Source organism: Pinus tabuliformis, chromosome 3_2 (genome assembly GCF_031772625.1).
Source record: "Pinus tabuliformis cultivar Carrire ecotype Pingquan chromosome 3_2, CPIR1, whole genome shotgun sequence".
Classification (NCBI taxonomy): Eukaryota; Viridiplantae; Streptophyta; class Pinopsida; order Pinales; family Pinaceae; genus Pinus; species Pinus tabuliformis.
This window is the reverse complement of record NC_142302.1, coordinates 543661434-543733522: the sequence shown is the minus strand read 5'-3', so window position 1 is coordinate 543733522 and position 72089 is coordinate 543661434.

Below are 72089 nucleotides of genomic sequence, written 5' to 3'. Positions count from 1 at the left end.
TTGTTCTTGTTTTTCCAATTTCTACATTTAGTATTAATTATTTCTTGTTGTAGGATTGAGTTAAATGGTTGAAGTGAGTTATTTTATAGGATAAAAAGCATGAATTCATCCTTGGAACCTCTTTGGAATTTCATAGTAATTATTGAGCTACTTGGACTAGTTTTCTTATTCACAAATCTAAAATTTCTAGAAGTCCCTTGTAGCAAATAGTAGTAATTTTCTGCTATTTTTTAACATTCTAATCAGCTTCATTTGAGTTTATTCCACTTGAATTAGATCATAAAAAAAATCAATTTAATAAAAAAAATTACCCCATTTCATTTTCACTTGATTAGGTTAGTAATTTTATAGGTTAACTAGCTCACTAGTTCTCGAATTTCTAGATTTTACACTAGTAATTTTCTGCTATTTTTTAGCACTTGTTAAGAGGGGCATTTCTGAGTGATTCCACTTGTAATGGAGACCTAAGACATCCTATTCAACAAAAAAATTGTCTCATCGCATTTTTTTTATTTACTTGACCATTTGGTGAATTATATCTTCCTATAGCAAATCTATAACTTCCTATAGAAAACATTGTAACTTCATGTAGCACTCCTCTAGCATGTGTAAACTTGAGTAGGTTTGCTCAAAAATATTGGGTTTTGTCTCTTAGGTTTTAATCATGACCTCTAGTCTATAAATCCATTAGGAATAATAAAACACCAATCAAGATATGCCTTTTTAAAAAGTAGATTAGGCCTATTTATTTGAATTCATGCTCTTAGGATTTCAATTACAAATTGTTGTTCTTGCCTAGGATTAAATTCTTTTCAAAGTAACGTTTCCATTCATGCAATTAGTTTAGGATTTTATTTCACTAGATTCACTCGATTACATCATGACAGTGAAAGAACACATTGTATATTGCACATATAGTGTTGGTACCTCTTAAGTTTGTACGAACCTCGGGTTGATAATTAAAGTTGGTAGCCTTGGGAGTTGCATCATTATCGCTACAACACTGAGGCTCATCACTTTTTATCACCATTGTCAGGGAGGTGTCAAAGTATGCATTGTTTTCTTCCCTAGTTGATTCATTTATTTTTACTTTCTGCAAAAACAAAAAATTGCATTAGGCATCTTTCATTTCAATAATAGAAAATTGCATTGCATTAGCATTCTTAAGAGAAATGGATGGAGATGATGACAATGAGGAAGATCATCTTGGATTTCTCATAAGATATTGATGTTAGTGTGCACATGAATAACATCCCTCCATATTTTCTTCTCAACTTCCATAGTATGAGGTCAGAGGATCCAGAAACCTTTCTCTTTAAATTTGAAATCCTATGTAGATCTTATGGTTACTTACTAAACACTCAAAATTTGAGGTTGTTTCTGGCAACATTGAAGGATAGAGTTCTTAAATGGTTCATGAAATTAGGGACTAATTCAATAAGATGATGGAATGATATGAAAAATATATTTCTATAAAAATATAAATATCATGATCTTAAAGAAGAAATATTTAGCATGAATCAAAAAGAAGATGAGAGGATTTAGGATCTAATAGATATTTTCATGTATAATGTTAAGAGGGGGGAATTAAATCATTTAGGATCTGACACACTAAAAACTCTCTTAGTTAGAAAAATTAGGGATGAGTGGACTGATCTCCTTGATCTCATGAGTAGAGGTGATGTATAACAATTATCATTTGAAGAAATTTGTGAAACATGCAAAAACATATCAAGAGGAAGGGAAAGAGTAAGTAAATCAACATCAAGATCAGTAAGTCAAGATAACCTTGGAAAAAAATTTGATCACTTTAAAATAGAAACTCTTAGCAAATCTAAGCGGACAAGTAGAAATGTTAAGAATGGAAAATGAGCAAAAAGAAGATGTTGATATTTGTGTTGTCCATGGAGAATCATATGCTACTAAATATTCCCATCATTACCAAGGTTGAAGGAAGTTTACCAAGAGGAAAATGGAGAAATTCAATCACCAAATCACCTATGTTATGTAGCTCCAAGAGTACCATGACAGCCTAGTCAACCTAGTATGATGCAAGAGCCTAATTCAAAATTTCAAGGTTATGCACATCCATCTAAAAGTAATTGGAACACACCCTTTTCTTGGCAACCTTGGCCATATCAACCCCAAAACCAATCTCGACAACAAGGTTGGCAAGAACCTTATGGGAGAAATCTGCAATATCCTCAATATTTTCCACAATAACCTCCATACCCAAATCCATGTTATCCCTGCCATCCACCTCCACCACAACCACAACCCTAACCACGTCCATCTCAAAGATCCACTCCCACTCAACTATCTATACCACCATTCCCAAACCCACACAAGGAAGTAGCTCAACCCACTTACAATGTTGAGATACAACACTTACAAATATCTCCTCTTAATCTCAATGGTATTCATCTTAGCTCAAGAAGAGTATTGCAAAAAAGAGATTATCTTGATGCCATTGAAGGACAGTATGTAGAAAAAAGAATATTCAAATGAGAAGACCAAAGAATCATGGGTTGCACTTGATGAAGAGCAGACATCAGAATTAGAGATTGAGAAAGTTCCCTCATATTCATCATTAGATCCTCTATGCTTTAAAGAGAATAATCAGCAAAAAGAGGAAGATTTGAATGTCATGGTAGAATAAGACATGAAGAATGATCTAGATAAGCAAGCGAACCAAGGGCATCAAATCTATATTGAGTTTTGGTTCCAGAAAATCAAAAATTCAGATACATGTCAAAGCATATTTGGTCTCTAAAATTCATATACATGTCAAAGCATACATTTCGATCCTACATATGAGTTTATATGTCATCTTGATGTGTATGGCTCTGCTGGAAGTATTCCTATACCTGGAAGAGATTTTTCTTTTCAAGTAGAGTAGGATAGAAAAAAAAAAAAAAAAAATATATATATATATATATATATATATATATATATATATATATATTAAAAAAATGAAAAATAAGAGGAAAAATAAAATCTGAGGTGAAAACCTCCTTTGAGGCGCATGAGATTGGATCATTAATTGAAAACCTCCTTTGAGGCACCTAGTGTTGAGATGGGGTCCCCAGGGGTAGAATTGAATTAATTTAGTCATTATTTGTAAAGAATCTTATAAAGAATGTAAAGTCTCTACAAAATATGGATGTGAAGTGTGTAGTTAGTCAAAAGTAACAGGGGCCTTAGCCCCTTATTTGGGTAAGTGATAGGTGGTTTTGAAGACTCATCCATGACCCGGGGCCATGGTATTGTACTAGAAAGGCCATAAATAGTTGAGTCATAGTAAGTCTTAGAGATAACTAATAACTAAGAATGAGTAGTATGATAGAATGAATGATGTTGTAAGGGTTTGATATATAGGAAGGTTTGTTCCTATTAGTAGTGAAGGAATGGCGCCATAGTTGAGTGTGCAAAGGCATGGAAGAGTCCACAGTTGAGTGCGTGGACCCCTGCAGTTGAGTGTGCAGGGGAGTTGAAGTTTGTACTGGAAAGATTTTGATTAATAAAGGCTCATTTTGGGTTGGAAATACTTGCATCTATCCATTTAATTGTTATGTCACTTTCACTATTGTTTTTGTAATTCAATGTGTTTTCTTCACGCGAATCAGATTAATTGAACATGTTTATGCTTAACAAGATGATTAAATGATATTTGCAAAGATCTAAATCTATTTTAGGTTAGTTTTAGATAAGGAAGATAGGTCTGCGCCACAACATATCTAGATCTCAGAAGCCGTAGAAGGCCTCTTAAGATGCTCAAAAGTGGCAGACATATCTTGTTAGGGCCTAATTAACACCATTGGCTGGTCCCAAGTAGAATCGAAGGTAGTTAGGGCCAAATTAGCAGTCTTAAATCTATCGAAAGGTTAGACCTACATAGAAGCAGATCTAAGGCACTAAAAGACATCACACTAGTCTCTGGATGCAGAAACTTTGTTCTTGTATCCCCCAATACTACTTTGGGTGAGACTACAACCTATGCAAAGGGCCAGTAGTGTAGGGTGTTGTTGGTTGGTACAACTAACTTTGAACCTAGATCAGGACCCCTAAAGCGAACAAATGGTTCTGTTTTCAGGAATAGGGTCTACTTAAGAGATGTGTGATGCCGCACCATTGGAATTCGATTATGAAAGAGATTGAAAAGTGGTTATATCGGAAGATTCATGAGTTTGCAGCTCAAGCAAATAGGAATCCACATTTGTCAAAGGATGATTGGTTGAATAGATATCTATATACAAAGATACACGAAATTTTCTTTTGCACTTTTCCATGTGAATCATATGAGTGGTTAGCTAAATTGGCAGGCAGTCAAGGGAGGTGGAAGCTTGATAGTTCTATAGTGTGGACTCCAAAATTGGTGCAACGACTAGAGGCATCTAATAAAAAGATCACATGGGTTGTTGATCATTGGCTTGATCAAATTCTGGGAGGATTTTTTGTTGAATTTTTTGTTGACACATCAGTTAGTTATAGTGAAGTGGAGCGAAGAATCTTGAAAGGACTACGAGGCAAGTACTTAAGGTCATTGAATACTTGGATTAAAATTATATTATGTGAAAAATGGATAATTTCATTACCTTAATGTTCAAAGCTATGTGAAGTGGAAGATTCTTTAGAGGAAGTAACAAATCAGGTCTAGAGTATAGTTCATTGATTGAACCTCCCTCAAGTGACGATGAAGAGGTAGTGTTGTCTACAACACAAAGTGTTGTTTAGTTAATAACTAAGGGTATTCCAAGGATATCTCATCCATCCACTCCACCTCCACCTCCACCTCCATTGCATACACCTTCACCTATACATTTGCCTCCACCTTCACCATACATCATGGCAAACGCAATGAAGATGCCAATTCTAAAAGGAATAGGAAGTGAAGATTCAGAGAAATTCTGGTTTGTTGCAAACATTGTATGGATAGCACAACAAGTTACTGATGATAATATAAAGAAGGCACATTTGGTTACTACCTTACAAGATCATGCACTAACCAGGTACATTAAGTATTGCATTGATAATCCTAAGGCATCGATAGAAGAAACTCAGATAGCTCTGAACAAAGAATTTAGTAAGCCTAAATCTGAGGCACAGTCAGTAATTGAATTTAAGGAGACCTAAATGAGATTCGATGAGATACCTTGGGACTTTGATAAGAGGTTGAAGTGCCAGATCAAGCATGCTAACATGTAAATCTTAGATACCCAACATCATGACTAGTTTATACCATTGCTTATGTCACACTTAAGAATACCTCTATCATAGCAGAAGATAGCAACGCAAACAGAGGCCTTAGATATTGTGATGAGGCTACACACATCACCTATTCAGGATACAAACTTGGGGATACAAAAGATCCTCTCACAGTTAGAGAACCTTCACCTAGAATTACAGAGTCTAAAGAAAGAGAAGGATACTAAGCCAGAAGTGTGCATAGAGGTTTGGTTCTTAAAGTGCAAGGGCCATGGGCACAATAAAAATCATTGTCTGTTATACACAAATCATCTTATGGGGGGGGAAACCCCCATGAAATCAGAAGCCCCAGCCGAGCCGAGCATGAGAACTACGCTATGGTGTGCCATTTTTCAAGTTACTAGGCAACATGCGATGGATAACTTCCACTTAATTCAGAAGTTTGTTCAAACACCCCAGAAACTGTTTTGCAATTTCTATAAATCAGTGGGCCATGATGAGCGCCATTGTCGAAGTTATTAGCTAATGATGGAAAGAACTTGTACTTACCATATGCAAGTAGAAACTCGATCTCCATATCAAGGTGCAAGAGGAGTGTGCGGGGATTTTCAAGGACGAGGATGAGGATGAGGAGGAGGACCTGGTAGAGGTCATTTCCAGGTTATCTGCTACAACTATGGAGAGTTGGGGCACTTCGAACACGATTTCCCAAATTCTACACATCCTTCATGTCAATACTGTAGACAATTCAACCATGCCATAGAATATTATCCAGTGTTAATAGCTAAAATACAAGAGAAGAAAACACAGCCTCAACAGCCTACGCAGAATTTACAAATGATGAGGGTTGATCTCCGCGAGGAGGATCAAAGAATTATATTGTACTAAGAATTGGTATGACAACCGACACCAATAGAGGTAAGCAACCTGAGGAAGATGGATCTATCTACAAATCTCCTAAGAAAGAAGCCACCTTTGACCTTAATCACGCTAAGGAAACATTCATGGAAGTAAAGAAGAGCTTCATTGAGGCCTCCACCTCAGGAAGCCAGGAAAAGATACCAAAGACCAGTGCAATGCAAGAGGTTGATCCTTCCGTACTCACTACTTTTTTGGAGACCTGCATGAAGCTACTGCATGATAGAAAGGTTGTGGAATGACTGCAAGAATTAATAAATAAATGCGCCAATAAAGAAAAGACCCTTGATGAAAAATGTGTGGTAAGAAAAACCGGTAAGCATAAGGCACGAACACGACGTGAGATGCAGCTAACGGTGTAGATAGGCGATTATGAAATGGACCAGGTAATTTTGGATATGGGGTCTGACGTGAATGTTCTGCCGAAACAGACATGGGAAAGGATGGGGAGACCTGCATTGCAATAGTCTCTGATTCAGATCTGAATGGTGAATCAACATAAAATCATTGCCATGGTACAATTATGTGGAGTGACGGTTGATATTGAAGGTGTCAGTGCATTAGCGGACTTCGAAGTTATAGAAATTGTCAATGATAGTAATCCCTACCGTGCACTTCTAGGAATCAACTGGGCTATTGATATGAATGGGGTCATTAATTTGAAGAAGAGGATAATGACCTTTGAAAAGAAGTTACTTAGGGTTGTAGTTCCACTGGATCCTGCGGAAGGACCGCGCTATACCGAACTTCTCCGCAATTATGTAGAAAGTGACAATGAGCTGGATCAAACATAAAAGATAACATCGCGAGATTAGGATTGGATCAATTCAACGGTAAATCAATGGATTTATGGGATTGGGAGAGCTCATGCACTTCTAACTTAGATGATGAATTAGAGAATTGGAAAAACCACTTACGTGAAGTATCTACATTGCGATGCAATATGATGACGAAGTCACTAGGCTATGTTTCGTCGATGGTAAGAAAGCTCCCTTATTATGATGGTGTAACTGATGCAGATATGTTTTTAGATGAATTTGAGAGTGAAGTCCCTGAAGACCACCATTTTCAACCATTGGAGTTAGCATTCCATGCTATGCCTGCACGATGGTGGGTTATGCATAAGGAAAGTTTTGTTGGATGGAGGGATTGAAGGCGAATGATAAAGTTATGGTTTGGGTATGTTAATACCAGAATGACTGAGAAGTATAGTGGGAAGGATGATATGTGTGATCACCTTGCTAAGTGGACTAAGGTGTGGGGAACATAACCACAACGAGACTGGGTACATATATTTTGTCATACCTTGGATACAATCCACATGAATTGACATCTCGAAACAGAGTTTTGTCATGGCAATACAAAATGGGATGTACTGAAAGAATGTTATTCTCAGCTTCGAAGATGGGTTTGAAAGCATCGACAAAGAATTTCAAGAGATTAAAGTGGTTATCTTTAGGACATCGAAGGAATCTATAGAGTGGACCCAACTCGATTGCAGCACCCAACTGCGCCACGCATTGGAATGTTATAATGTGACTGTTGAAGAGGAGGAAGAAGACCCGAGGGATATCAATATTATAGAAATATAAGGGAATCACATAACAGAGGGACCACAAGTAGAGAACCCAGACATCTCCACACCTTTGAAAACAATATAGGTAAACATTGACACTAATGAAGAACTGAAGTTTACAAATATTAGAGATTATTGGGACAATGCTACAGTACACAAAGTTTTTGAATTACTTCGGAGTACTAGGATCTCTTCCCCACTCAGTTTTTAGATTTAAAGGGCATACTTGGTGATTTGGGTGTTATGCGAATCACATTGAAGCCGGATGCAAAGCCTATCAAACAAAGGCCTTATCACCTTAAGTATAAGGAGAAGGTTTTCCAAGAGCTGGATAAAATGTTGGACGCTGGCATTATTGAACCTGTTGAAGAGCCTAATTGGGTAAGCCCGAAGGTAGTCCAAGAGAAGAAACAAAAGGGTGAAATAAAGATCTGTGTAGATATGCGGAAGCTGAATGATGCATGTGTCCATGATCCATTTCCAACGTCATTTACAAATGAAATGTTAGACAATGTGGGAGGTCAGGAGGCCTATTCCTTTACTGATAGGTTTTCTGGTTATCATCAAATTAAGATTGCGCTAGAGGATAGCAGCAAAACCACCTTCACGTGGGGTTGCTTTCAGTACACTATTATGCCTTTTGGATTAAATAATGTGCCTGCAATATTTTCCCGTGTAGTTATAGCAACATTCAAAGAATTCATTCATAAGTTTATGGAAGTATACTTCGATGACTGGATCGTGTTTGGATTGATAAAATTCCATATAGCAAGTTTGTGCCTTATGTTGGATACATGTTGAAGATACTAGATTGCACTGAATTTGAAAAAATGTATATTCTGTTTTCCTTTTTGGATCTTGTTGGTCATGTCGTGTGTAAGCAAGGATTGTTGGTGTACCTTGCAAATATGGTTGTAATTTTGAACTTGGAGGCCCCTAGGAACATTAAGCAGTTGCGTGCGACACTGGGACACACTCGATAATATAGAAAATTCATTAAATCCTATGCCCAAATTACTGCGCCCATGGAAAAACTGTTGAAGAAGGATGCAACATTCTGTTGGGATGAGGAATGTCATCACAACTTAGACGTGTTGAAAGAAAAGATGGTGACTGCAACAATCTTAGTATTTCCCAATTGGAAGAAGGATTTTCACGTACATGTGGATGCTTCTTCCATTGCACTGGGTGCAGTACTAGCACACGCAAGTGAAGGCAAATTGGACCATCCTATAGCCTTCGCAAGTAGGAATTTATCAAGGCTGAAAAAAATTATTCAACAACAGAGCATGAGGGGTTGGCCATGGTCTATGTGTTGCAAAAATATATGAATTATCTGTAAGGAGGACATTTCAAAATGTATACAGATCATTATGCCTTAAAGTACTTGTTCAACAAGCTTGTGTTGGGGGGGAATATTTGTATATGGTTGTTATTATTTTAGGAATATGATTTTGAAGTTATTGTGAAGCCTAGTTAGTTGAACACCAGTCCAAACCACCTGTATAGGAATGAAACAGACGATGAACCTAGTAATTTGGAGGAAAGGTTGTCGAATACACATCTCTTTACAGTACGTGTAGCAGATGACAATTTTACTGATATTGTTCAATTTAACTACAAGGATGTTGCCTAAAGGATATACACTCAGAAGAAGAAAGAACTAGTAGTTCACACAACAGATTTTTCGGTCATTGCAGGAAATTTGTACAAAATGGGGACAGATGAAATATTGTGGTGATGTGTGCAGAAATTTGAGCATCATATTATTCTCGCTAAATCTCATGGGGGGGTTGTAGGAGGCTGCTATGTAGGGAAATCAATCGTGTGGAAGATTTTGTGCACAAGACTATGGTAGCCTACATCGCACCAGGATTCCAAAGCATATTGTAAGGCATGTGATGCTTGTCAAAGGTCTGGTAGACCATCTTGAAGGGATGAACTACCACTTCATCCTCAGGTATCTTTTCAGAGATTTGAGAAATGGGAGATTGATTATATTGGTCCAATTCAACCACTTGGAAAGAAAATGGGTGTGTGCTACATTATCACTGCCACGAAATATTTTACTAGATGGGCGAAAGCACAGCCAGTAAAGGATTGTACGATGGCTACTGCAGCAAAGTTCTTATTTAAATATGTCTTAAAGTGGTTTGGATGCCTAAAATTATTAATGAGCGATAGGGGAACACACTTTCTAAATGAAACAATTAGCACAATGGCAGATGAATTTTAGGTCTACCATCAGAAGAGAACACCCTATCACCCATAGGAAAATGGGATAGTCGAAGATTTTAACAAAATTTTGGAGAACGCACTGAAAAAGGTATGTAACGCACAGCGGAATGACTAGGATGTGCACGTGCCTATAGTACTATAAGCCTATAGAATAACCTGTAAGAAGCTGATAGGTCAAAAATCACTCGGATTGGTCTATGGGGTCGAAGCAGTAATGCCTATGGAGTACATTGTACCTAGTTTGCACATAGTAGCCTTAATAGACATGGTGGATCATGAGGCCTTGGAGGAATGACTCGTGCAGCTAATGGAGTAAGAGGAGGACTAATTTATGGTGGGAGTCCACCAAAAAATACAGAAGGAATGTGAAAAAGCATGGCATGATCGCCATATCAAGCTTTTCACTTGCAAGGTAAATGATCTTGTATTGTTATACGATAGCAAGTTCACCAAATTTCCGGGTAAATTCCAAATGCATTGGTTGGGACCATATGCTTTCAAGTAAATTACAATGGGTGGCACAGTTCAGCTCGCGAAGTTGAATGATGAACCTTTTCCAGGAAAAGTGAAGGGGAGTTGGCTGAAGCTATATATGGGGGTTGTTTCCCCTACACAATGACTATATGAATGCAAGATAGTCTTAGTGCTACAAGAAGTTGCAATGGAGCGTGGGGCTGTAAACTATAGTGTCCAACTAGGGGGACAAGGTAGCAAACAAGTTGTGCAAATATTGACAAGGGTGTGATCATACCAGAGTTAATGCACTGGATCCCATCAGAACTCTGCCAGAAAGTGGAACAACTAGCTGACTCGAGGGCGAGTCATGATCTTTATGTTGGGGGCCTATTGGGATGGGGTCCCTAGGGGTAGAATTGAATTAATTTAGTCATTTTTTGTAAATAATGTAAAGTCTCCGCAAAATATGGATGCAGAGTGTGTAACTAGTCAAAAGTCACAAGGGCCTTAGCCCCTTGTTTGGGTAAGTGATAGGAAGTTTTGAAGACTCACCCATGAGCCAAGAGCCATGGTATTGTATTAAAAAGGATATAAATATTTGAGACATAGTGAGTCTTAGAGATAACTAATAACTAGGAATGAGTAGTATGACAAAAGGAATGAAGTTGCAAAGGTTTAATAGACAGGAAGGTATGTTCCTATCAGTAGCGAAGAAAAGGCTCTGCAACTGAGTATGCGAAGGCCTAGAAGACTCCAAAACTGAGTGCACAGGGTAGTTGAAGTCTGTACTGGAAAGATTCTAATTAATAAAGACTAATTTTGGGTTGGAAATACTTGCATCTATCTGTTTAATTGTTATGTCACTTTCACTATTGTTTTTGTAATTCAATTTGTTTTCTCTGTGTGAATAGCATTAATTGAACATGTTTATGTTTAACAAGATGATTAAATGATATTTGTGAAGATATAAATCTATTTTAGGTTAGTTTCAGATAAGGAAGATAATTTTGTGTGACATCAAATCTAGATCTCAGAAGCCCTAGAAGACCTATTCAGTTGTGCGAAAGTGACAGAAATATCTTGTTAGGGCCTGATTAACTCCATTGGCTAGTCTTGAGTAGAATTGAAGGTAGTTAGGGTTGAATTAGCAGTCTTAAATCTATCGAAAGGTTAGACCTGCGTAGAAGTAGATCTAAGGCACTAAAAGACATCACACTAATCTATGGATGCAAAAACTTGGTTCTTGCATCACCCAATACTGTTTCGGGTGATACTGCAACTTGCGCTACACAGGTTGTTGTTGAAAGGGCTAGCAGTGTAGGGTTTTATTGGTTGGAAAAACTAACTTCAAACCTGGGTGAAGACCCCTCAAGCCAACACCTAAGCACACCTACTAGTTGAAAACCTCATTAAGGCAGCTAGTAGGCCTAAAATAAATAAATAAATAAATAAATTATTTGCTCCATGTATCTCTCTTTGATGAATGCAAGTGCTCTCCAACCTTTGAAAGCAACAAAAACAATTTAGCAACAAAATAAAAAGCTATTCAAAATTCTAGTCAAGGGAAGTCAGACTTGGAATTTCTCCTCCTTTGCTCATATGCTCCAAAAGGACCAAATCCATGTCAATCCATCACTCTCATCTCTTTCCACCATCCACCCATTATTCCCAATAATTTTCCTCATTGTCCTAAAATGCTACAAGCCAAAATACACAGAGTATAAAATTGTTTTTATCGTATCTTGAAAAAATTCATCCATTTTCCAAGTTATTTCATGGGGAGATGCATATGGATGATAGTAACATGCTCAAGCAATTTCTGAAAATTACAGTGCACACTTTTCGAGAAATTGGCCTCCATTACCTACAACCATTTTTAATTTTTCTCGATATTAGTGCATCCATTGGCCAATATTTTTTATGGTGAGGTGCATAAGGATGATGGAAACATGCTCATAAAATTTTATGTCGATCCATTCTACCATTTGAGAGATATGTATAAAAAAAAAAATCTACAGGAGGTTGCCTTGAAATGCTACAGGAAGGTCTGAATTGCTACAAGATGGTCAAGAAGAAGCTACAGGAGGCCGATCTAATTCGAGAAAGGGGTCAAAAGGTCATGTCTTCTTTAGGGAAGGTTGAGAGAGGCCCCCCAATGCAACATTCATCATTCATACACTCCATCTAGCCATGATTCCTCTTCAAATTCCACTCTACCTTACATGAAAAACTCATAGAAAACTTTGTCATCAACTTTTCCACCACCTACACCACATCTTGATGATTTTAACCGTGTCCTTATACCTCCTATGACTTTCCATTAATCCCACCTACATTAATGAGGTCTCTAAAATAAATTCAATGAATATTATAAGAAGAGGATTCCTCATGCAGAAGCTTGCACAATTAAAACAGAACTCATCATCAATTATTTTTTCACTCACATAGCAAAAGATCTAGCCACCCATAGAATTATGAGGCCATTCATGAATCTTAGAAGGGCCACACCATCCCTGAATAGAAGATGTAAGGTCATCCATCAACTCCAACAACAGCATATTGAACACTAAAAGAGGCCTTCACATAAAAATTATTTCATCAGTAAAAAAAAAGCGTCATGTTATGAAGACATGTGCATCAACAAACAAAGGAAGTCAACACCTCTGAAATCATCATGTTATGAAGCTCAGCAAAAAAAATTTAGCCAAGGATTTGAAGCAACAACAACAATGGTTGCTTGTATGGGCCTGACCTAGGTTCAGAGGTGATTTAACAAAGAAAATTCTGGTACTATTGGCCCTTTTGGCAACAGTCCACAAAGCACGGACTAAGGTCTCACCTGAAGTAGTATGGGAGGGTGCTAGAACCAAGTTTCCACACCCTGGGGATGTATGATGAGCTTCTGGAGGTCTATAGTTTGACCTTGCGCACATGTCGCTACGTGCACTTGTTATTCCTTCGCAACCTGATGTTGCTTCTGCGCAGCCCTACTCGAGGTGAAACCTATATAATACCCAAGTTCCTTGCTATTGAATCTATTACTACCCAATTACTTAACTTATTTTTGTAAGACTAATGATTATTACAGCATATTCAACAATCATATTAGTGCGCGCGATAAATAAAATAGTATAAATGTAAAAAAGGCAATGCACAAGCAGATACACAAAAATAGGAATCAACTTCTCTTTATTATTCTTTGATCAAGATTACAGGCTCGACACCGCCCTACGCACTCAGCTGCAGGGGTCCGCACACTCAGCTACATAGCCTCTTCCTACTACTACGCCAATACACTTAGACTCTTACTCTATGCTCGAACCATTCATATTCTTCTCTCTTTCTTGTTCGCTATCTTTACAACTTAGAGCCTCACTCTATTTATATAATCCCATGGTTCACGAACCATGGGCAGGCCGACATGACTTTACATTACATTACAATACTTTAGGGCGGAGAGCCCTATGACTCATCCTATACTTCACACTCCGCGCCCATAATTCGCAGATCCTTTACAATACACTTGACCAAAACTTGGGCTTTCAGCCCCAAAACATGTTGTGGGGGGATTCCATGCCCAACAGGCCCCCAACACAATCATTGTGACTCACCTCGAGTCACTCTGTTGGTGTGGTGATCTTAGCGCGGAACCCCTCCAACTAGTCCCATACTGCTCGGAGGTCTGCAATGCACCGTTCTTCGATTTGTTGGACCTACTACATTCTTGCTTCTGAATCATCTACATCTAAATCGTGTCCTTACCTTGGTACCAACATCTGGTGCATGTGTTTAGAGTCTTGCACCCTCGTCTGGCTCCTCGAGTCGCAAAGACTGTGCTTTGTCCGGTTAGTCAAAGAGTCGGCCCACCCGTGTAGGGTTTCAAGTGACTATTGTTTACTTTTCCTGGGAAGGGTTCTCCATTTAGTTTGACTAACTAGACCGTGCCTCCGTCTATGACCTCCTTTACCACATATGGTCCCAGCTAGTGCATTCTGAATTTTCCCAAAAAAATTTCAAACTTATTGTCAGACAATAGTACTAAGTCATTTACCTTGAAGCTGCGCAACTTGATATGGCGGTCGTGCCAAGCCACTTCACGCTGCTTTTGTACCTGCTAATGAAATCCATCCAAAAACTATTCTTCCTCGAGTTCTTCTAATTGCATGAGCCTTTCTTCCAAAGCTTCGCAGTTCATCATGCCTATGAGCACTGCTATTCACAAACTAGGTATGATGTATTCCATCAGCATGACAACTTCCATGGCATAGACTAACCAGAAAGGTGTCTGTCCCATCAATTTCTTACACGTTGTCCTGTATGCCCATAAGAAAGCAGGTACATGTAGGTCCCATACATTTCGATGCGCGTCACATACTTTTGTCAGCGCAGTCTCTAATATTTTTTTGAATGCCTCTACTGTCCCATTGGCTGGTGGGTGGTATGGTGTACTTTTCTAATGATACACCTAAAACTCTTCTATGAGCGCACTGATGGTTTCATTTAGGAAATGTATTCCATGATTTCTCATTAAGATTTTTGGATAGCCAAATCGTGTCAACACGTGTTCGAACAAAAACTTCGCAGCCGTAGTTGCCATGTAGTCCTTGACTGGCTATGCTTCCACCCATCATGTCAGGTACTCCATCGCGGTGATGATGTAGCGTGCACCCGTCTTTTCCTAAGATTTGATCGGGCCCACAAAGTCGATTTCCCATTTTTCAAACGGCTGAAGTAACTTCATTTGGGGATTTAGTGGCATCTCGTCCCTTCGTGACGGTTTTCCAGTCCTTTGACATATATTGTAGGCCTTACAGTGCACTTTTGAATCTTGGCGCAGGGTCGTCCACCATAACCCTGCGCGAAGAATATTATATGCAGTTGTGCGTCCCGCATAGTGTCCTCCTGCAGCCCATCCATGTGCTTCCGCGAGGATCTGACCTCGTTCAAATTCAGGTATGTATCTTCGTAATATCTCATCGTTGCCCATCTTGTAGAGGTGCCCCATGATGACAGAAACGTCCACTACACGCAACACCAATTCCTTCTTTTATTGGACTAAGTATTCCTTTGGCACAATCCCTGTTGTTAGAAAATGGATTATAACTTCAAAGTTTCCATCCGCGACATGCACTGCAAAGAACTATGCATTAGGTAGTCCCTCCTCCAAATTCATGGGTTCCTCGCCCGTCTCAATTCTTGACAAGTGATCTAGCCCTACGTTTAGGTGTCCTAGCTTGAATATGACCTCAAAATCATGTTATTGAAATAGTAAGAGCCATTTGCATATGTGCCCCCCCAACACAGGCTTATTCACCCGGTATTTCAACACGAAATTGTCAGTATACATCTTGAAATCGCCCCCAAGTAAATAGTGTTGGTATTTTTTGGAGCGCGTATGCCATTGCCAACCCCTCGCGCTTGGTGGTAGAGTAGTTCTTTTCTACTTTGGACAATCTTTGACTCGTAAACGCAATCAGGTGATCCACACCCTCTACGCCCTATTGTATGAGTACGGCTCCCAACTTGATACACGACGCATCAACATGTACATGAAATTCCACATCCCATTTTGGGAAGACTAAGATTGGAGAAAAGGCTGGTTTCCCCTTCAGGACATCCAAACTCTTCATGAAATCATCATTCCAGCAATATGTAACATCTTTTTTCAATAGCTTTTCCATCGGCGCGGTTATTTGGCCATAACTTTTGATGAACTTCCTATAGTATCCAGTGTCTCCCAAGGTAGGACACAGTTGTTTAACACTTCGTAGTGCTTCCAAATTTAGGATAATGGAAATCTTCGTAGGGTCCACCATTAGTCGTTGTTTGGAGACCACATGTCCCAGTAGGTTTCCAAAGGGAATGAGGAATGTGCACTTCTTAAGGTTCAGCGCAATCTGGCGTCAGCAACAAGTATCCAGCATCAAGCATAAGCTCACTACATGGTGCTTAACTAATCCAAAGATAGTTCAATCATCCAGATAGACCTCCAAGAAATTGTGAATGTATTATTTGAATGTGACCACAATGATGCGCGAAAATATAGCTAGTGCATTCTTCAGTCCAAATGGCATAATGGTGTATTGAAAGCAACCCCATTCTATTGCAAAGGTCATTTTTCTCCTATCCTTTGGCACGATCTTGATATGATGATACCCTGAGAACCCATCCATGAACGAGTATGCTTCTTGACTGCTAAAATTCTCCAGTACTTCATCTGTGAATGATGTTGGGAATGGATTGTGTACATAGGCTTTGTTCAGCTTCCTGAGGTCTACACATATTCTTATTTCACCCTTCTGTTTTTTCTCCTGTACTACCATAGAACTCACCCAGTCGGATTCTTCCACTGGTTCAATAATTCAGGCTATGAGCATTTTTTCTAATTCGTCGTGGACCTTTTCTTTATACTTTGCATTCAAGTAGTAAGGCCGCTGCTTAACTAGCTTTGCGTCGAGTTTCAAGGTTATCTTCATCATCCCTATATCACTGACGATCCCTTTTAAGTCCGTAATTTTGGTCGGGGAACAAGTCTTGGTATTCGAGGAGTAACTCAATGACCTTATCCACCATGGCATTGTCCCAATAGTCCCAAGCATTGCATACTTCGACTCTGCCTTCATTCTAATTTTGACCTGCTTCGTCTTTAGCAGTGCGGTGATTTTGGGGTCTTCAAGTGATGGTCCGCAAATATCGCGACAGCCTTCCATTTCTTAAATGTTAATGTTTCGTGGGTCCTCATCATCCTCCTCAACATTTATGTTATATTAACACTCTAGTGCGCAGCTCAACTGTGTCGCCCACTCTGGTTGAAGTACTTCCATTGTCTCCTAGGGTTTTGAAGATAGCTATTTTTATTGCCTGCAGTGCATCGTCAATAGTATCTGACCTACGGTCTTCAAATGTGACAGTTAATAGAAATCCCTCACACAAGACATCCCATTCTCTTGTTTTATGGCGGAGCTCAGTCTTAGTATAAAAATTCATGGGTATGGCATCTAGGGTATGATAGAATAAATGTACCCATTCTGGCTATTGCTCTTCCCCATAGACCTTGGTCCATTTCACAAGGTGTGTGCATTGATCATCTCGCCTGTCATATCTGTTTACTAGTCGTATCTGTGGTTTCCTGAATTGTAGGCACATCGTTATTCTACATCCGTGCCAGTCCTCAAAATTTCCTTGATGCGTACCACACCATCGTGCGGGCGTTGTGCAAGTGCCCACTTTAGCGCATTGAACTACTACTGTTCTGGTACTGTGCTTTCAAATTTTCTCAAGAATTCATCCACCACTAACAATCCATCATATGTCGGTAGCTCCCTTGCCTCTGTTGTCACACAACGTAGTGATCTATTCATCATGTTGCAATTAAGTGTTGTTACTTCGTGTAGCCGATTTTTCCATCATTCTACTTCTTCATCTGAATCTAATGTGCAGGAGCTTTCACACTCCCATGAAATTATTCCATCTACAGTTAGATTCACCCAATCCTGTTCTCATGCAGTTATCTTGTAAATACAATCGAGATCGTCATCACTATCATCGTCACGCACCAGTTCAGTGTATCACGCTCCTTCGAATGGATCTAGTGATGCTACTAAGCGTAGTGACGTTTTCTCAAAGATCATTTTGGTCCTCTTTAGATTTATGATTCCACTCATATCGGTGGCCCAGTCTATTCCTAGTAGCGCAGGATATGGATTAATGTCATCGAAAATCTCTATCACTTCAAAATCCACCTGCGCGCTCGCACCTTCAATATTGACTATTACCACTTGCAATCTTCCCATGGGAAAAATCTTCTGTTGGTTTGCCATTCTTAACTGAATAGGGGACCATCGTAACGTGGGTCTACCCATGTGTTCCCATATTTTCTTTTGTAGTACATTTGTGTCTGAACCCAGATCCAAGATTACCTGATCCATTTCGTACCCGTCGATTTGCACATTCAACCTCATTTCCCTTCCTATGTGCAATGCATGCTTTCCAAGTTTCCAGAACATGCGTGGTTCTCCTGGCCCCACACACCTAGTGATAATTTCTCGTAGTCCTTTGACTACCTTACTGTCAGCAGCAGTTTCATGCATGTCTCCATAAAGGTAGTGAGCATTGAAGGATCCATCCCTGGTTCTAGTTGATCCTTACTACCTGAAGTGGAGGCCTCCGTGAAGCTCTTCTTAGCTTCCATGAATGTCTCCTTCGTGTGTTCTAAATCAAATTCGGGATCCTTTACAGGAGCCTTGCGAACCCATGCACTTTATTTTGGCTGCTTCCCTTTATCATCGCTAGTGGTCATACTGCTCCTGAGCATCATGTTTACATTTGGGTCTTCTTCGCATGGCTCAGACCTCATCATCTGTAAACTCTAAGTCGGAGGGGGCTAGAGTAGCCCCTATTCACGCATCCTAACTATTAGTGAAGGGCAGTATTCTACCTCATGATCAAACTGAGTACATTACCCACATGATGTTCTTGTCAGGTTTGTGCAATCATTGGCATAGTGCCCTGGCCCTCCGCAATTGTAACAAATTAGTTGTCTGCAACCCCTTCCTGGTCCCATTTCGCCTCGACCTCGACCATGTGTCAGGCGGAAAGAGTCGATTGTGCGGACACAACCAACCTCCCTGGGAGCCTAAGACTCTCTAGTGACAAACAAGACAAACAAGAGCAATCCTTCTCTAAACATGCATTTACTATATGGGAAATCAAGTGTTTAGATCCTACCTGTATTCCAGCGCTGTTGTAGCAGTCCAGCTCCGCTGATCCGGATGAGCTCCTCCTTCACTTTGAAACCTACATCCACTAACAATCAAACGATTAAATAGCACTTGATAATCTCATAGAATAAAACATATTTAACACATAGACCAAGGAGTACATGAAACAACTCATAAATAACAAGTTATTGAGAAGAATGGACTCATTTGCATTAATAGGTAACAAAAGGAACAAATACAACCTGAGCCTTGGTGTTGTGCAAGTCCCTCCCAGGGTCCATCAAGAGTTCTCCTTTACTTTGACAAAGCTCACCCACTTCCAAATAGAACAAGCAAAGATGACAATCTCTCCTCACAAGCTTCTAAATGGGAGTCCTAATTCCTGCAGCATTTACCCTTAGAAATGTATAGCTTCCAACCTCCCCTCCTTCTGGCCCAATGCCTGTATTTATAGTGCTCAAGAGGAAGTTAATCAGGTCCACCATCAATGGGATAATCCCCTCTTTGGATGGGATAGCTCGCTTATTGATGGGATAAGTTCCTCTTTGGTAGGGGTACATGAACCATCTGGAGGCGCTCAATACACGTCGAACAACCTTCTAGAATACTCTAGAAATGACCACAAGTAACTTTTTAAAGATGAAACTTGCGCATTTTGACCTTTACAGGGGGACGCACCTGCCCCTTTACATACAGAGCGTCCAAAGACGCAGTTTTTGTGAACATTGGATGCGTACCCGCAGGTAAGGTTGAGAGAACCTGCGTACCCAGAGATAAATACATTTACAAAGACTTTCTCTCTTTTTGTAGTTTGACATGGAGAGCAGAGGCATAAGACTTGCCTAAGAGGATAGCATGACTGTTGATAGAGCCATACTAACTGTAAATAGTCATGGTGACATTTTTTAGTGTAACAGATTGCCCCCTAAAGTGCGAGGACCTGAAATAGATTAGGGTTTTATATCATCTAGGAAGGGTGAAGCGCTTTATCATTTCAAGGATTATCTCGTGGAGAGCCTGGTTAGAACCTGCAATTTTCAACACAAAATACATGTATAAGATTATATCATCACTGAGGTAGGCATTCCCATACTCAGATCAAAACTTTAACTAACAGACTAACTACTCTGATACAAGAATGATCTTGCAGTACATCATAATCATAGACTTTTGTAGACACAGTATGGGCGCAGCCATCTGTTTATGATTAGTCTACTTAGATAATGAATGCAAAACTCCTCGCAGCCTGGATGGTGGAAACTAGATTCAGGGTCTTCATTTCTGCTTCCCGAATTGGTACGATTCTAGCCATGCGAATAAAGGAGTTGATGTCGAACATGGTAGAAACCACTTGATTACCAGTCGATGATGTAAATTGTTAACAAGTGTGAGAGAGACCACCAGTAATGTCAATGGTTCTCAAAGTACCCAGTACAATCCATGAGATGTGAATGAATGAGTTGATGTCGAACATTTCACGGAATCCTTCGATCGAGAGTCAATGATGTAAACTGATGTCAAAGGCGAGAAACCTGCCATTGATGCATGCAGACTTCAAGGTACTGATGATTTCTAAGTCATCTCTCTAGATAATGTGTTGATGTCGATAGAAAGCGACCCGTTGCAGGCAAGCCCACAACACGAAATCATTGTTCAAGTTGAAGAAATGTTGCTATAAGGACTGACTCAGGGATGGTCAAACAGATGACAAGGTATTTTGCAGATAAAAGTTTTGTTTGCAGACCTCTTGAACACATAACGACACAACAGATGGTTTGGTGATAAACGACTCAAAGTTAATCCCCGGAACCCGACTGAAGTCTTTCAAAGTGGTTTGATCAACTGTGAGGTAAAGGATTTCCCAACCCAGGTGAATGAAAAGTGTCGTGTCCAAGAGTGGTAATAAAGTTTCTTCTGAGACAAAAGATAACAAATAGGCTCATTCTTCTCTCTTTTCCCACACCATTTCTGGCAAGTACCTCTTTATTTTTAACAAGCTTGAGGAGGATAACATATGCTTGATTATAAGCTCATCCTTCGAATGAGTCCAACCTAGTTTTGATTCGAACCCTAGGAAGGAGTGGTTCGTTCCTATTTGTAATTGAACAGGTCCTTTACTGTGAAATTTTAACGAGTCCAGTGTAGGAGAAACTCGGTGTTTTTCAATTTTAGAGAGTCTGAAAAACTTAAGAAGACTCCAAGTTGAACTTTTTCGTAGATTTGTGTCCCTCAAGCCCGAAAAAGTATAAAATAATACCTGGGGGAACCGCTTGATCTTGCGACCAAGGAGTACTTTCATAATTAGTGCCACTGACCTGAAAAGTAAAAAGCGATCAAGGACATGTCGTTTTATTTCCGGTATCGAGTTTGAAACGACAAAAACCCGGCAACCTTTTCCTGTTTTTACGGTCAGAAAAGGGCTATAAGGGGACCATCTTTTAATTCTGTTTTAACGAGTGAAAAAGAAACGCTCGGCAACATTTTCATGTTTTAGGAGTCTGAAAAGGGCTTAAAAGAGAACTCCAAGGTTTCACTTTTTCGTAAGTTTTAACGAGTTCGAAAAAGGGATAAAAATGTACTCATGGTTTTCATTTTTTGCATAAGTTTTAATGAGCTCGAAAAAATGATAAAAATGTACTCATATGGCCAACTTTCAATTTAATTTACGAGCAGGAAAAGATGGAAAGAAATCGGCATTTTCATTTGTTTTACGAGAATGAAAAATAGAAAAATAATCTCGGTATTTTCATGAGTTTAACGAGTCTTGAAAATAAGTAAAATTGACTCGAGATAGGTTTCATTTTTACAAAAGCTTGAAACAGACAAAAAATATGCTTCAAAGTAGTTTCATTTTTTCACAAGCTTGAAACAAAGAGAAAACTGTGCTTGATGCCCCCTAAGCATAACTGCTAGAGCGCATGCCCCCCCAGCTTCATTTCATTCAACCAGTTGGATGAAATGAAGGTTGACTTACGAGATCATGGAAAGACTTGACCTAAAACTATAAGAAAATTATGCAAAAACTGAAATAACTAACCTAAATATACAACTTAACATTTATGAGGTCTAGTCAAACTCTCAACTCAATTAGAGGAGGATTTGTGTCATTTTTTAACGAGCTTGACACAGGAAAAGAACTATGCTCGGATTCGGTTTCATGTTTACGCAAGCTTGAAATGAAAAACTATGCTTGTTATAAGTTCACATGCCCCCGGCATAATGACGCAAAACGAGGTACATGCCCCCCAAGCTTCATTGCATTCAATGAGGTGGATGGAATGAAGCTTTACTTTCAAGATCTTGGAAAGACTTGTGGGAGTTGTTTCATTTTTTAGTGAGGTTGACACAAGAAAAGAACTATCCTCAAAACCCTTGTTTCATTTTTTTAAACGAGCTTGACACAAGATAAGGAACTATGCTCATAACTACTCTCTACAATCTACCTAACAAAAACTCTATTCTAAAAACCTTGATTCATTTTTTAACGAGCTTGACACAAGACAAGGAACTATGCTCTAAAATCCTTGATTCATTTTTTAACGAGCTTGACATAAGACAAGGAACTATGCTCATGACTACTCTCTACAATCTACCTACTTAACCTACCCTTGTTTTATTTTTTAACGAGCTTGACACAAGACAAGGAACTATGCTCAAAAAGTTCGCATGCCCCCAGCATAACGATGCAAAGCGAGGTACATGCCCCCCAGGCTTCATTGCATTCAACCAGATGGATGGAATGAAGGTTAACTTTCAATATTTAACTTGAAAAGGGAGTTGTTTCATTTTTAAGGAGGTTGACACAAGAAAAGAACTATCCTCATACCTGATTAATTTTTTAACGAGGTTGACTCAGTAACAGGAACTATCCTCAAAACCCTACTTTCTACAATCTACCTACATATCGTGAAATCTACCTGATTCATTTTTTAATGAGGTTGACTCAGTAAAAGAACTCTCCTCATGCTAGCCTGTTTCATTTTTTAACGAGGTTGATACAGGAAAAAACTATCCTCGTACCTGATTCATTTTTTAATGAGGTTGACACAGTAAAAGGAACTTTCCTCACGCTCACTGGTTCTTGACACAGTAAAAGGAACTTTCCTCGTACTCCTTGTTTCATTTTTTAACGAGGTTGATACAAGAAAAAACTATCCTCGCACACACTGATTCATTTTTTAACGAGGTCGACACAGTAAAAGGAACTTTCCTCGTACACTGATTCATTTTTTAACGAGGTCGACACAGTAAAAGGAACTTTCCTCGTACACACTGATTCATTTTTTAATGAGGTTGACACAGTAAAAGGAACTTTCCTCACAACTCCTTGTTTCATTTTTTAATGAGCTTGACACAAGACAAGGAACTATGCTCATGACTTCCAGTTTCATTTTTTAATGAGGTTGAGACTAGAAGAAACTATCCTCACAAACACTGATCATGGCTTCCAACTGGAAGAAAGACATGTCAATGGACACACCTTGATCATGGCTTCCAAAAGGTCTTCATCAGAAGGAAGAACACTTCTCTGGAAGGAACACATGTCAAGGGACTCAAAAGGGATAAGAACATCGTGTTCAAATAATCCCATAGAGTTTTCCATGTCAATTACCGGATCTAAATCAACAGTGAGAGGCTCACTTACATCGGTAACTGAAAACATGGGACCAGTTGCCACATAATTAACCCGTGGCAGGGTAGATACCACTTTAGAATCAGGAACATTTAGGGGTGTCATATTATTGGTAGTTGAGACAGGACTAGGGAACGAAAACTGGTCCACAGTCACAATACTGCAATTGTGAGGGAAAGACATCACGCGAAAGAGTGTCGATATGACAGCTTTCATTGCATAAACATAGTCTCGCCCAAGGAGTAAATTGAAATCCAAGGGACCTCGAACTACCATAAGATCAATACAGACAGTTTTTCCTTCCAAGGTAATAGAAAACTTAGGAAGGATCCCTAAAGGTTCACTAATGGTTCTGTTAAAAGCTTTCAGATTCTGCGTAATAGGCGCAAGCTGAGGGGAACCCAAAGCTTTCCAAACAGTTGAGGACAAAATACTAACAGAAGCACCTTCATCTACCTGAGTACGATGTATGTCCCTACAACCAGCCTTGACAATGATTTGAAAAGGGATGGAGGAAGGAAGACGAGGTTCTGTTAGTCTATTCCAATCAAAGGAAAAGACCTCACTGCTTGGAGGGGGTTCTGTAGAAACAGGTGAAATGCCCCCCGGCATAGAAGAATCTGATGTAACAAGAAGAACCTGAGTGGTATGAAGTTCACTCTCTAAAGAGAAAGTGGGATCGACCGAATGTGAAATTGAATCGACCACTTGATCAACTAATGGATCATCAACCTGAGTGACATGAGTTTCACTCTCCAATGGAAGAGTGTGATCGACTGTACTTGAAGTTAGATCAATCACTCCGTCAGTTGACGGTAGGTTGGGAGAAAGTTTACGGTAACCAGTTGGAAATTCTTTCCGTGGAACAGTAAGTTTTTCCAACAATGTTGAGGCTTCATCCATGTGAGGGCAAATGTGAGTTTGATGACTCCCTTTGCATAACTTACAAGGAAACCTAACTTTACCCTTTTTCCCAAGAACCTGACTATCACTGGTTGATGGATCAATGGAAAGTTGATGAGATTTTTCTGACCATACTTCCAAGACTTTTGGAATACCAGGACAATTGACAAGGAAGTGGTCACCCTTACAAAGCCTGCAAGGGTATTTGGGTTTACGATGCATGTCAGAATTTTCCTCAACACCACTAACACTTACAGCCATGGTTGGTTGGTTGACTTCTTTCTTATCTTGCTTCTTCTTCTTCTTCTTCTTCTTCCCTTTCTTCTTCTTCTTAGCCTCCTGGTTACTAGCATCAAGGCTTTTACTAGGCGAAGAGGAAGAAATGGAGGAAGAAAAATTAGGCGAAGAAGGTAAAGGGTCAACAGAAGGTTGGTGATGTTGAGATGGTGAACTCTGTTGAGGTGAAGCATCCGGTTGAGATGGAACAATTGGAGTACTTTGGGCCAAAGAAGTTGAAAATAACCATATCGGTAATCCTATTGTAAATCCAGGTAATGACAAAGTAGCCATATAAGGAGGACCAACATTTCCAAAGTAAGGAAAAGTACTAGGATTCTCGTTAGGAGGGGTTCCTAGGTTGGTAAATTCCGGAACATTTGCCATTATATTCAACTTTAGTGAATTTTATTAACAATTTTAAAACTAAAATTAACAATTCACAATTCACACCTAACAATTAAAATTCACAATTCACACCTATGGTCTCTAAAAGTAAAAACAAACAAATTAACATGCGCTATCAAATCTAGGAGTCAAACCACACACAAACAGTAGCCTTCCGGACTGAAAACACTAGTTGGTGATGAAATCCAACATCGTAGAATTTAGTACAGAAGTGGCGGGTGGAACAGTTACCCCGGCAACCTGCTTAATGAATAGACTGGACCAAGTTCCTCCACTTTAACCGTCTCGAGTGAAGTGAACCCCCCAGAAAATCCAAGTGAGTCTAGCCGACGTCTGCTCCAGGTACAGTGGGATCTTCCCTCCACCGTCACCTTGGGTAGAACCCTAAAGATAATGGTCACTAAGGTCACCAACAGCAATAAATACACCTGGGGGAATAGTCTACGACTCGATAGCACGCAAGGGCAGAGTAACAAGCTCAATCCCCTTGCCGGCTCCTTGACAATAATCCAAGGTTTACCGACAAGTGACCCCAGGCTCCTCGACAATAATCCGAGGTTTACCGTTTGTAGTACGTGCGTATCTGGCGTCTTTCCCAATGAAGGAGGATTGATCCCCTCACTGGTTCGGACACGGTCTCGTGCTTCTCCTTTAAGAGGAGCTTTCCCAGAGTATAAATGTAACAGTTGGATTTATCCTACCACAAGATGAGCTACTTGTTTGGTTTTGCTGTCTTGGAGAGTTAATTACTCTCCTACTCCAAGGCACTAGCCTAAGCTATGTTGGTGTTTCAGAGCCCTAGAAATGTAAAAATTACTAGATGAATTTTAATTAAGCGATGTGTTATTAAGGCTGTTATTACTCAAATGGGTAAATGGATATGAAACCAATGGTGTTATGACCCGACTCAACTGAATGCAATGATAATGCAATCCTTTCAATTCGATGAATCCCAATTAAAGTAAGGAGAGAGTTTCCCTTCACTTTCGACAATGCAAAAAATTGATCACTAAGAGAAAATATAACAAATTCTCTAATGCAATAATTTTATCAAGAAAAACTAATGCAAATCAATTCCAAACCATTTTTTATTTTTATTTTTGCGTAAATTCAAACCAAAGAAAACTGATCTAAATCTACAATCGATTTTTCAGAATGTAAACTATGCAATTGTAATCTATGCACAATTCACTCGAAAAGTATGCAAATGTAATCTATGCACATTTTTCATTCATATTCTGAAAATGAGAATTCTAATTATGCAAATGTGATCTATGCAAGAGAATTCTCAAACACAAGATGATTCTAATGTAATCTAAGAACCAATCAAGTGCAAGTCAAGAAAATTGGGTGAGAGTTCCAAAGATCAAAAATAAAAACACTCAAAGGCGATTAACACTCATACACAATTTAGCCCCGCCCGGCGAATGAGGGGGAAATTTTTTTGCAAAAACAAAAGAAAAAAGATGCAAAATTGTGAAAAGACTGAGACAAACCTCCAAGTAATGACCAATGGAAATCAAATCAAGAATTTCTCAAAAAAGAGACTCAAAACACCCAATTGATGAAAGCTTAAAGCAGGAATTCCAATGAAACAAGCTCAGGTGAAGATCTTTGACAAGAGACTAATGGATCTGGGCAGTAAAAACTAAGAAAAAGCAAAATCTAAGAGGAAAAATGCAAAAAATGGAAATTTCTTAATTTTTAGCAGGGGACGCAGGCAACCAGTTAAGCCAGGTGCGGGCCCGCTCTGTGCATACAGCAACAGTGCGTACAAGTACGCACTGTGCAATACTCAGAGGGTGCGTCCTACTGGAAAAACCAAGAAAAGCTAAATTCAATCTGACCCTAAGCTAACCCACCCAAATATAAAGTCACAGAGCCAAAAACCAGAAAATAAATGACTTTTCTCAGATCAAAGTTGCATACAAAGGAAAAAACTTTCACATCAATGGATTCCCCAGCGGAGTCGCCAATTTGTCAGGCGGAAAGAGTCGATTGTGCGGACACAACCAACCTCCCTAGGAGCCTAAGACTCTCTAGTGACAAACAAGACAAACAAGAGCAATCCTTCTCTAAACATGCATTTACTATATGGGAAATCAAGTGTTTAGTTCCTACCTGTAGTCCAGCGTTGTTGTAGCAGTCCAGCTTCGCTGATCCGAATGAGCTCCTCCTTCACTTTGAAACCTGCATCCACTAACAATCAAACGATTAAATAGCACTTGATAATCTCATAGAATAAAACATATTTAACACATAGACCAAGGAGTACATGAAACAACTCATAAATAACAAGTTATTGAGAAGAATGGACTCATTTGCATTAATAGGTAACAAAAGGAACAAATACAACCTGAGCCTTGGTGTTGTGCAAGTCCTTCCTAGGGTCCATCAAGAGTTCTCCTTTACTTTGACAAAGCTCACCCACTTCCAAATAGAACAAGCAAAGATGACAATCTCTCCTCACAAGCTTCTAAATGGGAGTCCTAATTCCTGCAGCATTTACCCTTAGAAATGTATAGCTTCCAACCTCCCCTCCTTCTGGCCCAATGCCTGTATTTATAGTGCTCAAGAGGAAGTTAATCAGGTCCACCATCAATGGGATAATCCCCTCTTTGGATGGGATAGCTCCCTTATTGATGGGATAAGTTCCTCTTTGGTAGGGGTACATGAACCATCTGGAGGCGCTCAATACACGTCGAACAACCTTCTAGAATACTCTAGAAATGACCACAAGTAACTTTTTAAAGATGAAACTTGCGCATTTTGACCTTTACAGGGGGACGCACCTGCCCCTTTACATACAGAGCGTCCAAAGACGCAGTTTTTGTGAACATTGGATGTGTACCCCCAGGTAAGGTTGAGAGAACCTGCGTACCCAGAGATAAATACATTTACAAAGACTTTCTCTCTTTTTGGAGTTTGACATGGAGAGCAGAGGCATAAGACTTGCCTAAGAGGATAGCATGACTATTGATAGAGCCATACTAACTGTAAATAGTCATGGTGACATTTTTTAGTGTAACACCATGCCCCTGAAATCTAGTACATGCTATCTACTGCATTTGGGTTGAGGGCTCGCGTTTTGGCCTGCACCCTGTAGGCAGGAGTTCGATCCATCATTAGTTTGTAGCTTCGGTAGGTTCATTCATCATGGCCTACCAACCTACAAAAATTACAAAACAATTGTTGGGACATCTACGTATACTTCTACAACAAATGACAATTATCTGTAGTATGTTCTCCTCCTATCTGACAGATCGCGCACCATAGTGAAGATGTCACACTCGTCCCTACCTGTGCCTCTAGTCTTAATGGCATTAGCCCTCCTCCTGCCAAGTAGTTCACGAACACTGGACAGTGGTCCTTTTCATGCCCTTGGCCTTTGCATTTTATGCACCATACTTCCTCGTGCGCCTCTAGCCGAGGTGTCCTATCCCATTTCAAACTTTTCATTTCCAGACATAGATTCTGTAGTTACACATGGATATTTTAGACTCCCAAACCAGGGTCTTGTATAGGCATCTCGCGCAATCTGATTGCCATTTCTAAAGCTTCGGCCTAAGTGGAAATTTTTTGTTGTGGTAGCACCATCCTTAGGTGCGATGTTAGAGATGCTACAAACCATGCACGATGCTATCCATCTGTCAATGTCATATTGGCTTCGTAAATCATACTCTTCAACTTTAGTCTAGATCCCAAGGGGTCTCGCCTGGGAGCATCGCGATCAACTTAAACCTGATGATTGATTGTGTCTCTGAATTTGGCCTACTAAATTCCCTGTTCAACGTGGCCTGGATTTCTGCGATTCCTACATTTGGGTGGTCATTAGAATGCTTGATATACCATGTTAATGCGCGATCCTACAACACACTCTCTAGCGTAGCCTTCTTAATATTTTCATCCACGATGCCTTGTGCTTCCCATACTGCTCTTACCACGAACCAAAATTGGTTCGGATCTTCATTCCCCACTCCTCTGAATACCAATAGTTTGATCGCACTTGCCATATCAAATTGTGGTGGTGGCGGAGGTGGGGTGGGTGGAGATGGAGGTGAGGAGGGTGAGACAGGTGGCGGTGTGGGTGGAGGTGGTAAACATGGAATTCGCTGCCTTATCAAATTGACCACGCTTCTCAGAGAAACTTTCGTGAGCTCTTCCTTGCTTTCCCACGAGGGTGAAATTAAGGGACTGGTTTCTAATTCTTCGCTACCTCCACTTCTGTAGATCTTCCCACTTTGCGTAGCTCCAAACATTAATTTATTCACATAACCCGCTTTTCACATAATAACATCTTAATCCAAGTGTTCAAAGATTTAATATACTTACCTCACAGTCCCTTGAGGAAACGTCACTCCACCTCACTATAGTTGACGATCGTGTCTACCACAAACTCAGTGATAAATCCTCCTATTATTCGGTCGAACCAATGGTCCACAGTCTGCGTGATCTTATCTCCTGACGCTTCTAGTCTGCGCACTAATTTCAGAGCCTACACTAGTGGTTTGTCGAGCCTACACCTTCCCTGGTTGTCCACTAACTTCGCGATCCACTCATACAGCTTAGAAGGAAAGGATGCAAATAAAATTTCATGGATTTCCATATACAAGTAGCACTCTAACCACTGTTCCTTAGATACTTGCAGAGTTCTATTTTCCTGTGTGACGAACTCGTGATTCTTCTTGTCCAACCACTCTTCAGTTTCTTTCTTTGTTGGATTCCAGTGGCACGACATCAAACATCCCTTATGCAGATCCTGGTCCCAACAATGGAACCATTTGTTGGCTTGTATGGACCTAGTCCAGGTTCAGAGGTGATTTAGCCAAGAAAATCCTGGTACTACTAGCCCTTTTGGAAATAGTTTGCAAAGCGCATACTGAGGTCTCACCTAAAGTAATATGGGAGGGTGCTAGAACTAGGTTTCTGCACCCTAGGGATGTATGATGAGCTTCTGGAGGTCCAAGGTTTGACCCTGCGTGCACGTCACTACACGCACTTGTTATTCCTTCGCAACTTGTGATGCTGCTTCTGCGTAGCCCTACTCGAGGCGCAACCCATATAATACCCAATTTCCTTGCTACTCAATCTGTTATTACCTGATTACTTAACTTATTTGTGTAATACTAATGATTATTACAGCATATTCAGCAATCGTATCAGCGCGCGCGATAAATAAAATAGTATAAATGTAAAGAAGGCAATGCACAAACAGTTACACAGAAATAGGAATTAACTTCTCTTTATTATTCTTTGATCAAGATTACATACTCGACATCGTCCATGCACTGAGCTGCGGACTCTACTAGGCCTCTGCACACTCAACTACAGAGCCTCTTCCTACTACTATGACCCAATACACATAGACTCTTACTCTATGCTCGGACCATTCATATTCTTCTCTCTTCCTTGTTCGCTATCTTTACAACTTAGAGCCTCACTATTTACATTACATTACAATACTTTAGGGTGGACAACACTATGACTCATCCTATACTTCATGTTTCACGCCCGCAATTCACGAAGCCTTTACATTACACTTGACCAAAACTTGGGCTTTGAGCCCCAAAACATGCTGTGGGGGGATTCCATGCCAAAAACAACAACAACAAAAAACCTAGGATACCTTCATATTTAAGGCTATCAACAATAGGACCTCCAATATATTATCACATGCAGCTTCAAGATCATTAGTAGCAGCTTCAGAACCACCAAAGGCAACTTCAACATTCATATCAACAACCTCAATATCACCTGAAAAAACACATAAAGGGTAAGGCTCAGGTATGCAATCCTTTAAACCTTTCCTACAAACTTATTTTAGCTTGAAAAACATTGCAAGTATATGAAGGAAAAGGTTTTTATAGCCAATATTAGTAGTAGAGCAACCTCGGCCTTATCTAGCAATTAACTTCACTTTTCCACCAAGACACCCACACATGGGGGAGAGGACAAAACAAAAGTGAAGAGGACTTGAGAAAGTGGGATGTAATAATTTATCCATGATGGAAGACAAGTGTGAAGGGGTAGGTGAGGGCCAACTCAGTTAATTCAAATAAATTTGAGTTTATTTTGCATGCAATGAAAAAATAGAGAAATTTTGAAAAAAAAAAATTAATGGAAAAAGTCAACAAAAAAACAAAAATAAAAGAAATAAAAGGTGGGCCCACCACCTCTTGGAATGAAAATATTAGTTTCCATAGATTAAATTTTTGTTCAAATCATGTACTCACCACTCTCCATCATCCCAATAGCTCAAAAATCAAATTTCCGCCCCTCTCTAGATTGCTATAGGAAGATCCTGTAGCACTATAGGAGGGCTCCGAAAACCTACAGGAAGCTACAGGAAGCCTGAAAAAGAAATAGGAAGGTTGTAAAACTGCTATAGGAAGCTAACAGAGTGCTACATGAATTTTCCATAAACACTCTCACTCTTGTAGAAAAAAAAAGAGATACTCCTTGTTCTACGTTGATGAAAGTTTATTGAAGTCATGAGAGGAGAGGGAGAATCAAAGGAATTATGGGAAATTGAGATAAACACAAATATTATCCAATGGGGGTAGTTACATCCACATTAGTATGGGATATCATGAAAGTCATCTGAGGCATAAGAAAAGAACAACAAGGCAAGAAGATGGATAGGTTGCTTAGAGGATGAGCAACAGTTTCAACAGGGGGGTATGATGGGCCTCCAAATTAGATAAAAATTAAGGCCCATATAACCTTTCTTGGGCACATGAAGTATATATTAAACATATCCTTCTACAGTTAATAATGTTTTTTATCTTTAATATGTTCATTAAGAAGGTTTATGGATAATTGCATATTTGCATATTTGTGCCTAATATTATTTATTTTTGTAGTATTGTGAGAATATTGGGAAAATTGTGAAGATTTGGAGGAGGAGATAATTTAGGGACTTGCTCCCTACTATAGGAGGATAAATATTTTATAATAAATTAACAATAAATTATTATATTATTGCACAAATTTTGGAGCTCCAATGATTGAGAAAATATAGGAATGTGTTCCCTGTCATTTAGTACAGATTCCTAGTGTTGGGAACTAGATCCACTATTTGAGGGATTTTAGAGGGGAAATCTTTCTCCTTTCAAGGAGAATTCTTCCTTATCATTTTTATAAGTACCAATTCAAATTATCCTCTAGGGGTTGGTTTTTCTTAGTCTTCTTGTGGAGAAAACTTGTATTTTTTCAACTCCACTTTCATTTCTAGCAACGATGCACTTAGATTGATTCAAATAATGAAGATTGGTGCAATTTTTAGTTTCTAAAGGTTGGTATCCTTCTTAGGACCCTTATTATCATTGGTCTTGGCCATCCTGGGATCCTCAAATCCCTTTTGTATAATTTATTTTTCTTTTTTTCAGTTCTTATTCACATGCATCTCTTGTTCTTGTTTTTCCATTTTCTGCATTTAGTATTGATGAATTCTTGTTGTAGGTTTGGGTTAAATGGTTGAAGAGATTTATTTTGCAAGATCACAAGCATGATTTCATCCTTGTAACAGATTTGGAAGGTCATAGTAATCATTGAGCTACTTGGATTAGTTTGCTTATTTACAAATCTAAAATTTCTGGACGTCCCTTGTAGCAAATAGTAGTAATTTTCTGCTATTTTTTATAACATGCTAGTGAGCTTTAGCTGAGTTTATTCAACTTTCATTAGATCATAAAAAAATTAAAGTTAATAACAAAATTTACCCCATTTAAATTTCACTTGAGGTTAGTCATTTGATAGGTTAACTAGCTCACTACTTCTCAAATTTCTAGATTTTAGACTAGTAATTTTCTATTATTTTTTAGCACGTGTTAACAGGGGTATTTCTGAGTGATTCCACTTGGAATGAAGACCTAAGACATCCTATTAAATAAAAAAATAATTCCAATCCCATTTGGATTTTATTTTCTTTTTCGTTTGGTGAATTATATCTTCATGTAGCAAATTTGTAACTTCTTGTGGCAAACATTGTAGCTTCCTGTACACTCCTCTAGCACGTGTAAAGTTGACTAGATTTTCTCAAAAATCTTGGTTTTTGTCTCCTAGGGTTGAATCATGACCCATAGGCTCTAAATACATGATTTATGAATAATAAAACACCAATTAGGACATGTCTTTGTAAAAAGTAGATTAGGCATATTTATTTGAATTCGTGCTCTTAGGATTTCAATTACAAATTGTTGTTCTTGCCTAGGATTAATTTCTTTTCAAAGTAACATTTCCATTCATGCAATTAGTTTAGGATTTGATTTAATTAAATTCACTCCATTACATCATGACAACGAAATAAGGACACATTATATGTTTCACCTATAGTGTTGATACCTCTTAAGTTTATACGAACCTCGAGTTAATAATTAAAGTTGGTAGCCTTGGTAGTCGCAATATTCTTGTTGCAATATTAAGGCTCATCACTCTGTGTATGTATTTGTGTTGTGTTGTACATTGGGTTTAGGTGTATGTATTTTGTTGTGGTGTAAACCGGATGTTGATTATGTATTGTGTTGTGTTGTATGTCAAGTGTAGGTGCATGTATTTCATGGTGTTGTATTTCATGTGTGGTTGTATATGTTTGATGCACACTATGTGTATGTGCACATGGTTGAGCATAAGGCACTAGGTTTTTTTGAGGTGTGGCAACCAATCCAAAGTGCGTACAGAATAAAGAAAAAGTTAGAAGCCAAGGATTGATTAAAGGATAACTATCAGTATTTTATTTCAAGTTTTATTATGCATGTGATCTATGATAATGACTTATGATGATTGCATGTGATCTATGATTTTGGTTCATGATGGTTACATGTGATTTATGATTTTGATCTATGATGGTTGTGTTTGAGCTAACCTGATGTGATATGTTTATACATGATGATTTGGTCAAGGATGCTAGTTTGACATGTTGTGATAGGAGGCAAACATAATTTCAAGTATACTTACTGACAGGCCACGAATGAGATATGATTTGAAGTTATTTAAATTTATTTTGAATCTAATGGAAATTATGTGCTTGGTACAGGAAAGCATGATATGCCTGGTTAGGTGGTCGAAACTAACAACAAACATTATCAACATCAGTAAAATAGATTAGAATAAGGATAACTATGTTGGTAAAGCACTTCAAGAGTAGGGCCATTATGGGACACCGATACTCAGTAGTGTCCCTTGATTTCCATGAGCATGCTATGACCGGTATGATGGTTTTAAGGTATGGATATACCTTGGTTTTTGTATCTTCCTATGCGAGAAATCCTTGCCAAGGGATGGACTTCTTGGGATGCGGGTGGAAGCAAAACTTGGAAGGTGAGTGACTACATGAAAGGGGGTGACCAGATTACCCAAGGGAATGCGTAGTAGAGATGGGAAGACCAGGGATGAATTTTTTTGGTCATTAAAATTGTGAGATGGAATCAGATGCATGTTGGGAGTGCATAATGGAACAATGAGTCAGTAATTATTCCCTGAGAGGACAAGTGGCACAGGATTGCAGTGTTGGACATTGGATGTAGCTTTGAATTTGATAGTAGATTTTGGACTTCTTGGGAAGGAGGTGAATCCTGGTACTACCTTTGAGGATGGAGGTGTGCGCCTCTGGATTCATTTTTTGATTGATATGGGCATCATATCATTTTATTTGTTTGTAGAGCAAATGTATGTATGTGTATATTATTGTAAATATTGTATCGAGATAGTTTCTAAAGCTCCATAAACAGTATGGTTATTTTTTAGGAGAAGAAAATGTGTATGTGTATATGTGGTTATTGTAAATACCATAATGAGTTTTGTTATAAAGCTCCAGTAAACGGTATGTTTGTCATGTTTTAGTAGATGGTCATCGTAAATACTGCAATGAGCTATATTATAAAGCTCCATGGGAAATATGTTTTTTTTCAGCAATCTTATTGGTTTTAGGTGTCATTAAACACCAAGGACGATGTTCCCCCAAAGGGAAGGGTTCTGTAACAGCCTTGGTTGAAAATTCATGTAAAAACAAATATAAGGCTACAGTTGATGAGACATGTATTCCAAGTTGAATGATGGGAAAAACATCCTAATGGGTGTTCATTCCTTTTCTCGTAATTTCCTTTATTTTCATAAATAATATGCCAGTTAATGCATCATTCCTTTCCAAGGAAGGTGAAAGGTCACAAGTTACATGTAAGGAGGAAATTGAAGGAAAATAATGGGAAATGAAGAAAATAGGGGTCTCATTGATAAAAAGGCTTTTTAGGATCAATGGGTAGGCTTGGTCTATGTAATCTTGATCAATTCAGTTTTGGAGCTCTCTCTCTCTCTTCTCTCTATCATACTCTTGGATACTTAGAGTTTTCTCGGAGCACTCTTGGAGAGTGTAGCATACTTGGAGTTTTGGAGCAAGAAGGAAAAGGAAGATCAAGAAAGTGCAAGAGGACATTGGGTTTAGTAGCTACAACGAGCTTTTCTTGCAGGTACCGAATTGCATGTATGTTTTCCTCACTAGTTTTGGCATGCAAACGAATTCTTGGTCATGATCTGTCACTGGCATGGAGGATTTCTTGGATTGACAATGGATTTTCCTAGCCTTTCCATTTCCTGGATAGCCATGGTTTTGTGGGTTCTCATATTTCCTTAGCTTGGGTTGAGTTACTAGTTCATGGAAGCCCTAGTTGGACAAACACTCCTGAAGCCTTGTAACAACTTGGGTTAAGTTACTAATCCTGGAAGACTTGGTTGGAAAAATGCTGTGGAATCCTTTGGTGGTTTGAGTTACTATTCCTAGAAGCCCTGGTTGGACAAACGCTCTCGAAGCCCAGAAACAGTTGCGAGTTGAGTTACTAGTCTTAGAAGCCTTGGTTGGGACAAATTCTTTGGAGCCCTGGAAGGCTTGGGTAGAGACCAATCTGATGATGGTTTTTTGATGTCTGATCATGAGGTGGAATCATTGTTTGATAGGTTTAGGTGGTTGGCCTCTGAAATCCCTGGATGGTTTTGGATTGATGTGTTCTATGAGATCCCACATTCATGCTTGGAATATGGCACGAGGGTGACTGGATGAAGAGAGATTTGGCTCCGCCATGTCTACAGTCAGATGGAACATGGTAGTAGCATACCGGGTTGGATTTTGCATCATTAATATGACACTATTTCTCCTTTTTATCTCATGAGTATTATACTAGTTTATATGTGGATTATATGGCTGATGTTTCCTTGGTGTTTCTATTATTATTATGTTGGTTATGAATATGTATTATGATAGTGACTATGTATGGCTCCCATCATGTTTTTACTTGTATATGAATGAACAATGTATCTATGGCCTAATGTATGAGACTGCAGCTAAAGTGATAAGGAAACAATGCCTCATAGTGAATATCAAATAAGAATAATACCCCTATGCTTAGATATGTCATTGACACCTGTAGATTGCATTGATATCAAGTGTTTGATAGAATGTCAGTCCTGATTAGGGATGTTCAGGCCTAGTCCTAGAGTTAATTTTTGGTTTATTAGTCTTGTCATCATGCTTTTAATGGATTCTGGAAATTAAAACAAGTTTTGGGCAGTGGCCTAAATTCTAGGCTTGAAAAGTGCCTTAAATTCCCTAGACTTTGGCATAGGTCTACTCGAAATAGTCCCTAGACGCAAGCATGCAGGCTTGTGGGAGCATCCAGAGCTCTCTATATGTTGGCATACCCATAGCATGGGAGCATACGGAGGTTTAATAGCTTAAAAACTTAGTGGGACTCAGGGGCTAGTTAGCAGAAAGGTTGCAATCGTTCCTAGGATTCCTATTGTTGATGTTGTACATTTGTATGGTGTGTTTTCATTGGTTCCACTTCCTTAACATGACTTAGGAGGTCAAATTATATCATAGTAACTTCTCATCACATGTTTACCCTAGTTGGCTGGTTACTTGGGTAGATGTGGGAGGAGGGCGTTACACCATATAGGTGAGATCGTTTGTATTAAGGGTTGAGGTGGTTTGGCCTCTGGAAGCCCCAGTTGGTTATGTTTTGGTTTTTACCCTTATGATCCCATATTCATGCTTGGAATATCGCACGGGGTTGACTGTCTAAAAGAGATATTTGGTTCATCCCAATCTATGGTTGAGTGGTATGTGGAAGAAACTGACTTGGTTGGCATTTTCATATGTTAATATGAGTTATTTTCCTATTGTGTTTTATGAGAACATGTACTAGTTATTATGGTGATCTTATGGTTGATTTGTCATGGTTTCTATTTTGGTTATGTGCTACTTATATGAATGGTTCTATTATATGCTCTAGTCATGGATCTTGTTCATGATTTGATAAGTCATTTAATGGTTGATGAATGCATGGAATAACAAGAGTTGTTGAAACTAGTTTGAGAAGGCATAAAGCTGCCTTGGTGATTTTCAAATGAATTTCAGAAGCTTATGATCAAGTATGCATTCATGACTTGTAGCTTCCATGTGTTACTATTTGTTTGATGAAATGTATATCTTGCATTAGGCATGTATTGGTCAATATCTTGCTCAAGCTTTGATTTTTTAGCATTGTTATCATCATTGCCATGATTCTAGAAAGTTACAGGCAATTATAAGAAGTGGCATGGAGGCTAGCTTGAAAAATTGGCATGGATCTCATGATCGTGTGCATAGAACTAGAAAATTTTGGTCATAACCACATGCAAGTAGGCTTATGGGTGCATGTTATATTCTTTCCATGACTATCTCCACGCGCGAATCTAGGGGGTTAGAGGGGGGGTGGTAGCCCCCCATGTCGAGGGGTTTAGAGTGGGGTGATAACCCCCCTTCACGAGGTCTGCGAAAATGCCCCGAAATTTTTTTTTGGACCCTATATTAGGTGGGCGGACCTACCTATGGTTTTGTGCATGGATTTTGCACATGGTTTGGGCATGATGGTTTTCTTTCCATGGTGTTTTGTACATCCAATGAAGGGAACTGCGGTTATGTTATAATATAGGGTTTGTGGATGCTTCAGCATGTATATATATGTATTGTAACTTTGAAAGGAATATAATGAAAATTCAATATAGTAGTCCCAGTTTTTGGATCCAGGTGAAATGTCTATGTATATTTGTTTTATGTTTTATACTCTCACCATTGTATATTTTACGTTTTTAAAAATTTGTTTGCAGTTAATTTCTATATAGGGTTAAAACCTACATTTGGTATCAAAGTTATTTTGGCTTCAAGGGGATGTCATTGTTGTTGACGGGTTTTACTCGGGCATGTGGTAGACCCTATTCAATGGGAGATCTGTGGGATCGATTCTTGCAGTGAAATAAGATGGCGAGCAGTGGAAAGATAGAGATCAAGAAATTTAATGGTCATAGTTTTGAGTTGTGGAAACTAAAGATGGAGGATCTGCTAGTGGATAAATATCAGCAGATCATGGTAGATCCAAGTACTAAACCAACGACAATGTGAGCTGAAGATTGGGTGAAGTTGAAGCAAAAAGAAAAGAACACAATATGGTTGTGTATCTAAGATTCAGTATTTTTGAATGTATTAAGGGAAGCTTTGGCATGGGACAAGTTAGGGACTTTGTATCAATCTAAGTCTCTGATGAATAAAATGTTCTTACAAGAAAAACTATATAACCTAAGGATGAAGGATGCAGAATTGGTGATAGAGCATTTGAATGCCTTTAATATTGTGGTAAGCCAGTTATTATCTGTTGATACAAAGATTTTGGATGAAGATAAGTGCATCATTTTGTTGTGTTTTCTACCATATTCATGGGATAGTCTGGTTGTTGCTATGGGTAGCAATACAACTACCTTGCAGTTTGAATGTTGGGTTGTGTTATATTCTTTCCATAACTAGCCCACGTAGTTAACCGAGGGGTTAGAAGGGGGGTGGAGCGCCCCCTTCATTGTGCCGATTGCGTAGCAGGGGGAGTCACAAGGGGTTTGAGGGGTGCAGGTAACCCCACTCTATGGGGACCCTGTGATAGGTTTGGTGGACATACCTATGTTTTTGTGCATGATTTTCGCACATGGTTTTGGATGCAATGGTTTTCGTTCCATGGTTTTGGACGTGATGGTTTTTGGTCCATGGTATTGGATGCTTCGGCATGTATAAATATGTATTATAACATTGAAAGGAATATAATGAAAAATCAAGCTACTAGTCTCGGTTTTGGGATCCAAGGAAAATGTCTGTGTATATGTGTTTTATGTGTTATGCTCTCACATTGTTTATATTTTGTGTTTTAGAATTCGTATGCAGGTAATTTATGTATGGGGTTAAAACCTACATTTGGTATCAGAGGTGTTTGGGCTTCAATGGGACGCCTTTGTTGCTGAGGGGCTTTGCTCGGGCCTATGGCAGACCTTGTTCAGTGGGAGATTTGCGAGATCGATTCTGGTGGTGAAAGAAGTGGAAATATAGAGATCAAGAAATTTAATGGTCAAAGTTTTGAGTTGTGGAAACTCAAGATGGAGGATCTGTTGGTGGATAAGGATCAGTGGATTGTGGTAGATCTAGGTACTAAACCAACAAGAGTGTCTGATGAAGAATGGAAGAAGTTGGATCAGAAGGCAAAGAGCACAATACGATTGTGTGTCTCAGATTCAGTATTATTGAATGTATCAGGAGAAGCTACGGTGAAGGCTTTGTGGGACAATGTTAGGGAATTTGTACCAATCTAAGTCTCTGGTGAATAAACTGTTCCTGCGGAAAAAGTTGTATAACTTGAGGATGAAAGATGAAGACTTGATGACAGACCATCTGAATGCATTTAATATTGTGGTAAGTTAGTTATTATTGAAAATACAACAAGATGATGGAGCTTAGTGGAAAGGAGTCGCCTTCACTAAGTGGGCCCGCAGGCTATTTTTGGCGCAAAGTCTATTTTTAGACATATGGATCATGGTCTATGAGTTGCAGGATGTTATTTTTGGATGATTGATCATGTTGGTAAAAATAGATGGACTTCTATTTTTAGACATATGGTTGGATTCTATTTTTAGACTGCCAAGCTAAAAATAGAACAGTCGAATATTATTAGCTCTTAATAATATTTGGACTATAAACATTATCTTATCCTCTTGGAGCACTTCAGTTTGAGCTACAGATGTGGCACGTACAGCTGTCAGAAGGAAATACGCTTTTATTGCGGGTCAGTTGAGCTATTGAATGGTGGACTTCAGTTACAACTCAAGTGGTTGAGTTTTGGTGGAGTTGATTGAGGAGTTGATGGAGTTGTGTTCAATTTGACTTGGTTAAACTTGTTGTATTTATTCTAACTGCAAAATACACTAGTGATGAGTGATGTGAATTAATTATTAATTAATTCACTAATTACTAACTCATAAAGCAACTACAAAATACATCATTTAACTCAGTGCATGGACAATTCAGTGGAGACAAGTGTTAGAGGTGAGTGAAAGGGCAAGACAGCTGTCAGTTGTGACTATAGTTGTGCATGAGATTTGCACAATCAATGGACTGAGTATTGCCAATGAGGATTGCGTGGTTCAGCCAAGAAAAATATGAGTTTGGATCAGCCATTCTCATCTATTCTCATGTAGGATTGCGCAGTGGAGGTAGGCAAGCAGTGGAGGAGATTTGAACCTGTGATTGATTCAGATCTGAGCTAGTTTTATGTGTAACAGGTGGAGATAGTACTGAGTACTTGTGAGTAGTATTGTACTATGTATTGTTACATGTTCTCAATCATTATAATATAAAGATAGTGTGGGGTTTTTAGCTGTATGCTTTCCCCGAGTTACATACTGTGTTAAAGTGTGCATGTGATTGATGTTTCATTGTTTTTAATTCCGCAAAATTGATGATCAACATAGAGGAGGTTATGTATTATGCATGCATTCCGAGATAGTGTATAATTGGGATAATCTCTGTGAAGAAGTGTCATATTATTCAAAATTTCTACATGGTATCAGAGTAGAGTTGATCATCAGATCTATTATTCAGAAAGTGTTTACATTTTATTTCTTTAGGCAGAGTCTGTAATCAGGCCAAGTAGCCTCTGGATTCATCCTTCCTTTGGAAGGTAAGATATCTGGTAAAAGCCCATACAGTCAATCTCTGTACGAGAAATACTTTGTTCTCACGAATTTTAGATCAGAAGCGGTTGAGCTTTGAGCTGGTGGAATTCGAATTTGTAGCAGTGTTTTCTTGGTGTCAAAGTTGAAATGTCTTTCAACGGTTTGCAATTGGAGTATGCTCTTGAAGGCAGCTCGAATTATATTGCATGGAAAGACAGGATGGAGGCGATGTTAGATGAAAATGGGCTGAAGGAGTTCATAGAGGCTGAAGTCCCAAAACCTACTAATGCTACTGAAGTTGTGGCTTGGCAAAAGAAGACAGTAAAGTGTCGAAGGATTCTGTTGGAGGGCATGAAGGATCACATTGTATCCAGCCTGCATGGAAAGGCTTCTCCATACTTGATGTGGAAAGTGTTGATAGATCTATTCCAAAGCAAGAGTGACCAAAGGAAGTTGGCTCTCAAGGATAAACGCAGAAACATTAAGTGTGGGAATGGAGACAGTATGCCCAGGTATCTCACGAAGTTCACCCAATGCCAGGATGAGCTGGGAAGTGTGGGGGTGACTGTTGATGATGAGGACTTGGAGAGCTTGGCTCTCCTTGGTCTTCCGAAGAGTTGGCATCCCTATCAAGACTCTGTCAATGGTCGGGAGAAATTGCCAGGATGGGAGAGACTTTGGTCAGATCTTGTGCAAGAGGAGATCAGGCGGAATACCAAGGATGGATCTTCATCAAAGGCATCTGATGAAGAAAATTGTGCTTTGGTTGCCAAAGAAAAGAAGGGGAAGGACAATGGTTCTCTTTCCGAATCCAATTCTTCCAATGATGGGAAGAAGGTTGAAAAATCGAAAGTGCAATGATTTTTTTGTCATGAGTTGGACCATTATGCTACTAATTTCCTAAAGAAGAAATCCAAGAAGGGATCCAGGGAAGGATCTGAAGGTGAGGCACTTGCTTCATAGTTTGAGTTGGATTTCGCACTCTTCGCATGCATGGTTTCATCCATGGTGGGAAGTGGTTGGTTTCTTGACAGTGGAGCTTCTTTCCACATGGCCGGTGACAAGAGTTTGTTCAGTACTTTGGAGGAGAAAGATCTCCAGATACTCATAGCGATGGGTAACGATGAGAAGTATAGTGTCTCAGGTGTAGGCACGACTATTTTTCAGAGGGAGCATGGAGCTCACCTTACCTTGACCGATGTCAAGTATGTACCAAGACTGGAGAGAAACTTGGTGTCGATCCCGATGCTGGAAGACAGAGGCTATGATGTAGTCTTCAGTGAGGGAAAGGTTTTCCTTGGACACATCATCACTAGACAGGCGAAGTAGATTGGTTCACGAGTCAAGAACCTGTATTCTCTTGAGGTTCAAGATGCATGCAAAGCCTTGAGCAGTGAGGCAACTGATGTAGACTTGGTGGTTGAGAGGGAGCATATATTACCTCTCAACATCTAGAGCCAGAAGAAGTCTCAGACGATTGTGGAGGAGCCACGATTGGTGCAGCAACTTTAGGAGGTTGTGGAGTAGCCACAACAAGGGAAGCTGAGAGGAGATCGAGTAGAGACATCTACTCATGCATAGACCTCCAGTGGGGGGAAACTTCGAGCCAGGTGGGCTGAGGGATCACATGCAGCCATACCTCCAGGTAGGAGGTGGGGCGATATAGAGTGATCGTCCCAAGGAGGAGGGGCAGGATCCTTGAGGTACCCAACCTCTTGGATGAGACCTTGCTAGGGGAGCCCCGATGTGGAGTAGCAGGAACTGACTGATTGGGTAGAGATAGATGCGGATGGAGCGGCAGAGAAAGCAACATTGTAGGGGATCCCAAGACAACGCATAGCTAGCAGGCTGCAGCAATGTGAGAGGCACAAGTGTTTTTCACAGTGCTAGGTGGCACAGAGAAGTGTGCAATGGTGTGAGATGCATGGAGATGTTGCAGTAGTGCAGATGTCAGAGAGGGAGCACTTGTCAGCAGCAAGTAGAGCTTCAGCATCAGAGTATGTTCCTAGCCCAACAGAGTGGTCAGTTGGGAGTGTTTTTGTTCCAAGTGTTGTTGGAGCAAATGGACCAGGCAAATGTGTTGCATGCAGAACATTCTAGAGGTAGGATAGGGGTTGCAGATAATCCATATCTTGTTGAGAGGGAGTGTTGAAAATGCAACAAGATGATGGAGCTTAGTGGAAAGGAGTCGCCTTCACTAAGTGGGCCCGCAAGCTATTTTTGGCACAAAGTCTATTTTTAGACATATGGATCATGGTCTATGAGTTGCAGGATGCTATTTTTGGATGATTGGTCATGTTGGTAAAAATAGATGGACTTATATTTTTAGACATATGGGCGGATTCTATTTTTAGACTTCCAGGCTAAAAATAGAACAGTATAATATTATTAGCTCTTAATAATATTTGGACTATAAACATTATCTTATCCTCTTGGAGCACTTCAGTTTGAGCTCCAGATGTGGCACATGCAGCTGTCATAAGGAAATATGATTTTCTTGTGGGTCAGTTGAGCTATTGCATGGTGGACTTCAGTTAGAACTCAAGTGATTGAGTTTTGGTGGAGTTGATTGAGGAGTTGATGGAGTTGTGTTCAGTTTGACTTGGTTAAACTAGTTGTATTTAGTCTAAATGCAGAATACACTAGTGATGAGTGATGTGAATTAATTATTAATTAATTCACTAATTATTAAATCATAAAGCAACTAAAGAATACACCAGTTAACTTAGTGCATGGACCATTCAGTGGAGACAAGTGCTAGAGGTGAGTGAAAGGGGAAGACAGCTGTCAGTTGTGACTATAGTTGTGCTTGAGATTTGCACAATCAATGGATTGAGTATTGCCAATAAGGATTGCTGGTTCAGCCAAGAAAAATATGAGTTTGGATCAGCCATTCTCATCTATTCTCATGCAGGATTGCGCAGTGGAGGCAGGCAAGCAGTGGAGGAGATTTGAACCTCTGATTGATTCAGATCTAAGCTAGTTTTGTGTGTAACAAGTGGAGATAGTACTGAGTACTTGTGAGGAGTACTGTACTATGTATTGTTACATGTTCTCAATCATTATAATATACAGATAGTGTGGGGTTTTCAGCTGTATTCTTTCCCCGGGTTACATACTGTGTTAATGTGTGCATGTGATTGATGTTTCATTATTTTTAATTCAGCAAAGTTGATGATCAACGTAGAGGAGGTTATGTATTATGCATGCATTTTGAAATAGTGTATAATGGGGATAATCTCTGTGAATAAGTGTCATATTATTCAAAATTTCTATAGTTATCACCTGTTGATATCAAAATTTTAGATGATGATAAGTGCATTAGTTTGTTGTGTTCCCTACCAGATTCGTGGGATAGTCTGGTTATTGCAATAGGTAGCAATGCAACTACCTTGCAATTTGACGAAATAGTCTCATCCTTGTTGACAGAGGAGATGAGACGGAAAAATATGGAGAGACAGAATGGCAATAACTTGTTTGTACGAGGATGGTCCCAGAACAAAACAAAAATAAGTCATCAAGTGGGAGATCTAAATCTCCAAGAAAACCTGTAAAGGTGGTGTGCTGGAAATGTAGAAAGGAAGGGCACTACAAAAGGGACTGTAAATCTAAAGCTCCTAACAAAGGAAAGGGATTTGATGATGCTCCTTCTGCAGAGGCAAAAAACACCTCAGATGAAGGTGGGGATGTGTACTTGGCTTCTTCCAGTACACATGTAGATCATGAGGCATGGTTGATTGACTCAGCTGCATCCTTTCACTTCACTCCCCATAGAGAGTGATTCTGCGAGTATGAGAAATAAGATGGTGGTGATGTCTTCATGGGGGATGACAGGAAGGCTAGAATCGTAGATTTGAGGCTTCTACGATCTTCATTTTGTGTAGTGTTATTTTCTGGAGTCATTGCATTCATGATTTTATTGTATCGACGTTTCGAACCAACCTCTGTGGTTCATCATCAGGATCAAATGTGTGAAAAAATTAGTGAATAATGGACCAATAAATAGAGGATAGGGTAGGGAAGATAATGAATGGAGCCAACAAGGTTTGCTAATGCTCAGAAATAAATTTATTTTACTTTATTATTATTATTATTATTAAATTAAAATTATTTGAATGTAATTTTAATAAATTTATTTTTATTTATTTATTTTAGTGAAATTAAAGTTTATATAAATTAAAATTATTTGGATGTAATTTTAATATATTTATTTATTTATTTATTTATTTCTATTTTTATGTTTTCTTTTTAATGTTATTTATTCAAACATTATTTGTTGTGATTAATATTTCAAATATTATAATGTTTAACTAAAAGTTTCAATAATAATTAATTAGTTGAATTATTGATGTTAAATAAATGTTTCTGGTTAAATATTTATAATGTTTATTATATTAATAATGTTTTTTAGAGCTTGAATAAGTTAATTAGGTTTAAAAAAACTAATTAAATTAGATTATTAGTTTTTAATGATTTTTGGGATAGGTGAACTATTAAGAGATAAAGGGGCCATGGGTACCTGGGGGCAGTAGAATCCCTCGTTAGTGTAGGAATCCAATTGTCACTAATTTTCCAACCATCATCACAGTTGAGGTTGTTGGGGTGTTTTCCTATTTCTATAACTTCTCTAAATTCTCTATGGTGATAATGATCGATTTTAACCAAAACACTAGAGTTTTCAATGCAAATGTGATGATTGGTTTTACTAGAGTGCTCAGCCAAGGCTGAGGTTTTAGAGCGGTTATGTTTGATGTCAGTGGCATGTTCTTGAATCCTAGTTAATATCGAACGACCCATCTCACCAATGTAGGATTTTCCACATGAACATGGAACCAAATAAACTCCTTTGTGGTGCCTAGGTTCAATGGGATCTTTTACAGATTTTACACATTTGTTAATTGTATTCAAGGGTTTGAAGGTGGTTTTTATATTATTCTTTTTCAAAATGTCTGAAATATTATCAGTGGTGCCTTGAATGTAGGGAAGGTGAACTTTGCCTACATAGTCATCCAATGGTTGTTTCTTTTCAGGATTTTCCTCTTTTTTGAAAGCTTTGATCCCTTGGTGTTTTCCATATCCATTCTTTACAAAAACATCTAAGAAGTGGTTCTTTTCTTGATCAAAATGATCATGATCCGAAATACGAACCGCCCTAGTAGCTAGAGTGTTGAGCACCCCGAGTTTTTGAGTAGGATGATGGTGAGAGTTGACATGTACGTAGTGTTCTGTGTGGGTTTTCTTGCGATAGACCTAGTGAGATATTGAGCCATCTTGGTTTCTCTTGATCAGGATGTCAACAAATGGAAGACATCCATTCTCTTCTATTTCCATCGTGAACTTGATATAATTTGATTGACTGTTGAGGTGCTCTAGGAATTTGTCCAAGTTTTCTTTTCCATGAGGCCAAATGATATAAGTGTCATCTACATATCTTTTCCAAAGCTTAGGTTTTAAAGGTGAAGACTCAATGGCTTTGGCTTCAAAATGCTCCATGAAAAATTGGCAATCATGGGGGATAGAGGTGATCCCATGGCCACACCACAAGTTTGTTCATGTATATCATCTTTGAAGCTGAAGAAGGTGGATTTCAGACAAATTTCTACTAATTTAGCTGTGTCAGGATCAATGATTTTGTGGACTATTTCCATTGCTTCATCTATAGGAATATTGGTATATAGTGCCTTTACATCAAAACTTACCAAGATGTCATTTTGGTCTAGTTTTATGTGTTTGATCTCAATAATGAAGTGATGGGAGTCCTTGACAAAGGAGCTAGTGTTTCCTATCATAGGTTTAAGCTTCTTAGAGATGGTAAGTGGGACCTCCAATTTTATTGACTATGGGTCTAATGGGGATACCTTCCTTGTGAATTTTAGGGGCTCCATAGATTCAAACCCTTGAATACAATTAGAAAATGTTTGAAATCTGTAAAAGATCCCATTGATCCTAGGCACCACAAAGGGGTTTATGTGGTTCCACGTTCATGTGGAAAATCCTACATGGTGAGACGAGTTGTTCGATATTAACTAGGATTCAAGAACATGTCGCTAACATCAAACATAACCACTCCAAAACCTCAGCCTTGGTCGAGCACTCTAGTAAAACCAATCATCACATTTGCATTGAGAACTCCAGTGTTTTGGCCAAAATCGATCATTATCACCATAGAAAATTTAGAGAAGCTATAGAAATAGGAAAACACCCCAACAACCTCAACCGTGATGATGATTTGAAAATTAGTGACAATTGGATTCCTACACTAACAAGGGATTCTATTGCCCCCTAGGTACCCATGACCCCTTTATCTCTTAATAGTTCACCTATCCCTAAAATCATTAAAAACTAATAATCTAATTTAATTAGTTTTTTCAAACTTAATTAACCAATTCAAGCTCTAAAAAACATTACTAATATAATAAACATTATAAATATTTAATGAGAAACATTTATTTAACATCAATAATTCAACTAATTAATTATTATTGAAACTTTTAGTTAAACATTATAATATTTGAAATATTAATCACTACAAATAATGTTTGAATAAATAACATTAAAAAATAAATAAATAGATAAATTTATTAAAATTACATCCAAATAATTTTAATTTATATAAACTTTAGTTTTGCTAAAAAAAAAAAATTAATAAATTTATTTATTTATTTATTAAAATTACATTCAAATAATTTTAATTTATATAAACTTTAGTTTCCTAATAATAATAATAATAATAATAATAATAATAATAAAATAAATTTATTAAAAATACATCAAATCATTTTAATTTAAAATAAATAAATAAATAATAATAATAATAAAGTAAAATAAATTTATTTCTGAGCATTAGCAAACCTGTCGGCTCCATTCATTATCTTCCCTACCCTATCCTCTATTTATTGGTCCATTATTCACTGACTTTTTTACACATCTGATCCTGATGATAAACCACATAGGTTGATTCGAAATGTCGATACAATAAAATCATGAATGCGATGACTCCGGAAAATAACACTACACCAAGCTAGAATCGTTGTTCGTGGAAAAGTAAAGTTGAAGTTGCAAGGTGGAAGGGTTAGAACTCTTCTGGGTGTTTTACATATTCCTGCATTCAGGGAAAATTTTAAGAACCCCCCCTAAATTTATAAATATAATAAATGGGCGAATATCCATGGTATATAGGAAAAATGGAAGGCGATTTTATCAATAATATAATATGTATATATAATTTTTTGGCGAATCTCTCACCAGGCATGGCGAATATTTTACTCAATTATAAAATATTGTAAGATCTTGGCGTGTCTTTCACTAAATAATAAGAATTTGTAAAGTCCTAGTGAATCTTAGCATAGGCTACATGCTGGTTTAATTCCCCCATTTAAATAGGCTACATTCCAGGTGAATACCATGGGTCAATACCATGTGCCATTTTGGTGAATACCATGGGTCAATACCATGTGCCATTTTTATTTTTACTAATTCTAATATTAAGGTTAATAATGGTTTTTTGCATGGTATTAATAACAATCTAGTCCATGGTATTTGTCCCATAGTATTTTGGCCATAGGTTTCACCTAAATATAACCCATTTTTTGAGTGTTCGTAAATATAAGGTGACTTATGGAGTAAATATAAAAAATGTTTTATTTGTTTACCATACCTCTCGTTTATTTATATTTTTATTAATTTACCATACCTCTTTTACAAATATGGTATTTGGCCCATAGGATTCACTTAAATAAAACCTCTTTCTTGATCCTTCATAATAGAATGAGGGTTATGGACTAAATATAAAAAGAGGTTTTATTTATTTACGATACGTCTAGTTTATTTATATTTTTATTTATCTACCATACCTTTTGAGTAAGTATAAAAAGACGTTTTATTTATTTACCATACCTCCACATTACTTATATTTTTATTTGTTTACACCCTTACATGTATGTAAGGTGACTTATGGAGTAAATATAAAAAATGTTTTATTTATTTACCATACCTCTCATTTATTTATATTTTTATTAATTTACCATACCTCTTTTATAAATATGGTATTTGTCCCATAGGATTCACTTAAATAAAACCTATTCTTGAAAATGGGCGAATGGATTCACTTAAATAAAACCTATTCTTGAAAATGGGCGAATGGAATGTTGTAAGTCCTAATTTCAAGGGCTAAATTTACCTTTTTTACCCTCTCCCTTAAAATAAGGTGGGCTATTTGAGGTGATTTGTAAAAATGTACTATGATACAAAATATTCGCCCACTAAAAATTTAAAACCCCTTAATTTCGCCAAAGGGCGAACATTCGCCCCTAAAATTATCCTTGCCTGCATTAGCCAGAAATCTAATTTCTGTAAGCAAGCTTGATGATGCATGTGTAAAAACAGTGTTCAAGAATGATACCAGCAAGATGGTGTGGGGGGCACTCGTATTGATGCGGGGAGTTTGAAGTGGAACTCTGTAGAAGCTGCAAGGTAGCACTGTTATTGATGGGTGAAATAGTCCTTTGGTTCCTGAAAGTGGAGCAGAAAATCTAGTGGTCTCTGGAGAGAAGACCATGTTGTGGCATCAAAGGCTTGGACATATTGGAGAGAAGGGCCTTCGAATACTTCATGGTAAAGGTATGGTGGAAGGTATGAGTAATAGCTCTCTAGATATTGATTTCTATGAAAATTGTGTATGTGGGAATCAAAATCAGGTGAGTTTCCCCTCTGGTGGTAAGAGGGCGAAATAGATATTAGAGCTTGTGCACAATGATGTGTTTGGACCTGTGAAGGTTCCATCACTCGGTAAGTATGTGTACTATATATCCTTTATAGATGACTTCTCAAGGAATACATGGATATATTTCCTTAAGAAGAAATTTGAAGTCTTTGAAAAGTTTAAAGAATTTAAGGCTCTGGTGGAAAACCAGACAGAGAAGAAGATAAAGGTACTGAGGACAGATAACAGTGGAGAGTTTTGCAGTAAGGAATTTGAAGAATTCTATAAGAAGTGTGGTATAGCATGGTAGAAGACTACTCCATACGCACCTGAGAAAAATGGATTTGCAGAAAGAATGAACAAGACGTTGATGGAAAGGGAAAGAAGCATGCTCAGTGGTGTCGGGTTAGGACAGTAATTCTGGGCAGAGGCGGTGGAGACAGCATGTTACTTGGTCAATAGATCACCTTCATCAGCATTGGAGGATAAGACTCCACAAGAGGTATGGACTGGTAAGAAACACTCTCTTTCACATCTGAGGGTATTTATATATGATGCATATGTACATGTTCCAAAGGAGAAACGAACCAAGTTGGATAGTAAATCTGAAAAGTGCATCTTTATTGGGTATAAGGATGGTTTAAAGGGTTATAAGCTTTGGAACCTAGTAACAAGGAAGGTTGTGTACAACCAAGATGTGGTGTTCGGAGAGGTAAAATATGTTATTAAACATGAAGTCCAACCAAAGGAACCTGAGAAGATAGAGTTTGAGATAAAGGAGTAAGAATCAAACTGTACAGCAAAGGAGGAATCAGAAGATGAAGAGCCATAAACTCCAGGTGTGAGAAGATCAGTTTGAGAAAGAAGGCAACCAAAAAGGTATAGTCCATCTGCTTTCTGTTCAAATTTTGCTTTATCTATTACTGATGATGATCCCAGAACTATGGAGGAAGTAGTAGATTCAGAGGATGGAAAAGTCTGGAAATAGGCCATGGTTAATGAAATGGCATCTTTGCACAAAAATGAGGCTTGGGATCTGGTGGAGTTTCCGGATGGAAGGAAACCCATTGGCAGCAAATGGGTGTTCAAGAAGAAGACAAATCCAAAAGGAAAGGTGGAGAAATACAAATCTCAATTGGTAGCAAAAGGTTATTCCTAGGTGCCGGGAATTGATTTTGGTGATATTTTGTCTCCTGTTGCCAAGGTAGCTTCTATTATATTACTTTTATCTGTTGCTTCTGCTTTTGATTTTGAGGTAGAATAGATGGATGTGAAGACAACATTTCTTCATGGGGATCTGGAAGAGGAGATCTCTATGAAGCAACCTGAATGCTTTGTGGTGAAGAGCAAGAAAGAACTGGTATGCAAGTTAAAGAAGTCCCTTTATGGGTTAAAACAGTCACCAAGGATGTGGTATCATAAATTTGATACATTTATATAGGGACTTGGCTTCACTAGAATCAAAGAAGATCACTGTGTGTATTTTAAATTAAATGGTGACCGTGTTATTTATCTGGTCTTGTATCTGGATGATATGTTGCTGGTTGGAAATTACAAAGAAATTATCTAGGATTTGAAGACCCATTTGTCCTCCAAATTCTACATGAAAGATCTTGGTGCTGCAAACTATATTTTGGGCATGGAAATTAAAAGAGATTAGACAAAGAGGAAGCTTTGGTTAAACTAGAGGAAGTATGTCGAGACAATATTGCATAGGTTTAATATGCAGGATAGTAAACCAGTGAAGGTTCCTATTCCTGTAGGTGTAAATTTATCTGTTGAACAATGTCCTAAGACATAAGAAGAGGAAGAGGACATGTCCCGTGTTCCACATGCAAGTGTATTTGGTAGCCTGATGTATGCGATGGTCTGTACTAGACCAGACATTGCACATGCAGAGGGAGTATTGAGCAGATTTATGTCAAAACTAAGGAAGGAGCACTAGACAGTAGTGAAACGGGTTTTCAAGTGTTTGCGTGGCACTAATGATTATGTTTTGTGCTACCAAGGAAGACCAGTATTGGATAGAGTGTTAGATATTTGTGTCTTTGTTGATGCAGAATGGGTTGGAGATCTGGATCGTAGAAGATCTATAAGTGGGTATGTCTTTAACCTATTTGGAGGTGCATTCAGTTGGATGAGTAAGAAACAATCTGTAGTGGCACTATCAACTATAGAGGCAGAATACATGGTAGCCACTCATGCAAGTAAGGAAGCAGTTTGGTTGTAGGGATTTTGTTCAAGTATGGGGTTAGTACAGGGAGCTATAAGGATAGAATGTGACATCCAAAGTGACATTTTCTTGGCAAAGAACCTTGCATATCATTCAAAGGCAAAGCACATTAATATTCAGTATCGCTTTTGAGGGATATGATAGAATAAAAAAAGGTGTTGCTGGTAAAGGTGAGCACTTTGAAGAATACTGCAGATGCATTGACAAAATCTGTGAGCTCTGAGAAGTTCTCTTGGTGTAGAGAAACAATGGGCATTGCAGGGCTAGATAAATGACTAAGCTCTCTTGTGGCCCCCTGTGGAAAGAAAACAACAAGTGGGAGAATGTTGGGTTGTGTTATATTCTTTCCACGACTAGCCCGCATAGTTAACTGGGGGGTTAGAAGGGGGGTGGAGCCCCCCCTTCATTGCACCGATTGCGTAGGAGGGGGAGTCACAAGAGGTTTGAGGGGTGCAGGTAACCCCATTCTATGGGGTCTGGGGGAGCACCCCAGAAAATTTTGGTTTTGGACCCTATATTAGGTTCAGTGGACATACCCATGGTTTTCTACATGATTTTCGCACATGGTTTTGGACGTGATGGTTTTCGGTCCACGGTTTTGGACGTGATGGTTTTCGGTCCATGGTATTGGATGCTTCGGCATGTATAAATATGTATTGTAACATTGAAAGGAATATAATGAAAAATCAAGCTAGTAGTCTCAGTTTTGGGATCTAGGGAAAATCTTTATGTATATGTGTTTTATGTGTTGTGCTCTCACATTGTTTATTTTCTGTGTTTTAGAAATTGTATGCAGGTAATTTCTGTACGGGGTTAAAAACTACATTGAAAAAATAGTCTCATCGTTGTTGTCGAAGGAGATGATACAAAAAAATATGGAGGGACATAATGGTGATTCCTTGTTTGCACGAGGACGGTCCCAGAGCATAAACAAAAATAAGTCCTCGAGTGGGAGATCTAAACCTCCATGAAAACTTGTAAAGGTTTGCTATAAATCTGGAAAGGAAGGGCACTTCATAAAGGACTATAGAGCTAAAATTCCTGAGAAAGGAAAGGGATCTGACGATGCCCCTTCTGCAGAGGTGAAAACCACCTCTGATGAAGGTGGGGATGTGTACTTGTCTTCTTCTTCAAGTACACATGTAGATCATGAGGCATGGTTGATTGACTCAGATGCATCCTTTCACTTCACTCCCCACAGGGACTGGTTTGGAAAGTATGAGAAATATGATGGTGTTGATGTCTTCTTAGGGGATGATAGTAAGGCTAGAATCATTGGGCATGGAAAATTCTAACTGAAGTTGCAAGGTGGAAGGATAAGAACACTTCCGAGTGTTCTACATATTCCTGCATTGGATAGAAATCTTATTTGTGTAAGCAAGATGGATGATGTGGGTGTAAAAATAGTGTTCAAGAAAGATACCTACAGGATGGTTTGGGGAACACTGGTAGTAATGTGGAGAGTTTAGAGTGGAACTCTGTACAAGCTTCTGGGTAGAACTATTATTGATGGGTGTAAGAGTTATACGTTTCCTGAAAGTGGAGAAGAAAATCTAGTGGTCTCCAGATAAAAGGCAATGGTAAGGCATCAAAGGCTTGGACATATTGGAGCGAAGGGCCTTTGAATACTTCATGGTGATGGTATGGTATATGGTATGCTTAATTTCTTTTTGGATTTTAATTTCCGTGAACATTATGTATATGGGAAGCAAAATCGGGTGAGTTTCCCCTTTGGTGCTAAGAGGGCGAAAGGGATATTAGAACTTGTGCACAATGATGTATTTGGACTTGTGTCGGTTCCATCATTGGTAATTTTGTGTACTATGTATCATTTGTAGATAACTTCTCAAGGAATACATGGATATATTTCCTCAGGGAGAAATATGAAGTCTTTGATAGGTTTAAAGAATTTGAGGTTCTAGTGGAAAACTAAACAGAGAAGAAGATAAAAATGATGATGATAGATAATGGTCGAGAGTTCTGCAAGAAGCAATTTGAAGAGTTATGTAATAAGTGTGGTATATCACGATATAAGACTACTGCATACACACCTCAACAAAATGGAGTTGCAGAAAGAATGAACATGACTTTGATGGAAAAGCCAAGAAGCATTCTCAGTGTTTCCAAGTTAGGATAAGAATTCTAGGCAGAGGCGATGGAGACTTCATGTTACTTGGTTAATAGATCACCTTCATCAGTGTTGGAGGATAATTCTCCACAAGAGTTATGGATTGGAAAGAAACCCTCTCTTTCACATTTGAGGGTATTTGGATGTGATGCATATATACATGTTCCAAAGGAGAAAAGAACCAAGTTTGATAGTAAATCTGAAAGGTGCATCTTTATTTTGTATAAGGATGGTTTAAAAGGTTATAAGCTTTGGAACCCAAAAACAAGGAAGGTTGTGTATAGCCTAGATGTGGTGTTTAGAGAGGTGAAAGATGTTATTAAACATGAAGTCCTACCAAAGGAACCTGGGAAAATAGAGTTTGAGCTCAAAGAGGAAGAACCAGACTCTATAGCAGAAGAGGAATCAAAAGATGAAGAGCCACAAACTCCAATTGTGAGAATATTAGTTCTAGAAAGAAGGTAGCCAAAAAGGTATAGTCCATTTTCTTTCTATTCGAATTTTGCTTTATCTATTACTAATGATGATCCCAGAACTGTTAGGGAATCAGTAGATTCAGAGGATGGAAAACTCTGGAAAATGGCCATGGATGATGAAATGGCATCTTTGCACAAAAATGAGGCTTTGGATCTAGTAAAGTTTTCAACTGTAAGGAAACCCATTGGAAGAAGATGAATTCCGAAGGAAAGTTGGAGAAATACAAAGCTTGTTTGGTAGCAAAAGGTTATTCCCAAGTGCCGAGAATTGATTTTGGTGATATTTTTTCTCTTGTTTCTAAGGTAGCTTCTATTAGATTACTTTTATCTGTTGTTGCTACTTTTGATTTTGAGGTAGAACAGATGGATGTGAAGACAACATTTCTTCATGGCGATCTGGAAGAAGATATCTACATGAAGAAACCTAAAGGCTCTGTAATGAAGGGTAAGAAAGAACTGGTATGTAGGTTAAAAAATTCTGTGTATAGGTTAAAACAGTCACCAAGCATGTGGTATCAAAAATTTGATACATTTATACAGGGACTTGGCTTCACCAAGAGAAAAGAAGATCATTGTGTGTATTTTAAATTAATTTGTGACCATGGTATTTATCTAGTCTTATATGTGGGTGATATGTTGTTGGTTGGAAATGACGAAGAAATTATCCAGGATTTGAAGACCCAGTTGTCCTCCAAACTCAACATGAAAGATCTTAGTGCTACAAACTATATTTGAGGCATGGAAATTAAATAAGCTCGGGAAAGAAGAAGCTCTAGTTAAACCAAAGGAATTATATTGAGACAATACTGTGTAAGTTTAATATGCAGGATAGTAAACTAGTGAATATTCCTATTCTTGTAGGTGTAAAGTTATTTGTTGAATAGTGTCCCAAGACACAAGAAGAGGAAGAGGACATGTCTCGTATTCCATATGCAAGTGCAATCAATAGCCTGATGTATGCAATAGTCTATACTAGACCGTACATTTCAAATGCAGGAGTATTGAGCAAGTTTATTTGAAAACCAAGGAAGGAGCATTGGACAATTGTGAAGCAGGTTTTCAGGGATTGGCATGGCACTAGTGATTATGGTCTATGCTATCAAGGAAGACCAGGATTGGACATAGTTTTGGACATCCATGGCTTTGTTGATACAGATTGGGATGGAGATTTGGATCAAAGAATATCTAAAAGTGGGTATGTGTTTAACCTATTTGGAGGTGTAGTCAGTTGGATGAGTAAGAAATAGTATATAGTGGCACTTTCAACTACAGAGGCAAAATACATGGTAGCCACTCATGCAAGCAAGGAATAATCTTGATTGTAGAGATTATGTTCAAGTATGAGGTTAGTACAACAAGCTATAAGGATATACTATGACAACCAAAGTGAAATTTTCATGGAAAAGAACCTTGCTTATCATTCAAAGACAAAGCACATTGATGTTTAGTATCACTTTGTAAAGGATATGGTTGAGGACCAAAAGGTGTTGGTGGTAAAGGTGGACACTTTGAAGAATATTATAGATGCTTGACAAAGTATGTGAACACTAAGAAGTTCGCTTGGTGTAGAGAAACAATGGGCATTGGAGGGGTGGAATAATGACTAACCTCTCATGTGACTCCCTGTGTGGAAAATAAAACAACAAGTGGGAGAATGTTGGGTGTGTGTTATATTCTTTCCACAACTAGCCCCGCACGTGAAGTTGAGGGGTTAGGGGGGGCAGCTCCCCCTTTATTGCACGGGGTGTAGTGGGGGGGTCATAGGGGGGTAGCATCCCCCTCTGTATAGGGGTTTGTAGGGGGGGCGGTAGTCCCCTTGCACAATGTCCAAGGTAGCACCCTGGGAAAAAAAAATTAACCCTATATTAGGTGGGCAGACCTACCTATGGTTTTGTGTATGGATTTCGCACATGGTTTTGGGCATGAGGGTTTCTTTCTCATGGTATTTTGTAGATTCGTTCAAGTGAACTATGGTTATGTTCTAATCCAGGGCTATTGGATTGGGGTTTATGGATGCTTTGGCATGTATATATATGTATTGTAACATTGAAAGAAATATAATGAAAAATCAATCTGGTAGTCCCAATTTTGGGATCTAGGGGAAATCTCTATGTATATTTGTTTTATGTTTTATGTTCTCACCATTGTTCATTTTCTATTTTTAATAATTCATTTGCAAGTAATTTTTGTATGGGTTTAAAACTTATAATTGGAGCCTCATAACTGCATGCATGAAGTGTTATGGGTACAATTGGAGAGTAAACCTAGTGAAAAGAGTTCCAACTCAGGGATTAATCACCTGGGGCGGTTGATAGGATCCTAAGTGATCTATAGTATCTGAGGGATGTCAATTTACTTCTGGTTTGTAGGCCTCACTTCTATAACTGGAACTTCGAGGTCAGGTCATATCATAATGAAACTCATCTCATTTTTACCCTCTAGAGCTTGTAAGAGTGGGTAAATGTGGGAGGAGGCATTACAATAATAATTAATAATATAACCATCATAGATCCATAAATTCAGACCTACCATGCATCGAGACGGATCAAATCTCTTGATATTCAAACATATTTTAAAGAGAAAATAGATTTGATTCATCTTGGTGCTTAGTAGATCCAAGTTAAGATAGATATATTTTAGTTAAATATTAAAAGTTTGGAGGTAATGTAGCTCGCCATTGTTTAATTTTCAACTATGATTAAAAAAAATCATCCATTCTTATTATGATGGCTAATTTTTTAAAATAGATATTGGTTCTTGTTAATTTTGAATTTCTAATTATGATTAGATGGATGTTAATTTTTATTATGATGATCATTTTTTTACTAATTTTAAATTATAATTACACCAATAAATGTGTCTACTTTGGAATACGGTTTTCATAATTTTAATTTAATTATCTATAATTATTAGGTAGATGATAGGGATTTAATTTCCATGAAATATTCTAGAATATTCATAGTAGTATACATAAATCAATGGTTGAGATTTATTTTTAATTAAATTCAATAATTAAAAAAAAATGTCATAAGAACAAGTGTCATATGAATTTAGTTATGGTTTTTTGGGCATGTGGTATTGATAAGCCATGGTATTGTAACAAAGTCTACTTGGAGATTAATAATCTCCATGGTAAAATGGGGGTAAATCTTCATGGTTAAGAATCTTGTTCCATGATTTTTTAAATGTATATATGTTTATTTATATATTAATTACTTTTATAATTACTAATAAATTAAAATAAAGTTATAATTTAGTTATTGTTTATGATTTTTTATTTTTAGCAAAGTGAGATGTATCATGAAGTATATGAGGATGTATTTTGATACTTACTATGGATTGATGTCTATCAACTTTCACCAACCATTTAATTTATATGGTTTCTCTAGATATTTAACTATGTTAAAAGTTCCATACTAAAAAAATGTGATTGTTTCATGGTAATTTTCATTTTCTTTTAAATGTAATCAAGAATTTGAAATATGCATCTCTATTGTAGCATTAGTCCAAATTACAACAGAATTTCCTTATAGCTTAGTTTTTTAATCAGAGCATGAGGCGAGATTTCAAGATAATGTATTAATAACATTACATCATGATTTATGTTCTTAATTGTAAATACATAATAAATTACAACAAAATTACCTTATAACTTAGTTTTTTTTATCAAAGCATTAGGTGAGATTTTAATAAAATGTATTAACAAAATTACATCATGAGTTATGTCCTTAATTGTAAATACATAATAAAAATGACATGTTTTTCCTTCCATTTAACTGTTAGAGAGGGGAATTGTGTCCTTGTTCACTAAAGGTACAATCTAGGGCTCTAAATATAAATCTAACAGTGGGAGAGGAGAAGAACTAGCATAATTAGTAAAGAAGGAAGTGAATTGAGTACCTTGCTAACCTGAAATATTCAATTCTTCTATTTAGCTTCTAAGTAAACTTATTTCACCCTCCATGCTTTATATATGTTGCCTCTAGCTAATTAAAATATCCAAAGTGAAGTCCATTGTGATGCCAATTAGGATTATTTAATCTAAAGATGAGCCATCTCATTCTACAAATCAGAAATGTATTTTGAGCGTTTGCATTGATTTCCTTTTTTCTTAAAGTGGGGTTGATTTACCATGACCACCACTAGCACAATGTCATTTTTTTCCATCAATAAGGGTCAGCAGTCTATAGCTATAATGATGGGTACAAAAGGGGAAAATATAGGGACGAGAACCAATAGGGAGAGCACCTCAAATCCAACTGAATAATTGACTTATGATAGTGATTTGGGTATAATATTGAGGCCAAGGATGGAACAAGGGAGGACGTATGTGCACACTTGAGTGAAAAAAAAACTAATTTCCCCCTTAATCCAATAAACACGTGAACTGAGCCACATTTACAAGAGAATAAACTAATATGATTGGGGCAGCTGACTTCAAACAAACTCCATACTTGGGAGGGGATGATGTGGATTGTACTATAACTTAACATGAGGATATGAGGAATGTGAGGAAATAGTTAGGAGCATAGATTAATTTATTGCCACTTGTGCCAACTACCCACAAGAACATAACCACTACCAAGGGCCATGAAAATACCAACATTATGTGTCAATTCTTTAAGGAATTGAGGAATTATATCCCCTTTCATCTATTTTGGTAATTAATTCCTCATAATAAATTTCATTGTTTGCTAAATCATCTACGCTTTTGTATTTTTACCTCAAATCTTAGAGAACCTGGAATTACCTGATAGGGAGTAATGTTAAACATATCTTCTTGAAGATGGGATTGAGTTTAAAGTTAGAGGAGAGAGTTTTATAGTGGGTATGTCTTATTATTATGTCTAAGTCTCCACAGTAATGACTTTTCTAACTTTTAAGGAAAAATATTTTGTAACAACCCCATTTTGTGTGAAATTTCTGGCTACCCAGAAGGTGTTATTAACCCAGTTAATTATTTCATATTACTTGTTCATGGAAAATTAATTCTTTTGTTGGAAGTAATGAATAAGAACATGAATAGCATCATTCGCAAAAGAAAATTTACAGTATAAAGTGTGAAGCCAATCACACAATGAACACAATCATTTTTGGACAAATGTCCATGGAAAAACTGGACAATTGTCCATGGAAAAACCCTAATGTGGGGAAAACTATTTTTCATATTTAAGGGTTTATATTATTATCTTCAACAAAAAAATTTATTGAAAAATTACAACTACTTACTTGACACTAGCTAAGCTCTCACAAAATTTGTATCTTCACTTCTGACCAAATAGAATTGATAAATTTCATAGTCTCTCTCTATAGATCAACTCGACCCTTTAAGGAAATCCACTACCCTCTGGAACTCACATTGGTAGCCTCCAGCAATTCGCATTAGCAATCTAGCAGCCTTTATAAATTTGCACTACCATTCCTAGAAATTTTCACTTCCACTGGAAACCCGATATGCCCTTCTCAGCAACCCAGACTGCCTCTAGGAATTCAATCTATAAATTTTCACTAGTAAATTAGAAGATTCAAACTGGAAACTTCAACCTCATTCTGCAAAAACAATTCGACCCTTTTTGAACCTCCCTCTAAAACTTAGAAGTTGAAAGTCTTTATGAAGAATAAACTCTAGCAAAATTCTTCTTAATCACTGTTGTGGAAACCCTCCATTGACAGTGCTAGAAACCCATCAACCAAGGGGTCTCCCTAATGTGAAGTCCCAATTAGACCTCACACCGTTTGGGAAGGGATCCCATCCAGAATATGGCCCAGTTGTTGGTTGTCTTAAAGATATTCCTTGGCTCTAATTGTCAGCAAGAGAGAGGAGTGAAAATGTTCCTTCAAAAATCAAGGGAGTTGTGCCTAGTGATTGTTCAGTCATATGTGTGTCAAAGGTTTTTTTTACTACAGAAGGGTAAGAGAAGTGAGCCACTAAGAGAGAGGTAATAGTACCACCCCAGTAGAGACACACATAAACAAGAAGAATTTGTTCAACATCAAGCGGAATAATCCATAGATATGCAACAACCAAGATAATAAGGAATATTTATCTAATATCCAGCAGAATAGTCCACAAGGATGCGACAATGATAATAACCATTAAAACACATTCTCAATATCATAAGTACCAAAATAACCAAAATATTTCAAATACTTTAGCACAAATGAAAGAAAACATGAATTACAAACATTCATAGAATAGTCTTACAAATATCCATAATCCATCCATGAAGAACGTGTTGGCCATAAGGCTTATGATATGAAGAAAAAGTTTCAAGACACATGTATAAAATGAACACCACTAGCTATAGTAGTGGAGCATTGGAGCCTCTCCTTACTCCTCAAAAGAACTAGTTAGTCTCTCTAATGCCTTATGGGAGGAGCCAAGGTGAAAAGTCCCTTACTCATACAATGAGGGTGTATATATAGCCAATGGGAAGGCAATGCTTCGCCTTCCTTATGACTCTATCACTACCCTCATGACTATTTTAAGTTGCATGACTTTTTGAATTTACATGACTCTTCATATTTTGTAGATGTCCTTTGGACTTCCACTTTACAATACATTTCTCCAATATTGAATTACATATTCCACAAGATGATGTGGCACATGATGAATCATGACACAACATGACATGACACTGATGACATTGCAATGTCAAGTCATTCTTTGTTGATTCTTTATTTGTGTCTTCTTGAAAATATAGTGCATGTTTTTCTTCTTCCTCCTCCTTATGACTTCAAGATGAGGAGTCTTCCATGTGATCTTGATCTTTCATATTTTTTTATAGTTCGGTGTTACTTAGTCTTCTCATATGATGATCATCTTATCTCTTCAACACCTTAGGTGTCTTTGAACATTTCCTCCTTCTTCATCATCTTTCCATAACATGGTAGAGTTCATGCATCTCCAATCCACTCATGACAAGACGAAATCATTGTGATAAACCCCTATCTAAGATGTTTCATGATGATCCACTAACTGAGACGGAACTAGGAGATAGGCCGAGGGAGAGGCTTAGTTATTGAATAATTGTGCAGCTCAGGAATTCAAGGGTCAGGCTTGAGCCTTGAGACTCCTCAATGCGCAGTTTAGGATTGGACTGAGAAAAATGGTTGCGCAGTTGAGGAGATAAGGGAGCCAAGATGAGGGATTAAACATTGATTTTTCCCATTGCGTAGTTTTGGAAGATAGAGGAGCCCAGGTGATTGTGTAATTATGCAATTCAAGAGCTTAGGGTTGAGGCTTGATCCTTGATACTATGGAATGCACAATTATGGGTAGACTGTGCATGAAAGTTACAAAATCTGAGGTTTAATGAGTTAGATTATAGGGTTTTGCATTGTTTCAGTTCAACTGTGTAGTTCTAGGAGGTAGAAAATTCCTGGTGATTGCACAGTCTTGCATTTCAAGATATTAGGGTTTGGTCTTGTGCTCAAAGACTACGCAATACGCAATTGGGGCCAGGCTAGAGGGTTGAATTGTGCTCTAGGGGCCAAGGTCTTAGCTTGAGTGCTAGAACTCCATAATACATAGTCCTAGGATGCAAGAGCTGTGCATTGCAGAGTGTCAATGGATAGGGTTGTATCTTGAGGGTTGGAACTGCGTAAAGCATAGTTGAGGAATGCTTAACAAGGCTAGGATGCATGGAAGTTTCCAAAAAATGGCTAAGTGTGGCATCAATGAGACTGATGTGAACAATGATATGACTTGACTATGATCACATACTTAGACCACTTAATGGCATAACAACATAGATCATCCAAAACATGCTAACAACATATTTCTTTCATTGTGACAAATTTTTGACTGCTTTACAACAAATGAAACACTAAAGATACACTTTGTGACGACCATGACGACATTGTGCGACAATGCTTACAACTTTGGGAATGAGTGAGACATGTGTTTAAATGGTAAGTTCCACTCATTTTCATGAAATTAAACCATTGAAACCACCAAAATGAGTGTATACACATTGTGCAACATCTAATATGCGTAAAGACGACATTTACCATATGAAGAGAAAAGGGAGAGCGACACTTGCGATATGTGAACGATATTGATAGAAACACATGCCATAACGAAGATAACATGAAAACAACACTAATTAAATGGAAATAAAGCAAGAGAGACAGTTGAAAGCATGAAAATGGCACTCGCGAAAATGAAGGTGCGCAAAAGCGACAGTTTGAAAAAATCAATAAAATAGAAGTACAAATGCAACCAAAAGTGAGGGACTCTCAATGATAGTGCGCACCAATTGTCGACATGTGTTGAACATTGCACATACATTATCTTGACAGATTGTGCTTATGTTTTTCAAGCTTGAATGGAAGAATGTGTTCATGAACTCATTGAAAATTGAGCATGTGAGAGAAAGTGATTTTGAGTGATCAAGAAGTCACCATGGAATGATTAATTGCAAGATCCATAGTAGGCTCAAAAATCCAAGTATAAGCAAAATTTTGGAGGGTGTTTGTTGCAGCGACAACACTTGTCAACACACTAGTAGAACTCTAGCTTCTCTTCCTTGGTCAATTCTTTCCTGCAAGGTCTAGTTCTTCAAGAAGTATTGGTTCATCGTCCAGTTTTTAATGGCTTCCCCACTTACCCTGTGCATAAACATAGTCATCTTCATTCCTTTACTCAGTTAAACAACAATATAAGATTGCCGATCACACAATGTTTCGAAATAGGACAGGGTAATGAATTTCACGAAATTTATATTTTCAAAGTATACTTTCTCATCTCTAGTGTTGCTTCGCAGCCAATGAACCTATACAATACCCCAGCAGAGTCACTTTAGGAACACAAACATTTCTCTGCTGCTAGCGAGCCTGGGTAGTACCCCAAAGGAGTTTCCTACTTCACCTCTCTACGCAGGAAGCCTTTCCATTGTTTCACCTTTATTTATTTATTTATTTTATATAGGACTATGCATCGACAATTTATCTTTCATGGGTGGAAGAGGGATCTGAACTTATTGAGAGCAGGAGAGGTTGTCGCTTCAGATAAGCATATATAATATCTTTGATATTGGTTTGCTCATTTATATTTTCATCTTATCCTTCTCTACTTTATTGGATCAGCCTGAAAACACTGAAACATAACAAATCGAGAGTAGGGATGAGGTTTCCATAATAGTCATGGAGACATTGGTTCGACATGAGGATTTCTTAATGCAAGGATCGTATTTTCTGTTGGAACATTATCAACCAAAAGATGTAACCAAGACAAGGAAAAATGACAGAAAGTTAGCCAAATGTTGCAGTGTCACAAAGTACTTTTCTATTTTTCCACATTCCATTTTGAGCCAACAGAGCATCTTGATGCAAGGTCTTACAAAACAAAACAAAAAGACAACACACACAATGAACCAAAACTAGAATACAAAATGGAAGGAGGCTAATTGAAAAGATGATGTGAAACCAAAATGAGAAAACACAAGACAAACTATAGAAAATGAATACAAGATGGATGTGTAGGTAAAGTAATACAAAACTAAACCTACTCCTAACCTAATCATCTAGAAGGTAGGGGTCGCTTATAAATAAATTTCCAATGAAGCCATTGTAACTACTTTTGACCTGCATTCACCAAGATATAAGCAATTAAAACTTATATAAATCAATGTGCAACATAATAGATAAGAACTTGAATAACTTGCACAAATTTTTGAGGGTCTTACCAATTAGCAGAAAAATAGGCCATAGCCACTACTTCTAACCAATTCACATTCTTACCCTTTTAATGAAAACCATCATTCAACAAACCTCATAATCTTCTTGTGAATGTGTCTTAAACTACACCGAACTCCTTATCAAGCCCGTGGAAAGATCAAAAAATTTTATTTGCGATGGAGCCTGCCAAGTAAGATTGCTCCAACCATTCTGCGATTGGATCGTAAAATTCAGTACAATATTCCTGAAAACCGGGAAATCTTTGAAAAGATGAATTTTCAATTTAAGGCATGGGATTATGATGAGAATATTGTGAGGAAAAATAGATTTGATCATGTTAATTAGGTGATTCAAGACAAGGAGGAATTGACATAACCATCTGTAAGTATGGTAGTGCCTCAACCACTTGAAAAGTACCCGGATAGTGAGATGTTAAAATGTAAAAATAAAAGGATATAAAACTAATTTCATTAGATGTGTTGATGGGAAAATAGTAAGTTGAATGATAGTCATTAGAAACATAATCACAATCAAATGGGATGATTAAAGAAACATATTCCCAGTTTGGAATTCCCAAAGATAAAGTAGTTTGAACAGTTCACAAATGCTCTACAGAATAGAGTCATATTCCTCACGTGATTAGTGTAACAAAACATTTTATTATGATTGGTTACACATTGCACTAGCATCATAATCGTTGAAATAAGTAAAATTGGAATGCTAGTATAACAAACATATGAAACCAGTTCGGGTGAAACAAGTGAAGAACAATTTTATTTGTCAAACAATCCATGCATTTACTGACAATTGATAGGATTTGAGGTGTGCTGAAGAAAAAGATTAGCATAAAAATATTCATAAGAAGGATAAGGAGTTGATTTTTTTCAAAAGAGGGTGGCAGGTACGACTCCTTTGGATAAATATAATCCTTAGAATGATCAACTTCATATTTCCATGATTCTATTAGAGATACACCTTCCAAGCTCGAGTTTGATAAAAAAATATTTTCATGAATATGAATCATCTTGAATCCAATTAGAAATAAAATATTGAAGGTTTGAAAGATGATTTCCACATTGCAAAATATATTTCAAGAAAGAATTTACATCGAATGAAACCATAAAAAAACAATAGTTTTGCGAAGAAAACTAGACCTGACTCAATTCGGGGTCTTACCAGAGCTGCGATATCCTAACATAACCATCAACAAAAGTTGAAGTGCCTTGACTCTCTCACAAGTCCCGGAACTTTCAAGGATTGTAAATTGCATTCCAAAGATTGAACCAAATCATGCATGGTGTGAGGATAGTTGTTTTCATTTATTTGGATAAGATCATTATTAACCGAATGGAAGCCATCTTTGTCACTAATTTGATCAAATTTTACAACTTCAACAACCATATTACTCAATCCGAAAGATTATTTTGATCGCAAATCTAGAGATGGAGAAATTTCATGAGAAAGAAGATTTGAAGAGTTCTCTTCATGCAAAACAAGAGATGGTACGGGATAGAAATGATACTCATTGATCTGATTATTCTCTCTTTCATCATGGACAACCTCACTACCTTGTGTCATGTGAGAAGTGATCACATATGATGAATAAATTGAAGATTATGGAGTATATTCATCACATGTAGATGCATCATAAACAAGAGAGCATAGGGGATAGTGGGACAAAGAGGAAGTTTCAATAAGAGCATTTTCTTCTATTGAAATAGGTTCCATATCCAAATCTTTCAAATTAAAATTTTCATGACAAACTGAAAGATAAACTAGTGCACTTGGGCATTCATCATCACATACATCAATAGAATTATCATCATCAGAATTATTACTTCCCAATACTATGGATCTAAACAAACAGAATTTATTTGATTCATTACTAAGATTAACAGATTCAATATCAACCAAGAATGGGGAGACACCATCTTCACATCAAGGATTTTGAAAAAGAAGAGAAATATTGAATGAATATTCACCTTCCTACTCCTCTACCTAGGTAATGTGACTATCTTGAACCTGGTCGTAATTTGAGCCAACAACTTGAAAATTAGGATAGTGAAAACTAGTTGATGGAGTAGATTGATCAAGAAGATCATGGTACAAAGAGTAATGACACATAGATGATAGAGGATGATAGAAACCCAAATTAGATTCAAGACTAGAGTTATGAGTGTCAATACCATCCTGAGGAATAGAAAAATTGGTTTTCATTGTAGGCTTCATGAGCCATTCGGGGATTTCCTCTATTGGATTTGAATCATGGCAAGCAAAAGGAGGGTGAGAATATGGATTAGGGATTTGATGTGCAGATTTCCCAACTTTATTATCATCGCAATGAGGCACCCGCATAGTAACCGAAAAAAGAAGAGGACAAGGAACAAAAGGAATAGCAGGTTCCTCCTCTAAAATTAGGGGTGTCTCTTGGTTTACAAGAGTTGGGGACAAAGAAACATCAGGTGGTCTAGATTCACCATGAAAAGAGATAAGAACCAAGTGCTCAAACTCTTTTTTTGAGAAATCCTGATCCATATATTCTTCAGGAAATTCATAACAAAGGTGAAGGAATCAATCAAAAAAATCCTCAACTGGTTCATTAGGCTTCATTCTTAATTGATTGATTCTTTTACATACATCTTGGTAATTATACTTATAAAAGACTTGATAAATATACCAGAGGAAATGATGAAAAGAATGGATGGAAATGGGTGGGAAGGTATGGCACCATTGATTAACACGATATTCAAGGGTGAGGAAGAAAAAGAACACAAGAAAACTCTTCATCATCGATTGTGTAATATTCACAAAATTTGATAAAATTAGAAATGTTCTCGATTATGGATGTTCCATTATCACCATTAAAATTTAACTGAGATAAGTGATAGAGAGGCTTAACAGGGATTTAAAATTGACAAATGGATAAATTGGAGAAACACCCCAGGAGTAATATTTAAGGATGAGCCATTTACGATAAGAGATTCAAAATAGACTCAATGGGCTCATCTTGTCATTCGGCCCTCCTTCTAGTGCCATTGTTGACGGTGTCGGAAATTGGTCAACTATGGGGTCTCCCTGACGTGAAGTCCCAATTAGACCTCACATCATTTGGGATAGGATCCCCATCCGGAATATGGCTTGGTTATCGTTTGTCTTAAATATATGCCTTGGATTTAACTGTCAACAAGAGAGAGAAGTGCAAATGTGCCTTCGAAAAGCAAGGGAGGTGTGTCTGGTGAGTGTTCGATCATATGTGTGTCAAATTTCTTTTACTATGGAAGGGGAGGAGAAGTGAGCCACTGGGAGAGAGGTAATAGTACCACCCTAGTATAGACACACATAAACAAGAATAATTTGTCCAACATCAAGCGAAATAGTCCACAGAGATGCGACAATCATTACACCCAATATAACAAGGATGATATGTCTAATATCCAACAGAATATTTGTTGGCTTATAGGGGCCTGACCTAGGTTTAGAGTTAAGTTAGCCAAACAAATCCTGGTACTATTGGCCCTTTCAACAACAGTCCGCAGAGCACGGACTGGGGTCTCACCTGAAGTAGCATGGGAGGGTGCTAGAACTAGGTTTCTTCACCCTGAAGATGTCTAATAAGTTCAAGTGGTCCGTAGTTTGACCCTGCGTGCAAGTCTCTTCGCGCGCTTTCCCATACCTCGTGGCTTGATATACTGCCTTCTCACAACCCTACTTAGGGGCTGAACATTGCGCTTTTACGTTATTACCCAAGTCCTTACTAGTATTCCAATGTTAGTTGATTATTTTAGCATAATTAAATGCTTTAAGTTATACTTAACAACATAAACCATTCATACAGGTGCGCGCAGTAAATAAATAGTATATTTGCAAATTATATCAAGCATGCATTAACCCAAGAACATATATACATAATTATGATAAAACTTCTCTTTATTGATTCCTTCTTTGGTTACAAACTTGACTCCGCCCTGCGCACTCGGCTGCATGGGTCTACACACTCAGCTGCAAACTACTAGGCCTCTGCACACTCAACTGCAGAGCCTTCTCCTACTCTACGACCCAAAGACAAACTTCACTTAATCACTTAGACTCTCTTCCTATCTCTCTCCTTCTCTACTTTCTCTATCTCCTTAGAGCCTCACTCTATTTATATAATCCCATGGTCCACAGACCATGGGTAGGTCTATTCAACCGACATTACATTACAAAACTAGGGCAGTGTAGAGCCTTGAACCTGTACCTCCTTACACACCCTCTCAGCCTTCTTTTCCCATTCATTTCCTTCTTTTCCCACTCATTTCATCCATCAAGTTGCTTAAGTCATTGTATTTTAGGACTTTTTACATGGTTTTCTAACTATGCTAATGACTGTTGTTTGGTTTAGAATTTTGGTTCAGAGTGCTGCGTTTCCGCAGCCAACACGGGTTTCCACAGCTGATCCAGGTTTCTGCAGCCAGCACAGGATTCCGCAGCTGTTTTATTAAATGATATGTTACAGGTGTCCTCCGAGAAGATGAGCCACATGGGCAAGTTCCAGGAGTCAAGGACATGGGACGTGTCCCTCCAGATCACCTAGAACAGCCATAAAAGCCTGCGGTCAACGAGGAGGCAAATACCGGTCAACAGAAGTGTTCAGTGGTGGCACGGCTCTGCGTTGCTCTGTTTTTGGGCACGTGAAGCTAGGTGGCATCATCCTCATCCATGGAGACAATCTAGAAGCACGAATCCAATAGCCATACTCTCCAGATTGAATGAACACGATGACAGTTACCTAGATCCGAGGACGTAGAGGATTCACGTGTTTTTAAACAGCTGGTTGAATAGCAGAGATCTCGTTAAAGTAGTTTGCTTTCTTCTTATAAATAAAGCGTCCTTGAACGCTGTAGAGTTAATCGTTTTTAATTTAATTTTGAGCTCCCCACTGTACTTTTACATTTGATGCCAATACATGAGAAGACTGTTTTGCATTTAAGCGTATAACTGCTCCTTGAACCGGCTGAAGTAGGCAGAGGGCCCCTGTTTGTTGAAGCCCTGTACAGTAACCTTTAATTTCTTGCATTTCTTTTTCTTGTTTCATGTATATTAGCTGTACAGATGTCTTTTAAATTGCTGCGTTTTTATTTATTTTCAACATGTATATTAGCTGTACATAAACTTTGATTTCTGTTGATTTACATTTCTGCACTTTTATGTTCATGACTGATCAGTGTGTTATGCAGGTTTCTTAGGCAAGCCCGGGATAGTTTTCCTTCTTTTCTTTTCATAACTAGTGGCATGTGTGATCATCTTGTCTATGTTGCTGACCTTCATTGTTTCGCAGTTTTGATTTTCCTTACTGTCATTTCTTTAACTTGCATATTTACTTTCTGCTCTTAGATATCAAGTTGTTCATCTATTGATGGTTCCTTTCCCATAATCAAATAACTTTATTGGGAGCCAAAATATCACTTAGTATAGCTTGATTTAGTTTGCTTTAGAACTCACATTACTTGACTTATCCATAACTGTTTCTTACATGATAAATTCAGCTGAAAGGCAAAAGGTTAAGAGAAAGTTAAAGTATTGTGACTAGTCTCTTTTATGTAGTTTCACTTAGATTTCACATTGCTTAACATTTCATGATATCTTTTCATAGAGAAGATTAAGTTGAAGAGTTGAAATAGTGTGAGATAGTTGTTCTTACTTTTAGTTGGATTTAATATAGATTTCATTTTCATTTTCATTCAGCAGCAGAGATACTGGGTCGATGTCATTAGTCCTTTATTTGATGTCTTTATTTTCCTTTAAGAGTTGATTTTATTGCAGTTGTTGTTCAAGCTTTCTTGTAGAATATTTTTTAAGTTTTGAGAAATCATTTAGAGATCACCACAATCATCCACATTTCACTTGCTTTATTACATTTCCATCACATCACAGTAGGAAAGATACATTCGAAAACAAACTTAAAAAAGCTAAAAACGACAAAAAACTAAGAAAACGGTTACCTAAGTACATATAGTACACCTCACTTCATCAGCTTACGAGCCCCGGGTTGACATTTAAAAGTTTCAATTTAGACATCACTAAGTAGCCAAATTCTTAAAAAAAAAAAAAACAAGAAAATTTCAAGGAAGGAAAATTGATAACATCTCAAAGTATGCTCTCCTCTTGCACTTAATGTGATCTGGAGGATCAGAAAAGAGAAAGTTATTGGTTTAATAGTTTCTTGAGTATGCTCTCTTCTTGCACCTAGGGTGACCTGGAAGATCAGAAAGAGAATTATTAGCCCGACTTGAAGAAAAAATAAAAAAAAATGACATGCATAAAGCAAGAGATTCTAGGGGAAGGTTTTTAGCTAGAGCCAAAAGTTCGATTTTTACAACTCCATCTACTTCAAGGAATAGACAAGAGACACCTCCATCATCTCCAACTTACACTCCTAGCCCTAGGATTCCTGGAATTCAAGAGGTAGGAGTCGAATCTCCCACACCTTCCATCGAATCTGAACTAGAAAGAGATCCTTTCCTTCCTTCTACAGAGAGACAAATTGTAATTGAAGAAGTAGAATCATCTGAAGAAGAGGGAGAAATTCTTTCTCATACACCCTTAGTAGAAGAACCAGAAGACTCTGAAGTCTCCAGGGAAACTACCATGACAGAGGAAGGAGCAACTGGATTTGGTAGAGGTAGAGGTAGAGGAGGAGGAGGAAACAATGGAGGAGGTAGAGGTAACATTGGGGGAAATAGGGATGGGGATAACTCATTCAGGTTTCCTATAGTCGATGAGGACTCCCGAGCCACAATGAAAAACATCTCACCATCTGTCCTCCCAAACTTCCATGGGTTCAGGAATGAGGACCCTGAAACATTTCTATTTGAGTTTGAAGTCGTGTGTCGAACTTATGATTATCTGGAAGACTCTCAAAAACTCAAACTGTTTCCTTCAACATTGAAAGGAGCAGCCTTGAAATGGTTCATGGGATTACTCACTCAATCCATTAGGTCTTGGAATGATATGAAATAAGCATTTTTGGATAGGTACCTGGACTATTGTATGCCCACCAATCACAAGGATGAGGTATTCAAAATGATGCAAAAAGAAGATGAAAACTTGGAGGAGTTACTTGAAAGATTTCAATATAATCTGAAAAGAGCAAAAATGAGTAACTTGGATGAGGAGACCTTGAAAGCCCTCTTATTAAAAGCCATTAGAGATGAATGGATAGATATTTTGAACATGATGGGAAAAGGAGATATATCTCAACTTCCACTTTCTGATATAGCAGAATTATGTGTCCGTCTCTCAAGGGGGAAATCTAAAACTCAAAAAGGGCCTAGAGATCCTTCTCTCATCAGAGCAAATAAATCTGCAACTGGATCGGTAAGTAGGGCTAAGATTGGCAACATGCTTGATGAATTCAAAACTGATATCTTAGGGAGTCTTAGTGAGCAACTAGACACCCTTAAGATTCATAATAAGCAGAAAGCAGAAGCTGAGGCTTTGGCCATCTTTTGCCCAAAGTGTAGGAAGAAACATGCTCTAAGGGA